Source organism: Lactuca sativa, chromosome 7 (genome assembly GCF_002870075.4).
Source record: "Lactuca sativa cultivar Salinas chromosome 7, Lsat_Salinas_v11, whole genome shotgun sequence".
Lineage (NCBI taxonomy): Eukaryota > Viridiplantae > Streptophyta > Magnoliopsida > Asterales > Asteraceae > Lactuca > Lactuca sativa.
Window position 1 is genome coordinate 93993938 of NC_056629.2, and position 72089 is coordinate 94066026.

A 72089-nucleotide genomic window follows, 5' to 3' on the forward strand; every position below is an offset into this window, starting at 1 on the left:
CAAAACATGCCCTCAAGTTTTGGAATTTAAAAGTTGATTAAAAGTTTAATTAGGAATGTTAAATTCTAAAACTCTAGTATAGTTTTGAAAAGGTTCAAATCACACCCTTATGGTTTTATTAATTAATTAAGGTGTATAATTAAAAGAGGTTTAATAAATCCATAAAAGTTTTGGTTTAAAATTTAATTGAATTAAAAGTATAATTGTTAAATTTAACCACCTAGTATTTTGAAAGTATAAAATACACCCTATACTATATATAACATTAACAGTCTAACATTATATATATGTATGAATAAAAGTCAGTCTTACCGTTAGTAGGCCTCATTCACGAAACTAGTCTATAAGGGGTGTTTAAGGAAATTGCCTATAAAATGGCGATTGAATGGGTATCCACTCTTACCCACCGCACTCTTGACTAGTGAAGGGTTGTTAGCCGAACGGGTAGGATAGGACGAAACCTTCCATTATAAGTATAATGAATTATTAAAGTAACTAAATATTCTCATAAAATTCCCAATCTTAGTTACTTAGGCAAAAGTGAATTGATGCAATTCCATGAAATTACACTTTGTGCCCTTGCGAAGACGTTAGTGGAGCGTGTGTGGTTTACCGTCACACTAATTGGTTCTAAGCAAAGGTAGCAAAGGGTGACTCAATGTTTGTCATAGTTCGGTGGAGCGTGTGTGGTTTACCGGCACATCGAATAGGTGATTGTGACATGTGAGGGCACCATGTAAGTTTGCATGGTTATTCACACCCGCTTTGTGATCCTCGGCATCCTAGTCACAAACAAGAGGGGCATATCGAGATTTAAACATGCCATTGAAAGTTCAATGAATCTCAAAGGATCTAGGAGTTTTCATAGGTTTAAAACTTAAATTTCTTTTTCGTTTTTCGTGGTGGAAATTAGTGAATCGTCATTCACTTACCTTCAAATGTTCTGCAATTAGGGTTACGGCATCCCTCTCCCGAGTTGTAGAATATTGTGTTAGGTCCTAGCCTTAGTATCTCATTTGGGTGATTTACTAAGGACTCAATCTATCAACTAACTTGAATTCATTTTTCTCCCGTTTTGTAGATGTCAAAGTTCGACAACTATGGTCTTCTCAAATCCCGTGGAACAAGCATTCCACATGAAGATGATATTCCACGATTCGATCGAGGAACAAGAGATCATGCTTCACTTCCTCCTCCTCCTCCTCCAATTATTCTCCCTAACCCACAAGTTCAAAGGCTTGAAAAGTTCAAGATCACTCAAGCCCTTTTGGCAAGTAAACATAAAGAAGGAAAGTCCGTGTGTGCACACGTCCTAGGGATGAAGTCACACATTGATAAGTTAAGAATGTTGGGATCCGTTGTCTGTGAGGAAATGGCTGTTGATTGGGTTCTTCAGTCACTTCCCAACTCATATAGTGAGTTCGTAAGAGAGTACTATATGATGAACTGTGACGTGACCCTTATAGATCTCACCTATATGCTTATTGCTGCTGAATCTGCAATGATTTGGTGCAATAGAAAAGCAAAGTTGATTGGGGAAATCTGCCTTCAAGACCTCTATGGATATAGACAATGACAATGAAAGACATGCTATGATCGAAAAGTTTGATCATAAGAGAAAGGCGATGTCTGAAGTAGTTCCATGTCCTGTTCCAAAAGAGTCGATTTGCTTTTATTGCCAAGAAAAGGGGCATTGGAGACGAAGCTGCCCCATTTACCTAAGAGATCTAAGAGATGGGAGAGTCGAAACATATGGCTCTAATATAGGTAAAATCCATTTACTAACTCTTTTAAGCTTCTATTCTAGATTCTTAATACATAATGTAATAAGATTACAATTGATGTTTTGTAGGATCGAAGAAAAGAAAGGGAGCTTAAGGGAAGAAGTGAGCAAAATCTAACCGTAAAGGAATGGATTTTGATCGCATTTCTCGAAGATTAGATTCTTGAGCTACTACTTAGAGTTTGAATTAGATTGCTAAGAAAGATGTATTAGCATAAGTTTTCAAATGAGTTGCATTGTAAGGACAAAATTTTTCCCCAATAAAATAAATTTTGATTTCAGATTTTATTTATTTATCCTTACAATGGCGTGTATGAAAAATTGATGTTAAAATGGTTCTATTATTAGCAATAATGGATTTGGTTCTTATTATGTTATTTATGGAAAGTCGAGAATTTACCAAATAGGGAGAGTTTCTCATCGCCCAAGTTTCAATTGGACAGAAACTTGGAATCATGCAACATAGATGCACGATGAATGAGAAATTTCGTATTTGGAAATTAGACTAATTCATTGACAAAGTGTCAAGTGAAGGACTAGGAGATCGAATACACAAAGTTGTGTGTTGATCAAAGTCCACCATAAGAGTAACAAGATATTCGTCATAATTTATTAAAGGTTTAGTAAATATGATTATGCTTATAAGATTAAGTGTAATTCTGAATTGATTGAAAATGTTTAAATCAATAGCAGAACGAATAAGAAGAATCAAGTAGGCAGAAAGATAAAAGTTTCTCCATTCTAAGAAGAAGGGAGAGTACCTTTTATGCTTTATGATAGGTCTTAATGATTAAGAACCATATCTCAATTGATCCTCTAAGTGAGTCTTAGTACAATTGTATGTTTAAGAAGAGGAATCAAGAATTGAAAAAATGGTTAAATCAAAAAGTCAATCATACTTCGTTCCAATAACAAGTCTTAAAGTTAAGATTGTGACATCGTGTGAAAAAGTATTAAAGGTTTACAACATTCATTAAATGTGGTAAGTTGTGATGTATTGGATAAGACAAAGACCAACTAGTACCAATTTATGAAGTGTTTTGATTAAAAGCTACACTAACTCTTGAATATTTGTTTGTCAAGAAATGTTTTGACAAGAGAATCGTATATGTAAAGGAGTCAGTGGGAGTTTTTATAGTCTTGAAAAGTTTCAAAAACAAATCAAATAAACTTTATCGATCATCACTAGCACACGAGTTGAGGTTTACAACCTATCGTGATGACATTATTTTGTTTCTATGCCAATCCAATCGAGTTAATTATGCATGAGAGTTCTATGAGTTCTCATTTTGAACGCATAAAAGGCAAAGCACCTTAATCAATGAAAGGTACATTGATAGGAAAGGGTGAGCTGCTTAACTACTTGGAAGACATGGTGGGCAGCTGTGCTACCATAAGGCAAGAAATCAAGATTAAGAAAGTTCGGTCCATATGAGTTTGAATTTTGTAGTAAACTTTGGTTTTTAACAAATTCACATGGATAGGAACACATACACCGCTCAAATCTAAGTGTCATAAGATTTCTTCCTTCATGAAAATGATTGTGAGGAAATGCTTTCACTAAGAAAGATTTTAAGAAGATAGTGATTGTAAAATTGCATTCTCGAATTCGATTATGGTTACGGTATCCCTTTCCATAATTTGAATTGTGAGGTTTGGCAATTAGTCTTAAGTGTTTAGACACACATATGAACTATCGAAGGCAAAGGTGTATAAGTTCAAAAAGCCTTGATAAAAGATTATCAAAGCACTAAGTATTAGAAACATGAACTTAAAAAATTCAATAAGTATTGATTTTTGAAAGTTAAGATGTTTATGAATACATGTCGATGCTAGTGGGAGCATAAGTGTTATGTTTTATAATAATCATCATGATAGTGGGAGCATAAATGTTATGATTGTATGATTATTAAGGCACGTATTGCAAAGTTGGCAATATTAATTATAGAAAACAAGAGTCATACTTTGCAAAGTTGTAAGAGTTGAAAGGTTGTTTTGCTATAATTAAGGGAGAGAAATTATGCTTCATTTCAAATCTAAAGGATTAGGTTAAGAAATGTTAATAAACTTAGTCAAAGGTACATAGTGTGTTCTTAAAATTTCGATTATGATTACGACATTCCTCTTCACAATTCGAATTTTGAGAACATAGCAAATAAAACATTATGCGTCATGTCCCATACGCTTCGGATATAGGATCGATTGCAAATGCTTTAATGTTTGACCATTCTAAATTTTTTCCAAATGTCTAGCGCATTTAGAGGGAAAAAGGACTAGAATCGGTTTTGATTAAAATAATTAAACAACTATCAAAGGACAATCCAAAGTTCGACGAGGATTGGTTGATTATATAATGAAAAATACATTTCTTTTATGAAATGCTTTGGTAAACATTGTTTTATCATGTTTTGTTTTTGGGAACAAATTCCGCAACTCTTTCAAATCAAAAGGATTTACTCTGAAATCATTTTAAAAGCATAAATGAAATCGGTCTTTTCTGGCCGAGATTTTGGGGATGTCACAGAAAACGAGATCATGCTTCACTTCCTCCACCTCCTCCTATTATTATCCCTAACCCACAAGTTCGAAAGATTGAAAATTTCAAACTCACTCAAGCCCTTTTGGCAAGTAAACATGAAGAAGGAAAGTCAGTGTGTGCACACATCCTAGAGATGAAGTCACACATTGATAGTTTAAGGATGTTGGGATCTGTTGTCTATGAGGAGCTGGATGTTGACTGGGTTCTTAATCACTTCCTGACTCATATAGTGAGTTCATAAGAGAGTACTATATGATGAACCATGATGTAACCCTCATTGATCTCACCTATATGCTTATTGCTGTTGAATTAGCAATGATTTGGCGCACTGGAAAAGCAAAGTTGATTGGTGGATCTGCCTTCCAGACCTCTATGGATATAGGCAATGGCAACGAAAGGCATGCCATGATCAAAGGGTTTGATCATAAGAGAAAGGGAAAGTCTGAAGTAGTTCCATGCGCTGTTCCAAAAGAGTCAATTTGCTTTTATTGCCAAGAGAAGGGGCATTGGAGACGAAGCTGGTCTATTTACCTAAGAGATCTAAGAGATGGGAGAGTCAAAACGTATGGCTCTGCTTTAGGTAAAATCCATTAACTAACTCTTTTAAGTTCCTATTCTAGATTCTTGATACATGATGTGATAAAAATTACAATTGATGTTTTGTAGGATCGAAGAAAGGAAAGGAAACTTAAGGGAAGAAGTGAGCGGAATCTAATAGTGAAGAAATGGATTTCGATCGCATTGCTTGAAGATTGGATTCTTGAGCTACTACTTAGAGTTAGAATAGATTGCTAATAAATATGTATTAACATAGTTTTTCAATGAATTGCATTGTAAGGACAAATTTTTCCGCAATAAAATAGATTTTGATTTTATATTTATCCTTCCAATGGCGTGTATGAAAAATTGATGTTTGAATGTTTCTGTTATTAGCAATAATGTATTTGTTTCTTAATTATGTTATTTGTGAAAATGTCAAGAATTTACCAAATAGGGAAAGTTTCTCATTGCCCAAGTTTCAATTGGACAAAAACTTGGAATCATACAACTTGGTTGCATGATGAATGAGAAATTTCATATTTGGAAATTAGACTAATTCGTTGAAAAAGTGTCAAGTGAAGAACTAGGAGATCGAGTACACAAAGTTGTGTGTTGATCAAGTCCACCACAAGAGTAACAAAGATATTCGTCATGATTTACTAAGGTTAAGTAAATATGATTATACTTATAAGATTATGTGTAATTCTGAGTTGATTGAGAGAGTTTTGATCAATAGCAGAACGAATAAGAAGAATCAAGTAGGCAGAAAGATAAAAGTTTCTCTATTCTAAGAAGAAGGGAGAGTACCTTTTATTATGTTTTATGATAGGTATTAATGATTAAGAACCATATCTCAATTGATCCTCTAAGTGAGTCTTAGTGCAATTGTATGTCTGAGAAGAGGAATCAAGAATTGAAGAAATGGTTAAATCGAGTAGTCAATCATAATTCGTTCCAAAAACAAGTCTTAGAGCTAAGATTGTGAGTTGAGTGACAAGTCTTAAGAAGGTTTATAACATTCATCAAATGTGGAATTTGAAAAAGTTTTCTTATTCTTGTACATTTGAAATTGGAAAGTTGTGATGTCTTGGATAAGACAAAGACCAATTAGAACCAATTTTGTGAAGTGTTTTGTCTTGATAAAAGCTACACTAACTCTTGAATATTTGTTTGTCAAGAAATGTTTATTGACAAGAGAATCTTATATGTCAAGGAGTCAGTGGGAGTCTTAATGATCTTGAAAGGTTTCAAGAACTAATCAAGAATAAACCTTATCAATCATCACTAGCACACGACTTGAGGTTTACAACCTATCATGTTGACACTATCTTGTTTCTGTGCCGTTCCAATTGAGTTAATTATGCATGTGAGTTCTATGAGTTCTCACTTGAATGCATAAAAGGCAAGGACCTTGATCAATGAAAAGTACATTGATAAGAAAGGAGGAGCTGCTTAACTACTTGGAAGACATGGTGGGCACTCGTGTTACCATAAGGCAAGAAATCAAGATTAAGAAAGTTCGGTCCATAAGAGTTTGGATTTGTCGCAAACTTTGGTTTTGGACAAATTCGCATGGATAGGAACACATACACCATTAAAATCTAAGTGTCATAATATTCCCTCCTTCATGAAAATAACTGTGAGGAAATACTTTCACTAAGAGAGATTTTAAGAAGATAGTGATTGTGAAAATTGTAATCTCAAATTCGATTATGGTTACGGTATCCCTTTCCATAATTCGAATTGTGAGATTTGGCAATTAGTCTGAATTGTTTAGACACACATATGAGCTATCTAAGGCAAAGGTGTATAAGTTTAAGAAGCTTAGATAAAGGATTATCATGTCAAAGCTAGTGGGAGCATAAATGTTATGCTTATTTGATAATAATCATCATGATAGTGGGAGCATAAATGTTGTGCTTATATGATTATTAAGGCAAGTATTGCAAGTTAGCAATATTAATTATAGAAAATAATAGTTATACTTTGCAAAGTCGTAAGGGTTGAAAAGTTGTTTTGCTATAATTAAGGGAGAGAATATTGTACTTCATTTCAAATATAAAGGCTTAGGTTGTGGAATGTTAATAAATTTAGTCAAGGATACATAGTGCGTTCTTAAAATTTCGATTATGATTATGACATCCCTCTTCATAGTTCGAATTGTGAGAACGTGACACATTAAATATTATGGCAAAAGATTGATAAAGTATCATATCTTTATGTAAGACATTATGCATCGCATCCCATACACTTCGGGTATAGGATTGATTGCTAGTGCTATTATATTTGACCATTCTAAAATTTTCCAAATGTCTAGCGTATTTAGAGGGAAAAAGGACTAGAATCGGTTTTGACTAAAATAATTAAACAACTATCAAAGGACGATCCAAATCTCGCTGAGGATTGGTTGCTTGTGAGTAGTTGGAAGTATGGTATTGGATGGACCATATCGACATTATTATGAATAGATAAGATTCTATTAAGAATAAGTTGTCATATGGCAAAATATGGAAATGTTTCCATATTGGGAGTTGGATATTGAGAATTTATGTCTAGATTAGAAACTTTTATGCAAGAAGGATTTTCAAAGGAATGTACTTTGAGTGAGAGACATCATATCTATAGAATTGCTTTTGATAGAGATTGGCCAAATCTTGATGATTTTGAGCTATGAGTTTACGAAAGAATCATTGCATAAAATGTTAGAATCTAGCATAAGTTACAAGAATTTGATATTCTTATACTTATTGGGAGTTGTGAAATGAGTATAATTGGAAATGTGTTCGTTTGATCTATTTCACAAAGTAAGGACCGTAAGTAAACATTGTGTGCATGCTGAGAGCATGGGACAAGTGTAGTAATAATTCAAGTAAGAAGTTGATTACCCGAAACAACAAATAATGAGTAATCAATATGGTGATTAAATAAAATGTTTTATTTATACCTAAAGTTTGGGGCCATATGGGATTAGTATTATTCTTGTGTTTCACTTTGCATGATTTGACTTCCTGAATAATTAAATTGATTAAGAACAATCAAATTATTCGAACGGACCACAGTCGTTCATATGTTGGAAGTAGGTATGAATGAAGATTGTCATGAATTGGTGTATGGATTGTCTAAAGTGTATTAGACATAAGCAAATGTTTGCTGCAACGTTCATGAGTGCTTATGAATATGATTTGAGTATTGGATTAAACCCACGCTCACTAGGATCACTTCATGGATTTCATCACGATTGATTGGTGAGACGATAATATCTTATATTCTTGAAACCGAGATGTGTGAGTTGTATCTTGCGATTCGGTTACACATTAATAATATGTAAATGCACCAGTAACTTGGTGTCATAAAACATATTGTTATGTGTGATTCGGTGAGGGAGTGCAAGCAAGCATTGAATCAAAGTTTATCCGTTCCTTTTATCCAAAGTAGGATGAAAGCGATATTCGTGGGCCCCTCGATGATTTAGTGATGACACTAAGTGCTTGGCCAAGCAGGGACTAATTTGATGTGTTCAATTGTAGTCTGTTGTCAGTCGTCATAAATCGGAAATCAAGAAACAACACATAGACAGAGAGAATGATTTAAATCCATGTCTCAGTCTATACGATATCTAGAATGGAGGAATATATGATCCCTTATCTAAAGGACGCGTATCTGATAACATCATAGTTGACAGCGGCTTTTGAAAGCTACGATTGCAGATCAGGATCTGAATTCATACGCAGAATAGTTATTAGACTTATCCAAGTGGGAGATTGTTCTATTAGTGTCTAAGTCCATAACAATTTTGGTATGTACTTGACCCGATGGTGCATGGTCCTTTTGGGTTACCTTCACCAAAGCAACTTGACAGGATGAATTATGGAGAGAGAAGATTAATTATGATTTATTAATATATCATGAGAATAATATATTAAAGGAGAAATCATATTGTTTAATTAATATTAGTCAAGAATTAATTGATAATTAATTATGTGGCTAAAAGAGAATAATTAAACTTAAGGGACTGGAACTGTAATTATAAGATAATTGCATTTGGGCTATGGATTACCTTGGAATAATAGGTTGGACGAATTCTATGGGGAAACCCATTAGAAATTGTCCAAGGGATATTCTAAAAGGGTCCATAGGCTACTTAGGGCTTAAGTAATCAGATTAGGGTTTCCTAGATGAAAACCCTAATAGCCTATATGTATATATAATACCCCTAAGCCCCAAAAACGTGGCTAAGAGATCCACTAGGGTTTCTGGACGTTTTGGGCAGCCTCCTCTCTCCTTATTCTTCATCCTCTCGCTCTTGGTGTTTGTGAGCCATTAGAGGAGTGACACTTGTGACTCTAAGCTTTCTAAAGTCATTACAAGGAGGATTTGAGATTGTTATTGGTACATAACAATCAAAGGTAATTCTCTAAACCCTAATTTCAGTTTATAATATGTTAGATATAAGATTGTAAGTCTTGGATACATTGCATGTACAATAGAGAAACCTAGACCCAAGCATTAGGGTTTGCATGAGCACATAGGATGTTCTTATGGCTAAAACCAATGATTAAGTGACCAACTCGCCGAGTCGGAAGCTGGAAACGACGAGTTGGTGCTAGAATTAGAAAACCCTAATCTCGAGGGTTGCACCCTATTTAAATGACTTTATGTCCTTCTTTCAGCCTCGTTATTTCCCTTGAGAACCAGAAAACCCTAAGCTCGTGTGTGTGAGGCCTTTGGAGGGAGATTGAAGCTTTGGAAGTTTTTTCTAGTGGAAGAAACTTGAAGATCAAGAGGGCTTGCATCAAGAGAGTGGTGTAGATCCAGAATCTACTTCAGTTTGGGCACATCTTGGAGGTAATGAGCTGTTACATTCCCTCTTTTACATCTAGATCTATTCATGAATGAGATTTGGGGCCATTTTGGTATGTTTAAGATCTATTTCGGATTTGGAGTTTAGATCTGAGGTTGCTACTCTAGATCTAGACTTCTGTTGGTCTAGAATGTCATAAAGCATCAGTCAAAGAGTTGTTGGTAAAGCCCCTTTGTCTGAAGCCCTAGCCCTAGAGTGATTTGGACCTTTATCTCCTTGGTTTCACATAAAGTTTGCAACTTTATGTGAGGGTTAGATTGTAGAAGAGTGGATCTATGGATTGGAGCCCCTGCATGGCTTAAAAAGCCACTGTATGGATTGAGAACTAGAGAGACTTGGCGAGTCACATGGGTGTACTCGGCGAGTTGTATGAGCATGACCATGGACTCGGCGTGTTGGAAGAACAACTCGGCGAGTTTGTTGAAGATTGCCTTCGACTCGGCGAGTCTGTTCTTGGACTCGTCGAGTCTGGTCACAGAACCTCGACCTTTTCTGGTTAAGACGCAGATCAGTGAGTTGAGTGGTGACTCAGGTAGTGTTTGTTTTTTGTCTGCAGATCTGCGTGGCCTCTTCTGTCTGCGCCGCGCAGACATTAGCCTTCGCTGACTGTTTGTTTTTTTGAAGACTGCAGACTTAAAAATGTCTGCGCGTCCTCTTCTTAGCGCAGATGTGGACCAGAGTCTTCTAACATCTTCAAACATCTTCTAGCCTAAAAAAACATATATATCTTTATTTTTTTTAAGTTTTTTTTTTTAATTTATAATTTTTCTAACATTATTAATGATAAACAATTTGAAAAAAAAAATTACAAAACTTAAAAAAAATGTTCAACGATACAAACATGATATGTTTGACAAATTTATAAATAAAGATTTATTATAATAATAGTCGTTGAAGTTGTTTATATAAATATGGAAAAAAAACATAATATATTCTTATATTTTTTTGTCAAATTTTCTAAAACATTATTTAATAGAGTATCGTCAATTTCTCGAGAAAATATTTACGGTACGTTTTTAATGGATTTAATTGAAAAAATCGAATTTTATTTCCATCAATTTATGTATCAAATTATTTGATCACTAATTACAAGGTTTAGTTATAACTTTACAACCAAAGTTGTTGGTTTTTATCAAATATATATGCTACTTCATACCATTTTTATTTTTATTTTTTATACAATAATATATAAAAGTTGATCTAGATTCGTTAATTATTTATAACAAAGTCATAAAAATATTAAAAAATCACTTTGAAGTTTAAAAAAGTCAATTTATTTAGATTTCAGTTTAGTTTAGTAGCCCGCAGATGTTAAAAAAACAAACAGTCTTCTTTTTTCAGACTGCAGACGTTTGGTCCACCTCTTCTACTGCAGAGGTCTACATATGTGGTCCGCAGACTGCAGACATTTTGTCTCAGAAAAAACAAACAGCAGCTCAGTGAGTTTGACAGGATGGGATTTAAAGATCGTTGAACTCAACGAGTCTTAGGGTGACTCGGCGACTTGGGTCGTATTTTGAGTGTTTTTGAGTTTAAGAACTCGATGAGTCTATAGGTTGACTCGGTGAATCGAGTCAATTGGAAAGTTGACTTTGACCAGGACTTTGACTTTGACCAGAGTTGGCTTAGTTTGACTTCTAAAGTTCAGTTTGGAACTAAGTGTTATATTGATATTAGTAGCTCGGGGAGTTAGTGGAGCAGCGGTTCAGAGAGTTGTCGGTCAGCAGCCAGAGGGTTATCAGCAATGTTCAGCAGTGCAGGTGAGTTTCCTTCTAGTAGGAACGAGTCTATGACCACAATGCCGACCCGTTTAGTTAGCAGTAGTTTCTGGACTTCGGTCCGATGCAGTAGTTCAGTGTGCTTGATGTCTTTGTGATTCAAGGATGTTTTTTTGTTATGTGTTCCGGACTTCGGTCCGATGCAGTATGCAGTATACGTGTTTATGCTAGTAGTGATGATTATGCTATGTTATGTTCAGCTAGTTAGTCCGGGCTTCGGTCCGATGTAGTTAGTCCGGACTTCGGTCCGATGCAGGGGGCAAGGCCCCAATTAGTCCGGCTTTGGTCCAATGCAGTTTCCGAACTTCGGTCCGATGCAGGGGGCAAGTCCCCAGTTAGTTCGAATTTCGGTCCGATGCAGTGGGGAAGGCCCAGTATGTGCTTTATATGTTATTGTATGGTATGTGGTAGTTTAGGGGAGCTCACTAAGCTTCGTGCTTACAATTTTCAGTTCTGGTTTCAGGTACTTCCGATAGCGGAGAGAAGAGCTCGAGATGATCGCATGACACACACCATATTTAGTCAGCCTGGGATGTTTCACTCTGATAATAAGATTATGTTTTGAATTAATACTCTGATTTTATGTTAAGAATTATGTTATGGTTTGACAATTATGGTTTAAGTAATGTTATTCAAACGAAATTTTTTAGTCTTGATTTTTGGGGTGTTACACTTTTTATGAGTTTAACCTATTTATTAATAAGAGTAGCCTATTTTATCATTAGGTATTTGTCCACTAACTTAAGTTCTAATTACAACCCTTGCATTTAATTATAATTAAAAAACGACCTTTGTTTTCATTTTTTTTTGCTAAAAATAGCCCTGGTTCCCAGTCTTGTCGGTCTTTTCCGATACATTTAGTAATTCTGATCCAATAACTGATTTAACTGGCCTACAACTGGTTCTTTCCGATACATTTGGTAATTTCGGTCCAATAACTGATTTAATTGGCCTACAACTGGTACCAGAACTAGTTTCTTCATTCCAAACTAGATTTTGTTCCTTATTTTATGTTATTTGTGGTCGATTTTTCCGGTTCAAGCCTGGGTACATGCCTAACATCATTAAATGTTATAGAACTTATAATCTCTCATTTATAATTTTTCAGTTTTCCATTTCTTTTCTTATATCTAATAATTTAAAATACATGAGAAAACAGGGACATAGTTTAGAAGGCTTACAACTTTTTTTTTTTTTTTATTTTTTTTTATTTTAGTTTGTTAAAAAACTAATGAATACTATTGTAATTTAAAATAGAGGTTTTTTTATCACAAACCGGAACAATATGAATAAAAACATGTAACCTTTGGCTTTGTGGTTCGTAAAATTGTGATTGTTACCATAGTTTTTAGGTTTTTATTGTTAATGTACAATGCCACTCAAGGGCTATTTGCAAGAAATAACAATGTACTTTCTATGTTTTTACAAGTTTCATTGTTGCTAGATATTTCTATTTATGGTAAAAATATAAGTTTATTGCCATTATGAAAAAAGTATATTGTTATTACGTGTACTCATTTGGATATGAGTTAAACAACAATTTGCACATATTTTGGTATTACATTTGATAGGTTGGTGTCGGAATGAATATCCGATAACGAAAATCATGTTGGATTGGGAATGAAGTGACAATGATACCAAAATTTGGAAAGAATGTTGTTCAAACAACTGTTATTAGTAGGTTAACATAGTTTTTTTTATGAATGTCGATGTCAATGACATTGAAAGAAATATGCTATACAACAAAATAAAATCAATCTATTGTTTAAAAATTTGTCAACGTGTCCATCGAATGGGTATAACATTAGTTTTACATATAATCCATGAATTTGTTACTGATTACAGTATTCAAATAACGTATCACTTACCACCTTATTTTAAGGGATTGAATTGAAATAGCACTGCAATGACATACGAGTTTTAGATGGGCAAAGTTAGAAGTTCAAGTTAAATTTTTTTGGGCAAAGGAGATGCCACATAGACCAAAAACAGTTTTTTATTAGATAGGGAGATAAAATATGAAGAAAAAAGGTTCTTTAGCTGAGATGGTGAGGCAGATAAAATTTTGAAGCAACAAAAAAAGGCCTACGTTTAAACGTCGTAGTTATGGATTTTTTTTTTTTTTATCTTTGGAAGCGAGAAAAGAAACACTTGGACTTTTCAGTTTGTATGAACAATTTGAATTACCTAGATAATCATTATTTATAATCTACTTTTTTCATGTAAGCGAGACTTTGAGAGTGCAATAGCAAAGATAATGAGGGAAGTTTCGATTTCTAAATATATGTAATTGCATAAATGAAGCCGCGTTGAATCCCGGATTTCTGATTTTTAAATTCTAATTCTAAAAGTAGGATATGTAGTTTTGAAGTTTTAATCTGTAGGTGTATGATTGGTATCCCATAATCAAAGAAGGAATGAAATCAATTCATGGTTGTTAAAAACTGCATCGTCTTCTGCATATTAATATGAAAGTATTTTTTTGGTTGTTTTTCCAAAATTTATCAATCAATACCAAAGTCACTGTTTGTTGAAAATGATTCTATTCAAGAAGGAATAAAATCAACTATTCCATAAAAAAATCATATAAAAAATCATTCATATGAAAAGTGTTCGATGAAATGTTGGAATGAAAGTAACTATTCAATCTTTTTTTTTTTTTTTTTTTTTTTTTTTTTTTTTTTTTTTTTTTTTTTTTTTCATACATATGAAGACTTTGATTGAAGTGTTGCAATGAAACTAACCTCTTTTATTCATATGTGTATGTTAGGTTTAAAAAAAATTAAAATACAATCTATGGAAGTGCATCTCGACATGACGGCTCGGCGGAAAGCGGTTTTCCACTGCTTACGTGGACCACATGTTTAAGATTTTCTTATAGCTATCCCTATAGATCGGCTTGGCCAACGTACGTCTCCTGTGGAGTATCGTACTGTACTAAAATATCGACTCATGATTCAAATATTCCCAGCTGACGAGATATGTCCGGTGTGTCAGAAGGCATGTTTGGACTATTTTGGAGAGAATGCAGTTCACTATAAAGAACTCCCAGGGTTCAAATACAGGCATAATATAGTTATGGAGATTTTGTTTGACATATTTAAGTGTGTCGGAGTTTCCGCTAAGAAAGAGGCACTTGTGAATTTCCTGACTGGCCCGACAGAAAGAAGGTCAATCCTCAGACCGGCTGACATTTTGATTTTTGGATGGGTCGGAGGGAAACACGTATGTGTGGACCTTACAAGGGTATCCCCTCTCGTGGGCTTGAGGGTTGAGGGTGTCACGGCGGGACAGACTGTTTTAAAAGCTGTTACAGGCAAAGTCACCAAACATGATAACCGTGCATGGAAAAGCAACATGTATTCATACCATTTGCATTTTATACGTTTGGTTTTCTCGCACCGGATGCTGTAGAACTTCTTAATAGACTACAACAGATTATGCATAACAATGTTATATCCCTAGATCTATGGATGTAGTTTTTAAAAGAATTATTTTTACCTTACAAAAAAGCTGAGTGACACAACTTGTTGCCTGTTTATCATCTCACTTGTTGTACGATGATAATTAAATTAATGAATTAAACAAACAGTATAATCCTAAATTTGGTAAAAGGACAAACCAAGAGCTTCACACACAACTAAGATGAAACAATAGAAAATACACAAATAAATCAAAGTATCTTTTCTAGCCCTCACAATCTTGTCACTCCCATCAGTTTCTTTAGCACTTGTGGATCCCATGTTCAAAGAAGTGCGAGAAATGCCGAAAAACACTAGATTTTACAAGACATGATAAGTTTAGACAAGTCGTAAAAAAACAAACAATTATTGTTCAGCTATTTAAGTTTAGACAAGTCGTCTCCTATGGTATATATGAAATTCTAATAAATAAATAAATAAATAAATTATATATATGGAGATAAAACAACCGAGTACTGACCTCCGTGTGTTGAATTATGTCGGTTAGCTCTGGCCTGTAGGTTATATTTTTCTTAAACGATACGCATTATTTATCAACTATATCTTTCTTTTTTAAAACACGATACATGCAACCTAATAATTATTGTAAGCCAGAATTATATTATGTTGTTTGAGATAGAAAGAAAAGGACATAAGCCCCAAGGCATACACGTGGATCACATAAATTCAAAGGTTGCATGTATGGAGGAGAAGGAATGCTCTGCTCGAAGTCTTACTGAAATATGTGTTCGTGAAGCTTTGCTACCACCTTTTACAAAAGAAACTGAAAGCCATGGTTACTTGGACCACCGGGTCTCCTTTCCACTATAAATTGTAGCAAATAGATTATTTTATATATAGTGATTGAGGAGTATAAATGAATAAATGATGGATATTTATTTTTTATATATTTATTAATAATATACTCATAATGAAAAAGTACTTATATAGTTATATATTTTTATACGTATAACTAGAAGATATTTATAATTTTTTCACTTGATAGCAATATGTACCAAATAAAATATATATATAATATAGCAAAATATAAATATATTGTATTATAAGCTATATTAGTAATATATTATTAATAAATACATATAATTATACAATTATTATTAAGGTTCTAAATATTCGTCATAGTTTGTCATCACGTGTCATTGTTCCAAAGCTTTTACTTGCCGTCAATTTTTAAATATTCACTTTAATGTATATATCCTTTTACTTAAATCAGCGAAATAGTCATTATTCTTTTAATAAAAAATAACATATTATCGTTTGAAACTAAATAATCGAAGCTCGTAACTTTATGGGAGATTTCGTATTCAATTTCAACAAATTGATTTGAACAAAGTCAACTATATTGAAATCATCATCTCTCAATGTCAACTAAATCCATATTTACTCCCTACGAATAAATTCAAAACAGTGGAGGAAAGAAATAAAGTCATTTAACATCTTCATCAACTTAATTTCTAGAAGCAGAATTAAATAAAAATAAATTAAAATGCCTAAATAGATTAAAAACATTAATAGAAATCTAGATGGTTCAAGAAGGAACCAGGTCTTCTTTTTGTTGCTCTTCTTTACTTGTCTAGAAGAAATCGAAAAAGAAATCGAAAAAGAGATATGTCCCCTTCCTTCTCTCCTCTTTGCGTGTTCTTCTTAGTTGCACTGAAAGAAATCGAAAAAGAGATGGGATCAAATCAATGATGTAGGATTGTGATTACTCAAGTTGCATGTCTGAATCAAGAGTAAAAGAAAACTATGAACAAGGGGTCCTCTTTTCTAGCTGTGGAATCCGAATTACAAGTAATAAAAACGACGAACGGATGTTTTCTTGTTTAAAGATGATGAACTACTCCTTCTTTCTATACAAGTTCGATCGAGCGGTTTAGAAAGAACAAAGATTTTTTTTGTTGTCTGTCTTCTTATACCCCTTTGAGATCTAATATACGGTGATCAATATCCCCATTCAAAAGCACGTGATTTCTTGATTTTAAAGCCAATTTCCATATATCTTCCAATAAAAGACTCCAAACTCTACTCGTTTCATCATTGAAGGTCAACTTTAGGTCGTGGCTTTCTCTTTCTGATTGGCTTAAACAAACTGTCATATGGAAGTTCCATAATGGAACAACACTCCCATGTCCTTGGAAAGGAACAAGAGCATTTTCATTTGTTTCTGGACAAATAAGGAAAAAGCGTCATGCACCCTTTTCTTTTCCTCATTCAAATCATTAATATCCAACCACTCAAATTACTTAATTACTCCATCAAAATTGCATTTTAAATTTGCGAGGCTTAGTTAGGCATCAGAGAGGTTTCCTTTGCACATTTCTTGCTTGTTTTACTAACTTGAAATTCCGATTCATGTAAAGCTTTATATCTTCCTCCTCCTTTGGGAATTCGGCAATGTTTACTGGATGCTTGCATATATATCTTTAGCGTTATTGATCATGCTTTACACCATTACTGTGTTGCAGTTGTATCAATCCTCATGCAATTTTTTTGTTCCATAATTCATAATTATCTTGCATAGCAGTAGCAGAAGGGATAATTCCTGTAACTGTTTGTTCTTTTTGGTGAAAGGTTAGTTTTTTGTTTTAGTTTTTATTGAATATATAGTGACATAATTGTTGCCCTAAATAAATGGGCCAATGATCATACACTACTTGCATGTGAAATCGATTCTAACTCATCTCCTATATCTCTCATTCATTAAATAAATAATGGGCCATTGATCATGTGCATGCTTCCCTACATCACATGCCTAATGTCAACCACACTTTTCCGAGTGGACAAACACAGTCCACACATGCCTAATGCAAACCACACTTTTCCAGATGGACAACAAGCTTGAGGCATATTGTTGTTGGTTATGTTTTAAACTAAACCATCATTTGACTCTACACTATGTTATATATCCACAGTTCCACACTCTGAATTTGTCATATGTTGAAGTCTTTTCTCTTTTCTATCTTTATAAGGGACCTTTTGGATGGTAAACTAATAACTTCACATATATCGAACAATGTTGCATAAATTTGAACTGAAACCATATAATATGTACGATGCACAAAATGTTTTTTTCAACCCACATGATAGACTTCAAAGGGAGTCATCCGTGGATTATCTAAGTATGGGTCAAGCAGAAAAATCTGGTTGGTCAGATGTTACGAAACTTTGAGGTGGCTATGTTTAATTTTAACGTATTAGTAAAAGAAGTGGTCGAGTTATAATTATATGAAACAGGCAGGAGGATAGATGGAAAACTCTAGTATTAGGGAACGATCAAAAAGGTAGGAGGATAGAAGAAAGCTCTAATGTTATGATGTGCTACAATGCGCTTTTGTAAGTATTAACCCCTAATATACGTATGAAATAACCTTATTAGAGATTGTAAAAACATTTATGCATGTTTGGAATAAGCTACAATTAATGCGGATTTATTAACAATAGTAAGCAGATTTTGTAATAATTAAACGTACAAGAAAGGGAAAACTAGGATGCATATTTTGGGTTGAAATATGAATTGGGATGCATGTTGTGGCAGAATTTAATTGGCCAAAAAATATTATTGACAAATGGGCTAAATGGATGAGTACTTGCAGCAAAAATTATTAGACTGGGACGAGTAGGCATGGTTTAGGATAATAATTTACTTTTTTACAAAGATATCATTCTAAGCATTTGCTATTCTCAAATTTTTATAATTCTCTTATAAGTTTTGTCTATTTCATAGGCTTATATTTCTTAATATTTTTTATTACACCATTTATATATTTATATAATATTTTATTTTTTAATAATTTATCTATTTAATTATATGTAAAAACTCTTTTTAATATATTTAAAAAATTTATATCATAAAAACTAATTGTAAACTTTTTTAAAATAATACAAACATCAAAGAAAAAAATGACATTACCGTAAAAAACTATTTAATCATTTTTTTATTTATAAAGATATTAATATCAAGTAATGCTAGTTTTTAAAATCATGACGTAGACTTAAAATAATAATAATAATACGAAGATAGTTCATATAACATATGAAAACATTAAATTTGTATTAGTTAATGTCTTTAAAAATTTTAAAACATTTCTCAGTAACAAAAAAATATTTATGAATAAAGATAAATGAAACCAACGTCACAAAAATAAAACTTTTTGATACATTAACTATTAGAAGATGTTTAATTTATATGTTGCGGGCAAGTAAATCTCCCTCTCCTAATAAACAAAATCATGATATGCCTCGTGGCCCTATTCTATCATTCTACATTGCTACATGACACTTCTAAATAATTGGTTTAGTTACCAAAAAATAAATCATAAATCCATAATTATTAATTGTAATCCCCAAATTATATATAATCGTAAATCCAAAATCTCCTTATGAACAATATTTTGTTCTTATTGGTGGGAATTTTTCTTTTTTTTTTTTTTTCATTTTTGTTTGGTGGGTTTCTTTTGTTGGAATTATTTTTTTTTTTCCTTTTTCGTTCTTTAAGATAGTGATTTCCACGTGATGGTTAGACGACACTACTTGTTATCTCCTCAGGCAACCCACCGCCCATAAACACATTTGTCGATGTTCCTCATCGCCTCCCATTCTATCATCCATCCATGTACAAATTTAACATCGAATTCCGTTCTATCATCCATTCTTCTCTGCCTTCTTCCTGATTCTCTTAGGGACGTTAGGGTTGAAACTGTTTCTTGATTTTTGCAAATCTTAAATCGATCTCAAAACTAAATCCATCTTCATACCTTGTTTGGGTTTTTGATTGTGTTGGTGGTTTTTACGGTCTTCCTGAAGTTGCATAGTGGAGGTGGAGGATGGTTATAACATTGGAATGTTCGTCTTTAAGGACTCTAAATGCGATTCCGTATGGCACTAAATCCATCCGAAACTTCTGTGAAGAGGTTTCGGGAGCATGATAGTGATTATGATTTAGAACATGATGAGCTGGCGGCGGTTGCCACCAGCAGCCTTTTTGTTCTTACAGATACTACAAATGGAAGTGGTATATGGCAAGATTCACCCAAGTCAGAAGCTGCTGAAATTGATATAACAGTTTTTCTCTCTTTTGGACGGGAGAATGAAAAACAGTATGAAAAAGCTGTTGAAAAATTTGAAGTTGTATCCAAAAATTTGTTATTAGTCGGTGTTGGCATTCTAATAGAATATCATTCTAATAGAAATATATATTTTGAAATTCCTAGAGAATATGATTATGATAGAATGACATTCTAATAGAATAATATACATGGTTTTGTTTGTTGTTAGTGAGTATTTCATTGTCATTGACTATTATATAAAGTTTTTACATTTTTAAGAATGTAATGAAAAATTTGAAGTTGTATCCAAAAATTTGTTATTAGTCGGTGTTGGCATTCTAATAGAATATCATTCTAATAGAAATATATATCCTGAAATTCCTAGAGAATATGATTCTAACAGAATAAAATCATGTTTAATTATAAAAATTACATTATAATTAAAACTAAAGTAATTAAAAAATTAGAATTTTAAAATCAAGAGAACTAATTATCCCAAAAAATATGAAATTTTCCTTTTCTAAATTTATCTCAATTGTCTAAAATGCCCTTAGAATGAAATTAGATGGTATTTTTCAACTATCTTTAATTTAATAATATATATTAATCACTTTCTTAAAATAAGTAAACTGATTTGGCCCACATTTATGCACACAATGACACAATAATTTGTTTAAATAGAATAACCTAAGTCGATATATATATATATATATATATATATATATATATATATATATATATATATATATATATATATATATATATATATATATATATATATATATATAGGTTCATGTTCATTTGAGACTATTCTAATTTTGTGAGACCGTGAGACCAAATCTAAAAATAATTTTAAAATGCAAAATAAATGAAAAAATCCAAATTTTTTTTTTAAATATTATTTTCGGAACTTGAGTTAACTAAAAAAAAAGTAAAAATAAATAAAAAAAATCCCGTTTTTTTTGAAAAATACGTGAAATATTCTAATAGAATATTACACTGACATATTCTAAAAAATAATTTTAAAATGCAAAATAAATGGAAAAATCTAAAAATTCTTTCTTTAAATATTATTTTCGGAACTTGAATTAACTAAAAAATAAAAAATAAAAAATCCCGTTTTTTTTTAAAAATACGTGAAATATTCTAATAGAATACTACATTGTACATATTTTAAAATGCAAAATAAATGGAAAAATCCAAAAATTCTTTTTTTAAATATTATTTTCGGAACTTGAATTAACTAAAAAAAATAAAACATAAATAAAAAATAAAAAAATACGTTTTACGGTCTCAGAAAATTAGGTCGTCTCACATAAACCTAACTCTCTCTCTCACTCTTTCTCTCTCTCTCTCTCTCTCTATATATATATATATATATATATATATATATATATATATATATATATATATATATATATATATATTCAGAAAAATAGTTTAAATGAGAAATTTATAAGTTATTATATAAGATAAGGGTGAAACCTATAACATATAAAGACCGTTTATGTAATAACTGGGCCAATAGCCCAATTTGTACAAAGCAACTGGACCGTTTATTCAAAACAGCGCCATTTTTGCAAATAACTCCACGAAAACCCCATCACTATAGACATTTAAGGAGTTTTTTTATTTTTTTTATTTTTCAGTGTTTAATGAAATGTCACTTCATTAAAAATAAGTTATTGTGTGGTTTAATTGTGGTGATTATAACTCATTCAAAACCACTATTAAGTTAAAAACCACCGTTATATGGTAGATATTTTTGTTTTTGATAACCATCACGAATAAACTATTTATCGTCACATGTTGATTTTTTTCGTAAGTATTGTTTAAGTTTAGTCGAGTATCCAAAAATATATCGGCATGTTTGATAAGTTTTAGAGACACCTAAAGAATTAATCTTTAAATACTTTTAGTTACATATTTTTTTATTTGTCAGGACTATTGTTGACTTTTAGTTATATATTTTTTCATTTATCATAACTAATTTAACTTTTAGTCATATTGGTTGTCTTTTATCATTTAGGTTGCTGTCATACAAAAGAAATTAAACGATGACCATAAGTTATTTTTAGACATAGGTTGATTTGTTTTTCATGAGAATTGTTTATTGACAAATCTACAAAAATGGTTCGTGTGATATGCATTTTTTCTGAGTTTTGGTCTAAACATCGATTATTTTAGGATTGATATACTTTTCAGCTAGTTTTTTTTTGTCCCTCTGAAAATTAAAAGGACTAAAATGCCTTTTTATTTTTTATTTTTACATTTTTTACTACTTATTTTCATATTTTATTGACTAAAAAATAAGAAAGAACCCACCTCTCTCTCTCTCTCTCTCTCTCTCTCTCTCTCTCTCTCTCTCTCTCTCTCTCTCTCTCTCTCTCTCTCTCTCTCTCTCTCTCTCTCTCTCTCTCTCTCTGACCATGCGGTATGGATCGCTAGAACAACGTTAAGGCTGATGTGGCACACCCAAAACGTCGACATAACGCCGGAAACACCACCCCCGACTCCCATTAAGGTAAGTCTCGTTATAACGACGACGGATGACAACATCATGTTTCTTCTATCATCTTCCTTTCTCACCGCCGTTATGCATCTCGAACACCATCCCCTGATCTCGTTGTGGGGAGAAGATGGTGACGTGGTATCGTTATGGGTGGGTATGGGTGTTGCCCATACTCAATACTCTCATGAAAAAGAAAGTCACCCCTCACCCACTTCTTCATCTTCCTCAATCCCTGATGAACGCACATACACATTGTTCATCGGTGGTTGCATGATCTGTTGCGAGTGGAAAATATCATTTGTTGATAGCGAAAACTCCTTCTTGACTTTCTTGAAGATAACATCGAAAAGCGGGATTATAGTGAAATATAACAATTGATCTTTGAGGGAATTCCAGACTCAGCTTAGTGTGTGTATATATATATATATATATATATATATATATATATATATATAGGTAGGTTCAAATATGGATTAACAAATATTGTGTGCATGTAGGGATTAATATGGGCCAAGTATTATTTAATTTTAATAAACTATTAATTAAATCTTCCACCCTTTAATTTAGGGAAGTTGCTTTATTTAAAACCTACCTATTTCAACCACACCCACAAAATCGCCTCCCGCTTCCATCGGAGGGAAATTCTCAGGTGCGCTATCCGCCATACCGGTTGTCGTGACCAATCGAGATCGTCTCCGGGGTTCGAAGAGGTTGAAGAGAGAAAGGGAAAAGGGGAGGTCGTTGTTTCCGGGGCCAGTGAGGCCGAAGGGGAAAAGCAACGCAGGGTCTGCTCCGACAAACAAATATGAAGAGAAGGGAGAAGGCTGATCCGAGAGGGTCAAGGCAAGCAGCAACAACACACTATCTGGGGAGATGCGAAGGAGCCTGCTGCCCTCCTGACCACTGTGTGCTTCATCGATTCAGCCGATCCTATTCTCTTAGCCATCATCGATTTCTCCCAGGTAAGTTCCTAATTCCACAAAATCGGTATGTTGTTCGATCCCTCAATCTAAATCTGTGTTTTTTAATTTTATTTTTTTGTCAATTCAATTGATCATAGTTTTCTTCCTGCAATTCTAGATTCGTTTTACCTGTGAGTATTTTGGTTAACAGTATGATTAATTGATCATTTCATAATTTCTTTTACATGTTATTCTATAAGATGCACTTCAAATCTTCTTCAAATGATAGTTGAAGAATTTTCTTCTTCTTCAAGAATGACATTTTGAATATCAACCGGTCAAGAAAAAATTTGTATCAAGAATGATGTATATTGAGGCAACAAGTTTTATGTATTTATATTCTTAAACTTCATTTTTTGTATGTGTTTTTTTTCACACTACTAGAAAAACAGCCTTTTACGACGCTCATTGCGCGTCGTAAAAGGCTCAGACGACGCGCAAATGCGCGTCAAGGAAGGCCCTGTCATAAAGAGAGACGACGCGCATTTACGACGCTCATTTACGACGCGCAATTACGACACGCGTTTACGACACGCAATGCGTATCAAGGAAGACCCTGTCATAAAGGAAGACGACACGCATTCGCGTGTCGTAACCTTACGACGCGCGTGTTAATGACACGCAATGCGTATCAAGAAAGCCCCTGTCAAGAAAGGCCATGTCATAAATGAAGATGACACACATTTTTGCGTATCGTAAATTTAGATATTTAAAAATATATATATTTATATATTTATTAATTTTTAAATTAAATTTACATTTAATGTGTCATAATAGAAATAAAATATCATATACAAAAAATACAATCCATTTCATAAACTTTAGTATCATACAATTCTATTTCTTACAATATATAAATTTGCATCCATCTAATCTACTCTATGTTTCATACTAACAATTGAAATGAAGAATACAACACTTGCATTTTCAACAACTTATCTCTTTCGGCTTGAGCTTTCTTTTCCACTTCTAACTCGATAGCTATTCGCTTTCATCAACCCTGTAAACACAACACAAAATCACTTGTCATTTTCATTCTACTTTTATGTTTACTAGTCAATCCTTCAACTTTCTTTACTAATTAGATTCACCTGGCACCAATATTGCTGATGTTTACTAGTCAATCCTTCAATCTATCATATGAAGTATGAAAAATATGAACAATAGGAAATGGAAGTTCAAAATCCTAACCAAAAATCCCAGATATATAACATTATGCCCTCTTGGTGCTTGTCCTCCTGACAACACAACTCCTATCTTCAAGGCAGATCCTGATTCATTAGATTCACCTGGCACCAATATTGCTGATGGTTGCCCAAATAGGGATGGGAAAAGTTTTGCAACTTCATCTGAAAGCATTTGAACAAGCACAACTAAAGTCATAATCCTTCATCTTTACACTCAATCTGTGTAGGTGATCAGATGTGTTTTGCAATTCTTTTATGTGATTTTAGATTATAAAAAACAAATCTCCAATTTGTTTAGTACTAGTTCGTTTTTACAGCAGTTTCACAAGGTATTTATCGTAAGCAGTTAACTTTAAAACTCAAAATGCAAAATTCGATCATAAAACCTAATTAACATCTACACACAACGTAATCAGTTAACATAGCTAGAAAAACACTTAAATTATTGTTTATCCACTGCAGCAGTGACTGAATTAGAAAGATTATTATAAATCCATCATTAAAAAGACTCCGATCAATTGTGATCATAGCATAAATAGTTTTGCTTTTACAGGGGTTGTAAATTTACTTCAGTATCAATATGAAGTGAGAAATACCTGGATTTCCGACAGCAGAGCTAGCGGGACCATCGACGATTTTGAAGGGGCTTCTGGAGCAAGCGACAAGTCCACAGGAGTGTCTTCCACAGGTGGGTATAGAAGATAAAAGCTGTTGTCACAAACGTAAAAATATTAAATTAAGAAAAAAGAAAAAATAAAAATATTATTCGAATTTTGAAAACATGCCTGTGTCGACTCAGCAGATGGTTTGTTAGTCCCTTGAGACGTCCGCCTTCGTTGTCTACATATTAAATTAAGAAAAAAGAAAAATATTAAATTAAAAAAAAAAAGAAAAATATTAGTTCCCTTGAGACGTCCGCCTTCGTTGTCTACATAATTCAGACCAGAGCCCTGCAAAAAAAGTAACGCAGACGTAAAATGACTGATTTGCCCTTCATTTTTAATATTTTCATGATATACATATAAAGGGTATTGTATTATATAGACCTTTTTATCTCATCCTGCAATCATTGTCCCAACAGACAAACCCATCCCACGGTAAGAATAGAGAATGTTGGCAAGCATCTTTGAAGCGCCGGTCACTGAAATCCTACTCTTGTTTGCCAATTCATGCAAACGAAACTGAAATTTAAAAAAATACAAGTATTGCGTAGAATATTTCAAAGTAGAAGGATGTGATACGTAAAAAGGTGGTTTTAATACCTTAATGCCTAAATTTCTGTGCCAAAACTAACAGTCTGCAGCTCCTCCAGCCATTGTCCCCACCTGAGTTTATAATGCTGCATCTATGAATTGAGATAACTATTAATTACAAATTTTATGGAATTTATTAAGGCAAAGATCAACTGTTTCAATAATAGCATAATTTATGTCCTAAACTGACCTTATAAACACTATCAAAGGGAAAATAATAGCATAATTTATGTCCTAAACTGAGCGTGACAATGATCCAACCAGCAAAGGGGCATACGGTGTCATGCTTGGAGCATTTTCAGCTGTAAACTCTTCAAACCAATCCCGGAAGATGTCATAGCAAGGCAGATAGATTCCCACCTGTTCAAACAAAATATTATCATTAAGCATTCATTAATGGAAGAAAAAGAAAAAAAATCAGGGACTTACAGTTGGTATAGCCAATGCAAGGCCAACATTAGTGCCTCGCCATAATCTTCCAAATCCCTCCTAAAAAGACACTTACAAATCTTAAAATGATCAACAATTAGAAAAGTGCTGGACTACAGAATATATATAAGAGGAAGAAGATGACCAACCTTCCGAATAATTTTGTAGAAAACATCAAGTGTTCCTTTGTACTCAAAGCAATCTGGAGGACAGATGGACACTGTACCATGTACTCCAGCACGCGTACATGATGGAGAACATCTTAGATCCGCAAACATCTAAAACAAACAATTACATGATTATCAAGATTGCACAACATTCTAACAAATATTACAAAGAAAACGTACCATGTTTGGTCCAAAAACGGCCATTCGACTCGTAAGATTAGTCATTGGATGCGAGTATGCTACACCAGCAGCCTGTGCTTGCAGCCTTGTCTGTCAAATCACAACCATACACAAAATGAAGAATCATTACCATGGTCATCAACACCCAATATGAAGTTAACGAGAATGAAAAACAAATTAGCAACATTAATAAGCAACACATAGTTTTCAAGGGAGAATGATATCTGAATTTGAGTTTGTATGTCAAAAACAGTTGCTTATCAACTTGAATATTTGGATACCCTTAATAAAAATTGATACAAAAAAATTATTGATGGTGTATGTTTTGTAACAAAACCCTTGTGTGAGACGTACAGAAAAGGGTACCAAAGAGGCTTGAAAAAAAATGAAGAGAAAAGTAAAGGTGGTGCAGAGGAAAAGGGGGAAACAAATAATAAACAAATAAATGAGAGCACATTACTGGTTTGTAGTTGACAGGGGTTACAGTATCAGAAAGCTTTGGCTTTTTAACAGAAGCAGATCTTTCCTCATCTGGTGGTCTCTTATTCAACCCAATATTCTTCAGTTGAGTATTATCCTTTGATGCAGAACCATTTTGATGAACTTTGGGAACCACTGGTTTATGATTATTAGATGATCCCACTTTGGACTTGGAATTATATTTTGAAGACAATGGTTTCTCATCATCAGAATCTTCACCCATCCAAAAGCAGCCAATGGGACAAGTCATGTTGCAATTAGAATCAAGAACATTAATCCTATTATTATTATTAGTAATATAAAATAGTAATTATAAAAGATGATTTGTTACTGAGAGGAAAACCTGAAAAATTAAGATGTGTAGTGGCTCCTAAAGATTTCAGGCTCCTTGATTTTGCCACCTTACCCGCATAAAAGATGATTTGACTTCCCTTCACCTCTGCAAACCGATTAACAAGCAATCATTAGTCTATTAATATCAGATGATCAGATCATATCACACATAGTAATGTTCTACATCTCCATAAAGAAGATCCTACACTAAACTAATCACCTACATGATACATCACAAGCTAAATGTTCATAATGTTTATTATTTTAGATATGAAGATGAAATAGTACTAACTACACAACATATGATCATTGAAAATTCAAAATTATTCCTCATCAAGCACTCCCAAACTTTGAAGAAAAGAGAAAAAAGAGATTTTGGAACACAGTTTGGTTTTTGTGATCGAAGAGACTTATTTTGAATGTGATAAATTATACTAAAAGCTATGAGAAATACTGCAAACAGAAAATAATTGGTGCCATTGCATCAAAAAACTCCATTGCATGCTCCTGTGCACCTCCACCACGTGGGTCCCAACACTTCAAAGTTTTGTCCCAACTCCCTGTAATCACTTTCCCTAAAAACCACCAACAAGAAAAAGAATTGAAAACACAATGATGTAATAGAAGGAAATGAAAGTATGAATGTATGATGATATTAAAAAAATGAAAACAAATGATGAAATGAATATGACACTAACCTGTTGCATAAGAGTACTTGATACAGCGAACAGGGGCATCATGGCGTCCCAAAAGATCCTCCCTTTCGTGGTCAAAAACAAGCCTGAGAGATGTAAAAGGAATGTAGCTTGAAACTTAGTCAAGAAAAAGTTAAGTCAATAATCCAAGAAAGTATATGCATCATTTAGTCATACCTTGTGACAGTGTCATCTGCACTAGCACTTAAACCAGAGGTATCATCATGAAAGCAGCAATCAAGAACTACACCTCCATGTAGGAACTCTCCTCTTAACAGGTTATGATCTTTATTCTTGAACGGACATCACATTTACCTTGACGACCCTGCCAAAGTGAAGCGACTCCTCCTGCCAACTAAGCTTTCCTGTAGTACCAATGATGCCAAGAAAATTGCCAAAACCGATTATTTCACCTAATCAAACATATTGTGTGTTTCTTTTTCATCCCCTTTCCCGTTTCCATAATAATAATAATATACTATTATTGATCAGCAGCTTCAGCAGATATTTATTTGACCAAAGACTCAAGTTGACCTGCAAATGGGGCCCCCGAGTCACCACTTAACTTGGCTGATGGCAATGATCTTATGCATCCAAGGATATGCTGGATATCACAATTAAGCCTATAAAAAAACATATAATTAAAATGCTGAATCCTTTTAAAGAATTAAAAAATTTATGGTTTTCGATAATTAGTGAAGTTTTGTGCAAGAACTTGGTTTTTATTTGTTGATTGGTAATATCCACGTGTTGAAATGCATCAGATATTTGTATGTCAAAAATGATGGTCACTTCTCTGCAAGAAACATTTAATCATATGACATGTACTCAATTAAATTAAGTCAAAAAAGAAAAAGAAGTTTATATCATGATTAAAAGAAAAAAAGGCTCACTTGAATATTTCTTGAACATCAGCTTCATGCAAAGTTCGTGAAAGCACACGTTGAAGATATCCAACTTCCTAAAAATGAATTACTTATTTACCAATAAAGAAGTAGAAAAATATTATAATATATAAAATTATTTATTACCTTGGCGAGGGATTTAGCAAACTGACTGGGTTGTACATCAGTTTCATCTGATCGATTCCATGTTTCAATAATTTGAGGTAATCTACGAAGATGAACTAACAACCTTTCCCTCATTATTTGCACCAGTTTTGTATGTATCTCATCTCTATGCACTTTATAATCCTATATTTTATTATTTCACAATTTTTAATTTAATATTTATACTCAAGAATGGGAGAAAATTTTGTAAAAGAGTTAATTTATTAACTGTGATCCTCGTTCAATTTCTGATAACAACATTACTTTTCGTGTCTCAGGTACTTTCAGGAAAAGAAGCCTCTTAATTTCTTACATACATACATACAAACAGATGAGTAAGTTATTATTATGTGGAATGTTAGGATAAAATGGTGATTTAGTTACCAGAAAGATTACAGTTACCACTTTTGAGAACATTACCAGGTATCAAATTGAAAAAGATTACAATTACCACTTTTGTAATAATTGCTTTTGAGAAACAGATTTTTGTGGCAAGGTGGTAACGTGATCCAACCACTTTTGAGAACATCCTTCAATCGTAAGGCATGTCAAAGCCATGGGCTTTGTAATAATTGCTTCATGAACCGGACCCCACCAAATCAAAATCTCCTCCTTGGACTTCTTGACCAATTCCCACGAGGTGATATGGCAGATTATCACAAAGCACATTAGCTACAAAAAGTGAAACTTAAAACATGAATTTTATTTCATGTGTTGAAAACATAACAAGAAAAGGAAATAAGAACATATATACCTCCTCCTATTGTTTCTCCTTCTGAAAGGACCTTTACTGAATGCCCAATCAACATTCACATTCTGAGTCAGCAGCTCACCTCCATCCATTGCAGCTATAGCTTTCTCAGCTTCTTCAAAGCTTTCATACTCAATCAATGCATACCCCTGTTGCAGTATAAAGCCAAATTACAACTTTGCCACTTCCATACTTCATACATCAAGAAAACACAACTTACTACAAAATAATATCACAATACCTTGACAAAACCAGTCTTGCGATCAAGATTTAGATGCAAGTTCTTAATCTCACCAAACTCCCCACTGATTATAATAATAATAATAATAATAATAATAATAATAATAATAATAATAATAATAATAATAATAATAATGATAATAATAATAATAATGATAATAATAATAATAATAATAATAATAGATATTTCGGTTTCCTAATACAGATAAATTCTAGGTGAACTACTTACCTGTATAAGTTTGAACACCTGAGGATCAGAATAGGGGAGATTCTTTGACAAAATTTATATTTGAAAACGAGTCACATAAAAGAGATGTGCAATACCTTGAATTCAGCAGAAGTCTTGGAGGATTCTTAGATGGATCACTTACAGGATACTTCGTGACCTAGCTCTTTTGGTTGTGTAATCGAACCGAGCATCGAGCTTGATTGCAGTTGATGGATAGGCAATACGAAGGAGGGGGGAGAGAAAGATGAATAAAATACATCCCTTCTAATTTTGTCTCCTGTCTCGATCTAAGATACGAACCTCAAACCCGGGAAAAACGAAAAACCATAGAAATCGCCTGAAAACAAAATCAAATCCACCTAGTGGTGGGGAAGAAGGACCAGAAGAGGTGGTGAAGGTTGGAAGTGGATGAGGGGGCGGAGACCCCTTGTCGATTTCGTGAAGACTTGTGAACGATGGAAAGAGCGTTTAGGGTAGAGGAGATCATGAGGCGCGTTTTCTAAGAGGGAAGAATACACCTGATCAATTAAAGGGAGAATGAAGGTATGGATTTTGGAGGCTGTGGTTGTTGATCGATAATTAAGAAAATAAAGAACGAGATGCAGGAAGGGTTTGAACATACCATTTTTACCATCTCTTTTAAGCATGAGAAGTTGTTGTGAGCTCCAAGAATTATGTGAGGTCCGATTCAAATCCCCAATATATTTATTGATTATGTGAAGATATGCCATGTGCGAAGATAAAAAGATGAAGACAGACCATATCTAAAGAATTTTGGGCAAAGTTATGGTTAGATCTGATTAAAAGTATATCTATAGATATCAAAGCGGCCATGGAATTTGCAGAGCTTCATTAATTAGGTCAAGGAAAAGAGAAGGGGTTTTCGGTTGTTAGAAGATGAGAATAATGTGGGGTTTTAATTTTTTTGGGATTTGATTTCCCCCCTTAGCTATTAAAAGATGGAGGACGCGCGTTTTATGAAAATTTTATAAAGCGACATGCATAGACGACACGCCTTTTATGCTGAGTGCCCTCCGTGTTTTTATTTTTTTTGTTCCGACACTAATTTTAAGGGCACGCAAAAATGCGCGCCCAAAATCCTTCAAATTTTAGAAGAGATGACATTATTTTTAGAGCACACGCTTTTGCGTATCGTAAATCACCGCGTGTCATGGTTCGCACGTCATTAAAGGCCTATATTCTAGTAGTGTCAGGACCACTCGAAATATAGCAAAGTTATTTGTAACAACAATGGTGGATAGAAATTAAGAGACAATTTCATGACAATTGAAATTCACCATACCAAAATGTCAAAATATAATAGCATGAAATAAAAATGAGAATGAAGATTCTTTGATGAATTGTATTCTTAAATAATGAAGATTGTTTTCAAGAATGAGTTACTAAAAAACTTGTATAGAATGTGTCAAAAATGAAAAAAATGACATTGTATTTTTATAGAATGTTATAGTAAAAATTGTTTTTTTGGACCTTAGATTCTTCAATAATATTAATAATAGATGAATATTTTTTAAGAATGTTGTTATTCTTCAACTCATGCTTCAAAAATTTGTTATTATTCAAAATGTTCATTCAATCAGAATATGTATTTTAAACTCTTGGTCTGTATTCATCCCTACATCCACACAACACTTACCATCCACATTATAACCTAGCCCTATATATATATATATATATATATATATATATATATATATATATATATATATATATATATATATATATATATATATATATAGATATAGAAGTAAGTTCAAATAAAAACAGTAAATATTGTGAAAACGTAAAAAATACTATTTTTATGTTATTATTCTATAATGAATGTTGTATATGTTATTGTTAAATTAATTCAAATATGAATATTAACTTTTGATTAGTCATATATTCTTTACAATGTTATTATTCTATTATAAACTTATGTATGTTCAATTTTGTAGTAAATTCTAATTTTAGTTTAACTTTTGACTATTCGTTTATTCATTGCTGAATAATGACATAAAGCCGTCGATACAAAATTCATTGCAGAATAATAACATAAAAAAGTGTTTTTACGTTTTCATGTTATTTACTGTTTTTATTTGAACTATCCTCTATCTCTCTCTCTCTCTATATATATATATATATATATATATATATATATATATATATATATATATATATATATATTGATTGGAGCATCGAGAGTAGGGACATCAATTGAAACCTTTTCGTCGAAAACAAATTTTGTCCACCTCAATATATTGTGTTTGTGGTGAAGTGAGGGTAATTTTAGCATAAACATCTTGTTTGTGGTATATAATGTCTCTATCTTGATAAATGTAGATATTAAGTGTAACAACCATAGATTTTACGTCAAATTTAAACTTTTTCAATCATAAATAAAAACCACATAACATTGTTTACAAAATGTTTTTAAATCATTTTCCATCAGAGTTTCCCAAAAACCATAACATAAGGATGATGAGCGATATGGTCACGCCTTCGCCTTTCCACGATCTCCTGAAGTACCTGAAATAATAAACTGAAAACTGTAAGCCCGAGGGCTTAGTAAGCTACCCCCAAAATACCAATACCACACTGACAATACCACAACAATAATAATCAGTTAAATCAACATGCATACTGGGCCATCGGCCTGACTGGACGGCCCTATCGGGCCTATAGTCTGTCTGAATCCATCCCGAGCCTTTGGTATGACTGGTCCGCCACGTGGGCCTGCAGTCTCCCTGGACCGCTCATAGGGTATATTAGCCTTCAACACAAAGCAGGACCGGCTCAACCCAGCCACAAGCAAATAACCATGTACGCATACTATCATATACAGGCATATATAAACATCAAACATATTTGTCACACTGATCATCAATCATAGAATTCTCCTGTAACTAGAGTACCGACCTAGCAGGTCACTAACACACCAATCCCTACGGATCATAAGAGCATAACATACTGTCTACCTAGATTCCAAACTAACAGATCATAACCACATGAAACATACCATAACAATAACAACTAAAGGGGACGACCTTGGTGCTGTAGACCCTATCGATATAGTGAGGATAACTCACCTTGCAGATGCCGACTCGAAAGGCAAACTCCAACTCTCGGTTCACTTGACACAGGCCCCACCACCTATCGTCACAGCACAACATACTCATAAGTCCTTAACCTTATAAGGTACTCCATAACCCACTATTCAACCCCTGGTTAAAGTCAAAGTCCTCAGTCAAGGTCAACAGTCCATGTTGACCTTAACTCACCGAGTACCCTTGGGTACTCGCCAAGTTCTCTGAAGTACATTTCAACTCGCTGAGTCATCAGAGTGACTCGTCGAGTTCTTTTGATTCTCGATCAAACTTAAGGTCACCCGTCGAGTTCCCTCCTTTCAACTCGACAGATACACACTCATACATATCCCAGAGAAAACTCATCCGACTCGCCGAGTTGTTCTTCAACTCGTCGAGTCTTATGGCGATCTTCATCAGACTCGCCGAGTTGTTCATCAACTCGTCGAGTTCACAGCCATCTTCATGTGACTCGCCGAGTTAACCTTGCAACTCGCATAGTCTATTAAGTCCTTTTTCCATATAGACTTGTTTTGAGCCATGCAATGGCTCTAACATATAGATCCAAGCTTCTAGGGCATGCTTAGCATGTAAAGTTGCAAACTTTACGTGCATGCATGACCATAAAGGCTCTAAATGTCTATTCTAAGTTCTTAATGGAACTTTATGCTCAAGAAGGACCTTAATCACAACCAAGACTATGACTTTATGCTTTTAGAATCCAAGGAGGGTCCAGATCTGAAGTTACAACTTCAGATCTAGCCCATAGCTCATAATACCAACTTGAAAATCCATAAAAGCCCTAGAAACTCAACAAAAGGGAAAGAGGGAAGTAAAAATGGCACTTTGATACCTCCAAAGGATGCTAGCTGAGGTAAATCCGGCTTCCCACTCCTTCCTTGCTTTAATTTTCTTTGCACTCTTAGCTTTCTTCCTCCAAGATCCTCTTTTCCAAGCTTTAACACCACACCAAGGCACACACTCACAAATTAGGGTTTTAAGGGGGCTCTCAAAGACTGTAAAGAGGCCAAAGGAGGCTAAGGCTCCTTTAAATAGAGGTGAAAACCCTGGGATTTAGGGTTTCCACTACCGGCTCCTACTCGCTGAGTCCCAACATGGACACGTCGAGTAGGTCACTTAAAACACGATCCCACCCCGCTGCTACTCGACGAGTAGGTCAACCAACTAGTCAAGTAGAGCTGAACGTAATAAAGGTTATTTAAGCAATACCTGAGAATCGGGGCGTTACAACTCTCCCCCACTTGAACTAGACTTCATCCTCGAAGTCCGTTGGAGTAAACAACGCTGGGTAATTCTCGCGCATCTCCGCCTCCGGCTCCCATGTCCACTCGGATCCCTTCCGATATTCCCACTGTACCCTTACTAAAGGTATTTCCTTGTTCCTCAGAATCTTCTTCTTCCTTTCCAAGATAGCCACAGGTCTCTCCACATAGTTCAGGCGCTTATCGACCTGTATGTCATCCAAGGATACCAAGCGATATCTCGCTTCATACCAGGCCACCAATAACTCGAACTCAAATCAGAGTACATCTTGGTGGCTCCCGGGTGAATCAAAAAACGAGACTTATTAGCCTCCTACATCACTGTCTGCCGGACCCCCGCCGGACATCGAAACCCAAACCCAACCGTAACGGATCAACAATCCGCGGCTATCCTGAACAAACCGGGCGCTTTCGCACTTAATCTTCTCCAACTTCCAGTTCTCTGACCTTATGCCCTTAATCTAAGCATCCTTGATCAAACCCACCAGTGGGGAATCCACCGCTATCCTCATACACCTGGTTAGGGTCGAGGACCCAGCTGACTTGCGGCTCAGAGCATCCGCAACCACATTCTCTTTACCAGGATGGTAAAGGATCTCGAAATCATAGTCCTTAACCACATTCGTGTCGGATTAGTGTCTAAGCCCGTAACCATATTTGGTAAGTACTTGACCCGGTTGTGCATGGTCCTTTTGGGTTGCCTTCACCAAAACAACTTGACTGGAGAAATAATAGAGAAAGAGGTTATTATGATTTATTAATATATTATAGGAATAATATATTAAAGGAAAAATCATATTTGTTTAATTAATATTGGTCAATAATTAAATCAAGAATTAATTTTGTGATCAAATGTAATTAATTAAACTACAGGGGCTGAATTGTAATTATGTGATAGTTGCAAATTAGGGCAATGGATGCCCCAAGGAAGGCGTGGACGAATTCAAGGGGATAAGGCCCTAGAATTCGTCCAAGGATAAGGATATAAACTTATCTTATGGATTGCTTGGTGGGCAAGCAACTAGATAAGGATAAGGACTAAAACCCTAATCTCTACCCTATATAAAGACCCTTTGGCTAAGGGAAATCGGCCACTTGTTTCTAAGAAAGCCTAGATCCGATTTCTAGCCCCTCCTCTCTCTCTCTCTCTCTCTCTCTCTCTCTTGCATCTCCATTTTCTTGTGGTGTTTGTGAGCCATTAGAGGTACTACACTTGTGGTACTTGCTTTCCAAGACAAGAGATTGAAGATTTGTGTTGTTATTGCAATATAACAACAAGAGGTATGTAATCCCTTCTAGCATATAAATTTCGAAATACATAGGTACATGCTATGGTTCTTCTTGTGTTCATAAATTTGTGTATCTAATAGAGAAAACATAGATCTAAATCTAGGGTTGCATGAACACATAGGATTGTTTGTACAAAACCCATCAGTGGTATCAGAGCTTATGGTTGAATTGTTTTCAATTAGAATTATACAATTGTATGAATTTGACACTTTAGGGTTTATGGCCAATAAACCCAAGGAGGCAAGGATTTTGATTTTAGGGTTCTTGAACCCTAGTGTTCGAAATTTTGAGAAGGTTTTTCAAACCCTTTTTCCGTGTTGCCCAAGATATCGAGATCTAGGGTTTGCAAACCCTAGATTTTCGAGATATGCCTCCTCCCCAAGATAAGTTCCTAAAATTTAGGGATTTGGATAGTCCCATGTCATGTAATTATCCTTTAATGGTTAAATATGGTTATTAAAGATTTTGAATTATCCCCTCCGATATTTTCGAAATTTAGAGGGATTTAAGGGATTAGGATAAAATTAATTGTTTAATTTAAAATAATCCTTTATGATTTAGTAATTCAAATTAATTGTTTAATTTAGATAATTATTAAATCAAGAGTTTTAATATTTAAAATTTTAATTTAAAGGTTATAAATTTCGAAAATTTTAAATTGAAATTAAAACCCTAGTATTTTAAAATGTTTAAAATACACCCTATACTATTATTACAAGATATATATATATATATATATATATATATATATATATATATATATATATATATGTATATGTATAACTAAAATGCTAGTCTTACCGTTAGTAGGTCTCATTCACGAAGTCAATCTATAAGGGGGGTATAAGGTTATGGCCTATAAAATGGCCATTTAATGAGTATCCACTCTTACCCACCGCTTCCTTGATTGGTGGAGGGTCGTTAGCCGAACGAGTAGTGTGACAACCCGAAATTTCCATTATGTACAAACATTATCAAGTCAATAGAAGTTAGAACAGTCGCAGTAAATTTTCAGACTTTTCCGTACAAGTTTGAGTATTTTAGGATTTACACTTAAGGAGATATTAGGAGATTGGATGCACTAGGGTTTTGTACAACTCTATTATTCCAAAACCCTATGATATTAGAATTCATTTTGTGAATAAAATATTTTCTGCCAAAAATCCCAGGACTATATATAGGATTCTGAGCCATATTTATTGATTAGTTACATTTCCAACTAGAGAAAAGCCATTTTCTCTCTCACAGATCTTCGAGTTTTCATCCCAAATCGTGAGTACCTCTCTCTAGTTGTATTATATGGCTTATTATGTGCTTATTAACCTAGAATTCATAACAAAACAACATGATTTAAGATTTCACGGCCCAAGAAGTTCTTGGACCGTGAACCCTTCTTTAAGGGGCAAAATGATGCCTAGTCCTTTCCTCATGAAATGAAACTATGCTAGGCTTGTATGTTAGTGTATATAGGACTAGAAATCACCCATGAACACCAAGAGTAAGGTGTTCACGGCCCAAGAAGTTCTTGGACCGTGAACTCCAAACTCAAGGGCCAAAGGGTGCCTTAATAACTCCTAAAGCCTTGGACAATTACCTTGATTTACTCCTAGTTAATTTAAGGAACTTAAATCATCAAAAACCCATCCCAAAGAGAGATTACGGCCGTAATCTCTAATGGTTATGGTGCTTGGGCCGTGAACATCAAAGAAGGGTACCAAAGTGTGCCTAAGGACTTCATTAGCCTTAGATAAATGTCTAAAAACCTATCCTAGTTGAGCATGGGACTTGAAGACATAAAAATACCCTTTCCATATGGTTTTACGGCAGTAAACCCAAAAGTAAATGGCCTTCGGGCCATAAACTCCTCAAAGGAGTGTATTTAAGCCCTAAACCCCTCCAAGGATTAATCCATCAAGTAGGAATGCTTCTAGGGATCATTTAGAACTCCAAAACACCAAATGACATAAGGCCTAGGAGCTTACGGCCGTAAACTCAAGGGTTTACGACTATAAACTCCTTGTGTGAGGTTTATTGGAGAGTAAAATCATGTATGGGGTCCTTTGGAACCCTAAACCCACTAGCCTTGTCCTACAACAACTTAGATGCAATCCTTAGGGCTTATAACACTTATATAAAGTGTTTATCATGTTCTAGGATGTCTTAACATTTTAAATTAGTAGTTTAAGACTAATTGGGTTCATATATGTGTGATTGTTCATATATGTGTGATTATATGTTCTTTAGGATCATAGTGTGTGTACAAGTCCTCACTTGACACCTAATAATCCTACACCGTTCAGTTCATCCAAACCACCATCTTCAGGTGAGTTCATACCCTTTAATCAATGTTTTAAATGATTTTAAATGCTTTAATGGGGGGGGGGATACAAGTAGAAAACAACATGTTATTAAATCACTCATATGTATTTATAACTGTGTTTTCATCCAGCAGATTTCACATACTTCAAATGTGATGCATGAAATGGTTTTCTATTTTAAAAATGCCTTGGTATCAAAAGTATTACGCTTGAAATGTGTATTAAAATGACATCAAGTCATTGTTAATTATTGTTCAAAACTCTTAGATGTCTTACAAAACCATTTTTACCTTCTTGAACAAAACTATATCTATACACTTATGTTCTTATATATATGTATTGATGTTATAGTTTTCATCCTTCATTTAGTTTCCCACACTCTTGTTTCGCAAGGGTGTATAAACCTGCTTGGACCATCAATTACCTTCCAGTTAACTATTATAGGGATAGTTAGGAGATACAAAACATTATTCCTATTACAAGGAATTACACCAGAGTCAGTTCATTCATGAGTCTATTCTATACATTACATGTTACATGAATACGTCTACATCGATACGCTTACATGAATACATTTACATATATACATTTATTTGTATACACTTACATGGATACTTGTACCTAGATTCATTAGGATGATTTACAAGTACATTATGTGTAAATTGTTCTGCCTATCCTAGTTCAAAAGGATAACTGGACGGGACTAACCATTCCGGAACCCACCTGTTAGCAACAAAGGTAATGAACATCTACGGATGCCTACGGTTAATACATATATTAGGAGTACCTTTATGGAACTAACCATTCCTTAAACCTGTTGTAGCTACAGAGGAAAATTGAACAATCTACGGATGTTCAAAGGTTATACATTTTGCTAGTCACGATGTCGTGTTGATCCTAATACAAAAGGACAACATTTACATGATTCTATTTTTCCTATTACTTTATTTTGTGATACATTCACATAAACGATGAGTTACACTAAGTACTGTTAGTAACAAAAAGAAGGAAAAACAATCGTTGTTATAGCAAAACATTCGGGTCTTGGTAGAAGACTACATTTCATACTAGTAGGAAATATGGGATTTTCTAGGGTTTTCATACTTATATCAACTGTTTCATTCAAAGATTTACATGGCATTCATAACAGCTTTCCAAAACAAGACAATGTAACTTAAATACTTATGAATTCACCAGCTTTAGGCTGATACTCTCTTTCAAAATAACTTGTATTCTCAGGTCACCAGTAGACAGGTACGATGGCCAGGTTTTGAGAAGACGGAGCACAGACAAGACTCGTCTTTGATTTTGATTACATATTTTGGTGTCTTATTACAATGAAAGAGCACACATGTATTAAAACTTTACTTTTAATGCAATGGATGATCTTGTTGCTTGTTCACTACTTTACAATGTTGTGATACTATACATGGCGTCCTCCACCCCGGAACGCTTCCGCCGTTCTTGGTTTTGGGGTGTGACAGATTGGTATCAGAGCATTGTTTATAGTGAATATAGTATATCAATCCATAAAAGATATACTAACTAGAAATACATTGGGATTAAAACACTCTGTCTAAGAGTTTATACTTTTAAATAATAAAATATTTAAGTAAGTATACGTGCCTGCATTCATACTAAAATCAGTGTCACAATGACAAGAGCAAAAGTATTACGATTGTTGAATATCACAAGTAAGCCTGGGGATATATGGTCAATCTTGGGAATGGCATAGACTGATCAACTATGCTGGTTTAAGGAGTGATTAGCATATGCCCAAGAATAGTTGTGATGTGGCAACAAGTCTAAAAACTTACCAACACAACCATAAAGAAATACCATAGGGGTATTTGGTCTTACTGGAATTATCTTAGTCAATTCGTCTATTTAGCTATTTCTTATATCCCTTTTCTCGCGTAGATTTTAATGGCTGGATTTCACCATGGCGACCCGTACTTCCCAAACCAAGGCAACGCTGGATGGCTAGAGGAAGAACCAGAAGATGATCACCCAATCCCTTTGGATGATCACCATGTTGAGGGTTTTTCCGATAGTTCTGACTCGGAGCCTGAAGTCAACAACCTACCCCCAGCTGCTCAAGACCCAAACCTGAACCCCCCCATCCCGCATTTCAAGGACCCACACCTCTGTGGGCCACTAACTTGAATAGATGGAGTCAGGAACAGGGTTAACCCATTCCTTACAACGGAGACAGAAGTTTCTACAACCTCACTGAGGGAGGTTCTGCGGACAGGGTCCTACCCATCATGGTTCGTAGGATTTATAGGAACACGATACTGGGTCAATCAACTATCAATCGAGTCTTGGAGATTGACACCAACTCTGGCATTAACACCGTCCGCATTCGCCAACTAGAGTATGCTCATGAAAGGACTCTGGTCCGCAATGCAGCTCTGTAGAGGGAACTTGCTGAAACTCAAGCTGAAGTTAGGGAACTTCGAGCACAGCAAGTGAGAGCTGACAGGCGTATAAGGGACATGGAACGTCTACTGTCAGGATCAAGAACTCATGCTTGCAATCCTCGTCGCCGATAAAATCTCATCGAATCATCTTTTGGGATATAACATAGTTTATGTAAAAACTTTGGTCTAATTTCCTATCTTTGGACATCTTAGACTGTTAGGTCTTGATCTAGTCATGGTTATGTCAAAATTTTCCTATGTTGGTTAATGTAAGGCCTACTTCTAGGCTATTTTTCCTGAACTTGTTACATCTATAATCCTAGTATTATTGACAGATATCTAATCATATGGAAATTATTATCCAAATGCTATCATCTTCATTTAGTTATATTATTCATTGTGTTGTTGGACTTTGGAGAGTTAGTCCATGAGACACACTCATTATTCATTTATTCTTATCCATGTCGTCATCTTTTAAACGTATAGTTAATGATGCCGCCACGCAGGAATCCCAGGCATAACCCAAATAACAAAACACTGATACCACCACCTCAACCTCCTCAACCACCTTCTCCTTTCGATGCCACTATGTTCCAGGCAGCCTTCACAGCAGCATTAGCAACTGCTGTGTCAGCCATCAATGCTCCTGTCCCTAGTGGATCGGGAACAGGTGCACACCCCTCAAATCACGGCGAAAGCCATGGACATCCCCAGGAATGCACCTACAAGGACTTCACGAACGCCAAACCCCAAATCTTCAATGGAACTGATGGGGTTATGGTGTTAAGACAACGGATTAAAAAGATGGAATCAGTCTTTGAAATATGTGCTTGCCAGGAGGGCAACAAGGTCAAGTTTGCGACTTGTACCTTCTCTGACAGAGCACTAACATGGTGGAACGGCCATGTTAAATATCTTACTATAGTGGTGGCATATTCCATCAGCTGGGAACACTTGAAGGACATGATGATTAGAGAGTACTGTCCTCGAGGTGAAATACAAAAACTCGAGCAGGAACTCTGGGGTCTACAAATGGTTGGATCCGACATATCAACCTACACAAATAGGTTCTATGATCTGGCAATCCTATGCCCTGATATGGTTTCTCTCGAGAGCAAGAAGATAGAGAGATATATCTGGGGACTATCGCCCCAGATCCAGTCAAGTGTGTTAGCTTCCAAGCCTGTCACTTTCGATAGTGCTAAGGAGCTGGCACAATCTCTCATAGATCACGGGAAACAATAGAAGCCAACAATCCCTGCATCCGGACCACAAAAGGTCAACAACAACAAGAAGGGGTGGAACAAGAGGAAAAGAGGGGCTTCGCAAGAATCCTCCAAGAGACAACAACTTGTGGCAATCAATGCTACCACGGTAACTCCTGTTGTCCCTGCGAACCCCTTACCAACAAAAACTTACGCTAGAACTCTCCCAAAGTGCAACAAATGCAACTTCCACCACCACAGACCTTGCAAGGACATGCAGTGCTCTAACTGCAGCAGGAAGGGGCATACATCCCATTTCTACAAGACTCCAACAACACAGGCCGCCCAGGTTCCTAACGCCGGTATTGGCCAAGCTTGCTATGTTTGTGGCGATGTAGGCCACTACAAGAGTAACTGCCCTAAAGAGGGGATGGCTGGAGGAGTAGGAAGAGTTATGGCCTTGGGCCACGAGGAAGCGGTAGCTGATCCTACGATAGTTACTGGTACGTTTCTCCTCGATAACTCATATGCTTGCATACTTTTCGATAGTGGAGCAGAGAACAGTTTCGTAAGTCATAAATTTGCACACCTGATTAAACAAAAACCATGTGCATTAGATAATTCATTCACGGTAGAAATGGCTAACGGGAAAACGGAGAGTACTAACTGCATATACGTAGGTTGTACTTTAACTTTAGATGGCCATACTTTCAAGATAGACCTCATTCCGGTCCCAATTAAATGTTTCAACATTATCATCGGCATGGATTGGTTGAGTCTTCTTCGCGCCGACATCATGTGCTTTGAAAAAGCAGTTCGTCTTAACCTTCCTAACAACGAAACCTTAGTTATCTATAGAAACAAACCTAGTACGAGCCTTCGCATCATTTCGTGCATCCAAGCCCAAAAGTGCTTGCGAAAGGAATATCATGCATTCCTCGCACACATCGTCGATACGAGTCAAGAGGTGAAAGACATTCAGAAAATACTTGAAGTACGCAAATTTCCCGAAATCTTCCCAGATTACCATCACAACACCAAGTCGAGTTAAGAATCGACTTAGTGTCAGGAGCTACTCCCGTAGCTAAATCTCCTTATCGTCTGGCACCGGCCGAGATGCAGGAACTTTCCAATCAGCTTAATGAACTTCTCAAGAAGGGATTCATTAGGCCAAGCTACTCACCATGGGGAGCACCGGTCTTGTTCGTCAAGAAGAAAGATGGATCGTTTCGTATGTGTAACGACTATAGACAACTCAACAAGCTTACCATTAAAAATCGTTATCCTTTGCCCCGCATTGACGATTTATTTGATCAACTTCAAGGAGTCAACTACTTCTCGAAGATAGATCTACGATCCGGATATCACCAACTACGAGTGTTAGAGGAGGATGTTCCTAAGACAGCCTTCCGAACTCGTTATGGACACTACAAGTTTGTAGTGATGCCGTTCGGATTAACTAACGCGCCCGCAGTATTCATGGATCTGATGAATAGGATGTGTCGTCCTTACTTGGATCAGTTCGTCATTGTTTTCATTGATGACATACTTATCTACTCTCGAAGTAAGGAGGAACATAGTCAACATCTCCATAGAGTCTTAGAAACATTGCGAGCGGAGAATCTCTATGCGAAGTTCTCCAAGTGCGAATTTTGGATCCGACGAGTCGAACTCTTGGGCCATGTTGTTAGCGAAGAAGGAATACACGTGGACCCTTCCAAAATCAAGGACATTGAGAACTGGTCAGCACCGAAGACACCTACAGAAATTCGTCAATTTCTAGGTCTCGCTGGCTACTATCGCAGGTTCATTCAGAACTTCTCCCACATAGCGAAACCTCTTACAACACTGACCCAGAAGGGCGTGGCCTTTGACTGGGAAGAGAAGCAGGAGAGAGCGTTCCAAACACTCAAACGAGCCTTGTGCACCACACCAATACTATCCCTCCCCGAAGGGATAGAAGACTTCGTTGTCTATTGCGATGCATCAAGTCAAGGACTCGGATGTGTTCTGATGCAGTGAGGTAAAGTCATAGCCTATGCCTCGAGACAGCTGAAGACACATGAGGTTAACTACACCACCCATGATCTTGAGTTAGGAGCAGTTGTGTTTGCTCTGAAGATCTGGAGGCACTACCTGTATGGTACAAAAAGCACGATCTTTACAGACCACAAGAGTCTACAACACATTTTCAACCAAAAGGAGCTCAACATGAGACAACGGCGGTGGGTCGAGCTACTCAGTGATTACGAGTGCGAAATTCATTATCATCCGGGTAAAGCCAATGTTGTAGCCGACGCCCTAAGTCGGAAAGAATATTCTGGTCGTAGAGTCAAATCTTTGACTCTAACTATCCATTCACACTTGTCCACGCAAATTACGTAGGCTCAGCTCGACGCTTTGAAACCTGAAAACATGGTAGGTGAATCCCTTAAAGGGATGGATAAGAACTTCGAAGTCAAGGGTGGTGGAGCCTTATACCTCATGGATCGGATCTGGACACTGAAACACGGTGGCTTCAGAGACTTGGTCATGACCGAGGCTCACAACACTTGTTATTCTGTGCACCCGGGATCAAATAAGATGTATCTGGATCTCAAAAAGTTATACTGGTGGCCTAACATGAAAGCAGACATTGCTACCTTCGTAAGTAAGTGCCTTACTTGCGCGAAGGTAAATGTCGAATACTAGAAACCCTCCGGTCTTCTACTGCAAACGAAGATACCAGAATGGAAGTGGGAGCGGATGACTATGGACTTCATAACTAAGTTTCCCAAGACGACGGGTGGACTTGATGCCATATGGGTCATCGTCGATTGACTGACCAAGTCTGCACACTTCTTGCCAATCAAAGAAACAAACAAGATGGAGAAACTTACAAGAACTTACATTAGGGAGATTGTAAGACTGCAAGGTGTTCCCTTATCTATTATCTCGGACAGAGATAGTAGATTCACTTTGAGGTTCTGGTAGTCACTACAAAATTCTCTAGGAACTAGGCTGGACATGAGTACAGCCTACCATCCACAGACCGACGGGCAAAGTGAGAGAACTATCCAAACCTTAGAAGATATGTTGCGAGCCTGTGTGATTGACTTTGGAAAAGCATGGGATACTCATTTACCCCTTGTCGAATTTTCCTACGACAACAGTTATCATACGAGCATAAAGGCAGCTCCATTCGAGGCCCTCTATGGCCGAAAGTGCAGATCCCCTCTGTGCTGGGGTGAGGTGGGTGATACCCAGTTAGCTAAGGGATGAGTTCCCGAAAGCACTCTCACGGGTCCGGATATCATTCGGGAAACGACAGAGAATATCGTTCAAATCGTGAACGATTGAAAGCCTCTAGAGACCGACAGAAAAGCTACGCTGACATGCGAAGGAAACCGTTGGAATCCAGGTGGGCAACCGAGTTATACTGAAGGTCTCACCCTGGAAGGGCTTGATACGCTTCGGAAAGCGTGGGAAGCTCAATCCAAGATACATAGGGCCCTTCGAGATCCTTGCCCGAATCGGCCCCGTAGCTTACAAACTCAATCTACCACGCGAACTCAGTAACGTACATCCTACCTTCCACGTCTCGAACTTGAAAAAGTGTATGTCCGACGAGACTATTGTTATTCCACTCGACGAGATCAAGATCAACGAGAGCCTCAACTTCATGGAGGAACCAGTAGAGATCATGGACCGAGAGGTCAAGCAAACAAAGTAGAGTCGTATCCCGATAGTGAAGGTTCGCTTGAACGCCAAACGAGGACCTGTGTTCACTTGGGAACGAGAGGATCAGGTGAAACTAAAATATCCTCATCTTTTCGCTTAGTTATTTGTAACTTCTTATTTGCTTAAATTCTAATTTCGGGACAAAATTCCTTCTAACGGGGGATGATGTGACAACCCGAAATTTCCATTATGTACAAACATTATCAAGTCAATAGAAGTTAGAACAGTCGCAGTAAATTTTCAGACTTTTCCGTACAAGTTTAAGTATTTTAGGATTTACACTTAAGGAGATATTAGGAGATTGGATGCACTAGGGATTTGTACAACTCTATTATTCCAAAACCCTATGATATTAGAGTTCGTTTTGTGAATAAAATATTTTCTGCCAAAAATCCCAGGACTATATATAGGATTCTGAGCCATATTTATTGATTAGTTACATTTCCAACTAGAGAAAAGCCATTTTCTCTCTCACAGATCTTCGGGTTTTCATCCCAAATCGTGAGTACCTCTCTCTAGTTGTATTATATGGCTTATTATGTGCTTATTAACCTAGAATTCATAACAAAACAACATGATTTAAGATTTCACGGCCCAAGAAGTTCTTGGACCGTGAACCCTTCTTTAAGGGGCAAAATGATGCCTAGTCCTTTCCTCATGAAATGAAACTATGCTAGGCTTGTATGTTAGTGTATATAGGACTAGAAATCACCCATGAACACCAAGAGTAAGGTGTTCACGGCCCAAGAAGTTCTTGGACCGTGAACTCCAAACTCAAGGGCCAAAGGGTGCCTTAATAACTCCTAAAGCCTTGGACAATTACCTTGATTTACTCCTAGTTAATTTAAGGACCTTAAATCATCAAAAACCCATCCCAAAGAGAGATTACGGCCGTAATCTCTAATGGTTATGGTGCTTGGGCCGTGAACATCAAAGAAGGGTACCAAAGTGTGCCTAAGGACTTCATTAGCCTTAGATAAATGTCTAAAAACCTATCCTAGTTGAGCATGGGACTTGAAGACATAAAAATACCGTTTCCATATGGTTTTACGGCAGTAAACCCAAAAGTAAATGGCCTTCGGGCCATAAACTCCTCAAAGGAGTGTATTTAAGCCCTAAACCCCTCCAAGGATTAATCCATCAAGTATGAATGCTTCTAGGGATCATTTAGAACTCCAAAACACCAAATGACATAAGGCCTAGGGGCTTACGGCCATAAACTCAAGGGTTTACGACTGTAAACTCCTTGTGTGAGGTTTATTGGAGAGTAAACTCATGTATGGGGTCCTTTGAAACCCTAAACCCACTAGCCTTGTCCTACAACAACTTAGATGCAATCCTTAGGGCTTATAACACTTATATAAAGTGTTTATCATGTTCTAGGATGTCTTAACATTTTAAATTAGTAGTTTAAGACTAATTGGGTTCATATATGTGTGATTGTTCATATATGTGTGATTATATGTTCTTTAGGATCATAGTGTGTGTACAAGTCCTCACTTGACACCTAATAATCCTACACTGTTCAGTTCATCCAAACCACCATCTTCAGGTGAGTTCATACCCCTTAATCAATGTTTTAAATGATTTTAAATGCTTTCATGGGGGGGGGATACAAGTAGAAAACAACATGTTATTAAATCACTCATATGTATTTATAACTGTGTTTTCATCCAGTAGATTTCACATACTTCAAAATGTGATGCATGAAATGGTTTTCTATTTTAAAAATGCCTTGGTATCAAAAGTATTACGCTTGAAATGTGTATTAAAATGACATCAAGTCATTGTTAGTTATTGTTCAAAACTCTTAGATGTCTTACAAAACCATTTTTACCTTCTTGAACAAAACTATATCTATACACTTATGTTCTTATATATATATATATATATATATATATATATATATATATATATATATATATATATATATATATGTATGTATGTATGTATTGATGTTATAGTTTTCATCCTTCATTTAGTTTCCCACACTCTTGTTTCGCAAGGGTGTATAAACCTGCTTGGACCATCAATTACCTTCCAGTTAACTATTATAGGGATAGTTAGGAGATACAAAACATTATTCCTATTACAAGGAATTACACCAGAGTTAGTTCATTCATGAGTCTATTCTATACATCACATGTTACATGAATACGTCTACATCGATACGCTTACATGAATACATTTACATATATACATTTATTTGTATACACTTACATGGATACTTATACCTAGATTCTTTAGGATGATTTACAAGTACATTATGTGTAAATTGTTCTGCCTATCCTAGTTCAAAAGGATAACTGGACGGGACTAACCATTCCGGAACCCACCTGTTAGCAACAGAGGTAATGAACATCTATGGATGCCTACGGTTAATACTTATATTAGGAGTACCTTTACGGAACTAACCATTCCTTAAACCTGTTGTAGCTACAGAGGAAAATTGAACAATCTACGGATGTTCAAAGGTTATACATTTCGCTAGTCGCGATGTCGTGTTGATCCTAATACAAAAGGACAACACTTACATGATTCTATTTTTCCTATTACTTTATTTTGTGATACATTCACATAAACGATGAGTTACACTAAGTACTGTTAGTAACAAAAAGAAGGAAAAACAATCGTTGTTATAGCAAAACATTCGGGTCTTGGTAGAAGACTACATTTCATACTAGTAGGAAATATGGGATTTTCTAGGGTTTTCATACTTATATCAACTGTTTCATTCAAAGATTTACATGGCATTCATAACAGCTTTCCAAAACAAGACAATGAAACTTAAATACTTATGAATTCACCAGCTTTAGGCTGATACTCGCTTTCAAAATAACTTGTATTCTCAGGTCACCAGTAGACAGGTACGATGGCCAGGTTTGGAGAAGACGGAGCACAGACAAGACTCGTCTTTGATTTTGATTACATATTTTGGTGTCTTATTACAATGAAAGAGCACACATGTATTAAAACTTTACTTTTAATGCAATGGATGATGTTGTTGCTTGTTCACTACTTTACAATGTTTTGATACTATACATGGCGTCCTCCACCCCAGAACGCTTCCGCCGCATCGGGCCTTCAGTCCACCTGGTCCACCCTCCGAGTCTAGTCATATACATTGAGTCTACAGTGTGATTGGTCCGCCCACACCGGGCCTTCAATCGACCTGGTCCACTCTCTGAGTCTACAGTATGACTAGTCCGCCCGGATCGGGCCTTCAGTCGGCCTGGTGCACTCCCCGAGCCTCGGCACGTCTAGTCCGCCCTCTTGGGGCCTACAGCTTATTCGAACCGCTCGCTGGGCCTTCGGGATAACCGGTCCGCCCTGGGTATGTTGGCCTACAGCACAAAGCAGGTCCCCCCTCAACCCAACCCCAATCCAACAACCATGTGCACATAAACATATAATCATATAACAATCCACATCCAATCAAACCGATCTAGCAGATCACATAACATAACCTTATCCTAACAAGGATACCGACCTAACCGGTCACTAGCATAGCATCACCCTATATACCTGGATACCGACCTTGACCAGGTCTCTAGCATATACCATCCTAACTACTAGGATGCAATCATGGCAAAGCAACAACATAACAACAATACCCAGATTACAATCCGATACAGGGCCGGCCTTGGTGCCTTAGACCCTGTTGATATAGTGAGGATAACTCACCTCGCAACTGCCGAAACTCTGAACTAAAGAAGCAGATGCCCGAACCCCGTCTCACCAAGAATCCTGAACTATCCAAAGTAGCAAAATAACCATTAGCCCAAGCACAATATCCTTCCAAAGGTAAATTGACCATTTTACCCTCAACCCAAACTGGTCCCGGACTAAGGCCCACAACGCTCATCAAGTCCATCATCCTCTCATTGGGCCAACGCCCAAAGTCCAATTCTCATACAAAGCCCAATATTGGCCCAATTTACTAACTTGGGTGCACCTCACCAAATGGGCCTAGATCCAAGGTCCATAATAATTTGTGAGTCTAAAATGCTCCATCCATAATGCCCAGCTACGGCCCAAGCTCTAATAGCCCAATAACAGCCCAATCTCTTAAGGCCCAAAAAGAAAACCCAACAGAGGGAGTACGCTGGGCGTACTCTCCTTGGTACGCTGGGCGTACAACGATGCTCGCAAATTGGGATCGGGGCACAGATCCACTACGCTGGGCGTACTTCCCATTTATGCGGGGCATAACTTCGCTGACTACAACTTCTCATAAGATCTCAATGGCTTAAGCTCTTAAGCCCAAACTTCAGATCCATAGACCAAATATGCCTAGGATTCATAAAGTCTCAAACTTTATTACTTGGGACGTCCATAAAGCTCTTAATCCAAGGTCTTAATCCATTAAGACATATCTATATCTCCTATGAGACAACCAAAGCCCTTGGGACCTCATTTTTCTTACTCAAGACCTCTCCTAAGGTCTAAAAGGACAGCTAATCTCAACCAACTCGGATCATGCATCCAGATGAGGTTTTTGGGACAAGAATGATGTCAAAACTTCATAACACATAGATCTACAAATTATGATAATCAAGCCAGAGACTTTTTACCTCAAAAGGGCCTCAGAAGATGATGTATTCCCAGATCTACAAGCTCCAGCCATTCAACTCCTTCTTTGACAACTTCCTCTTTCTTCTTCCAGACTCTCCTTTGCCAAAACAAGCTTTCCAAGGTCAAACACACCCAACAATGGAGGTGGAACGGCTATCTAGAGCTTCTGAGGATGAGAGAGTGTTTATGGAGGCTAGGATTGGAACCATTATGTTCCTTATATAATGGTTGGCCCTAAATTTAGGGTTTCTAAATGATAGACGTACGCTGTGCGTACATCCAGTACGTTGGATGTACGTCAAAAGACCCCGCGTTCCTTTCCTTCGTTACGCTGGGTGTACGTCCAGCTTACGCTGGGCGTACCCAGCCAAGCACATGCATGCATGCTTGACATGAATGGGACCCCTTTGCTAAACTTCCCCCTTAGGGACCATTGCTGCCAATATCTTTAATTTACAACATTTCCTCCATCATAAGTCCGTTCTTGTCAACTCTATCTCCACATAAGGACCGAAACGCCGTTACTCTTGATCTCGGGAACCCATAAATAGATAATTCAAGAACGGGGTGTTACAATTCCCCCCCACTTAAATTAGGCTTCATCCTCGAAGCCTACTGCAACATACACTTCAGAACATCCCCTGCACTACAGACTCCGATTACTCAATCAACTCAGGTTCACTGCATCTTCTCTATCATGGTCCCCAGGTCCTTGGCCTCCGACTGAAATCGTTTTATACCGACCTCAGCACCGGTCCAAACTACTCCCGAGTTTATTAAGATGCTGTCTTACCTTCCTCTGTTCCAAATATCCAAACTGGAGCCACTAACCTCCTCCTTTTCCAAGGAGATTGAAAATATGAATGGGGAACGACGGTCATCCATTGAATCCATTTCCTCCCCTAATGGAGGACCCACACTCCTTCCGGAGCTTCATTCCTTTTCCTTTCCAGGGAATCCACTCAACAACCCTCACGCGCCTGTGCGTGCCACTGAGCTAAACTTCACTCTACACTATCCATGTAGAGCAACTGCTATCCTCGGACTTCGCCTACTATGATTCTGCTCGAAAGGAATCTCGGGTCCATGCACTGCCTTCCATTAACATGATCAATACTTGGGGCCATACCATATCAATTACCATATCCTGGTGACATATTCTCTATTTCTCCCCAAATTGATCCACTAACACATACAGAGTCTTCAGCACGACTGGACCGCCTTACCAGGCCTTCAGCTTATCTGGACCACTCTCATAACCTTCAACATGTTTGGACCGCCCTCCGAGCCTTCAGCTTGTCTGGACCGTTCCCCGAGCCTTTGGCCGGACTGGCACGCCTTCCGGCCTTCAGTCTTCCTGGACCGCTCAAACTATCATACATTATTCCAACTATCCTTCCTGGGAATCTTTCCCATACATACTGTTCTAGCCCCCCCTAGGGGTTCCGAACACTTGTTCCGATCCCAGAATCCTTTCCATGGCCTAAACCCAGGCCTCACATCAACCACTATCTTTCCTGAACCCATGGTCTGCTCCCTGCCCCCATTGGTCTGTCACTTACTCACACCAGCCCACACTCTTGGCTTACTGAAACACTATCGAATCTCAACGGCTAATAAACCTCAATAATTGCCGATCCTCCTGAGAATTTTCCAATTCTCCCCCACTTAGAGCACTGACTACCAACCACTGGTGACCCGACTGGCATCCCTTAAACGTTCTTACTCAACAATTCCCTTTTACTTGAACTGAATCAAAACGAGCAGCCTCCACAAAATCTCCTTCCCGGCATCACACATCTCGAGCTCTAAGGGAGTTCAACTCTTCACTGAACACTTCTCAAATCGCAATTGCTATACCCGACAACAGGACCATACAACCAAAATCTGACCAATTTCAACCCCTAAGTACCGATTCCTCAATAATAGAATAAACCTGAAAAATCGAACGAATGCAATACCATGAATTATGCGAACAAGACAAGCAGATATAATACTTCATAACAACCATAAGATAACAAGATATCAAAAAGGAAACATACCCGTAACTGAATCCGGCTCTGCCCTGACCTCCTCTGCTATAAGCTGAAAAGCACAACCCTGAGCCCTCGGGGGATCTGCTCCACCCTGACCTCCACCCGTAATCCTCAAGGTGGCCGGTGCTGGAGCCTGCACCGGTCCTGCAACAAGATACAGACAGTTGGCCCTTAAGTGACCAACCTGATGGCAATGATAACAAATCCTCATATCCTGAACTTGGGCTGGCTAACGACAATCCCTCACATAATGCCCCTCTCTCCCGCACTTACGGCATGCACCACCGGACCTACAAACTCCGGTGTGACCCTTCCCGCACTTCCCACAAGTGCGGCTGCCCAGATCTCCCAACATAGAATCAACGCTCTTGGACCGTTTCGGCAGTGGCTGCGACTGCACTGGGGCCCGCCTCTACTCTCTCAACTGCAACTCAATCTCCAACTCACGCCGCATGGCGGCCTCCTGCAACTCCAACAAGGTCTCGCACCTCTGCGTAGACATAAACTGCCTGATATCCCACTTGAGCATACTTAGATATCGGGACATATGAGCCTGCTCCGAAGCAAACTCCCGACAAAACATCGCCCTCTCAGTGAACATCCTGGTGATCTCCATCACCGAATCCGAATCCTGCTTCAATTCCAGGAACTCCTGAGCCAACCTCTCCCTCTCAACCTATGGAACATAACGGGTACTGAATGTGACAACCTATAATTTATTCCGTCACTAAAACCGTTCCCGTCAAATAAAACCGTCGTATTCAATTTGTTCCGTTAACCTTCGAGTTAAATTAATTTAATCGCGACTTTTATTTCGGTTTCATAAGTTTCGGGATGTGTTATAATCATTAAAATATTTTCCAAATTTCCTTGGAAAATTATTATTTTCATCAAAGTCGTGATTACGACAAAATATATCGGGTTCGACCAAAAGCACCGTCTAACGGCAGTATCGGGTAGAATTCCTTCGGGCCACAAACTCAACCCCTATATAAGGGATTGAGTGACATCATTTTGAAGCTTTTTTTCTCTCTCTAAAAATTTCTCTCACTACACTCTCTCTCTAGAACTCGAAATTGGCCCAAAAACCTCATTTCAAGCTTCATTTTGGTAAGAAGTCTATCCTAGCATGTTTCTAAGCTTGTTTATCATTCAAATTTGTGTTTAATCTACCCAAAACACATATGAACATGTGTTTACGGTTTGGGGACCCTCCCAATACCGTGAACACCTCATATGAGGGTTTTGAATCCTGAAAACCCCTCCAATACACTTCAAGGGCTTAGATTCGGACTAGAAACTTGCATGCATGAGCTTAGGACCCCAAAATCGTATCATATGATGTGTGGACATGAGTTTACGGCCCAAGCATGTTCTTGGACCGTAAACCCTCATTCATGGACCATAAACTCATGTTAGTGAGTCAAAATGCCCTTAAACACCTTCAAATGCTTCCACGGGAGTGTAGAACCTCATAATCTTTCATGTGATGCACCAAAACATCCTCAAAGGAATCAAACTTGAGTTTATGGCCCAAGAACATTCTTGGACCGTAAACCCACCTCCTTAGGCCGTAAAGACCCCTCAAAGGATGTTAAGGTGCCTTTAACCCCTTGAATAGCTTAGTTTTGGACCTAGAATCACATGTGATTGAATTACAACCACCAAAGCCCTTGATTCATGCAAAAATATGAGTTTACGGTTGTAAACTCATGAGTTTAAGGTAGTAAAGTCCCCAATAACATCTCCTTAGACCGTAAACTCATTTCCCAAGGCCATTTCAAGTCCCGATCACTTCCTAAGCCATGGAATCAACCCTAGAAACTTTCCGTGTGCATGGCTTTTCCATTTGGCATCCAAGAACCCACCACCCATGATTTTACGGCCGTAAACTCATGGGGATATGATCAATGGGCCGTAAACTCCTCAAGGAGTTTACTCTTGAAGAGTAAACTCTATATTTAGGCCCTACACACCCTTAGATGCTACCCGAATCACTCCTAACAATTGAATTGAAGTATTTTCGCGCCTTGGAGTGCATATTCATGTCTAATTAGTGGTTCAAAGTCTAATTAGATACATTTGTATATCATTTCATACTACATAGGAACCTCGCGCGTAATCAAGCCCCGAACTGACAACTAGCATCCTAACCAACACGTGTTCTCGTCTGGTGAGTTCATACCCTTTCCCTTTTTCAATGTTTTTCACTGTTTTTTTTTGGGGGGGGGGGGGGGGGGAATACAAGCAAAGTACAAGGGATACTTGTACTCAAACCTTGTTTTACATGTGATGTGTTTCATATTACATATGCTTTTAGCACTGATAATCATAACAGATAACCGTTTGAACTTGCAGAACACTTATTCAGATTATTTGTGAAATACGTTATAAAATGTTGTATTTTATATTTTCACAAATGGTTTTCCATATTATATCAGTTAAAAGCATGACATTTGAACCTTGAACATGAAACTTAGTACACTGTTTTGTCCTCGGTAACACTCCACGGAGATACGCGAGTGGAGGATCATTATTTGTAATAGGATCGTTCTATATTATTACTAGTAAATTTGTTATTCCTATAAATTGGAGACACGTCCTCGGTGAACACTCCACAGAGATACGCGAGTGGAGGACTACACTCGTAACCAGAATCTCTTGGATAGGGAGCGTGACTTGAGTGTATAGATCTATACGGGTCAGACTACCCCACATCTGGCTGCTAGCTACAACCGAACCGAAAGGTTCAAGGGTGACGAAAGTCATAAGGTGATGTGGACTACTTATTGCCATATCTAGTCTGTTGTATGGTTATGGAACTCGCAATTTGGATAACAGAGATTTACTAAATAGTAATAATGAATAAAGTAACTATGTTTACTTTGTATATATTAGTGTTATGTACGTGTTAAAACTAATACATTTCACAAGGATAACCAGGTTTTCGGTATGCATCTTTCACAATTGGTAACCAACATTCAGGAAAGTATGGGATTTTCATGGGGTAACATATGTTCATAACCAGATTCGTGTAACAAACCAGATAATTAAACCTTACAGTTCACAAGAGTAACCATGTTTTCAGTATATATCTTCTACATTACATCTTATAGATCGGTAACCAACAATCAGGAAAATATGAGATTTTCCTAGGGTAACATTTGTACATAACTAGAATCATGTAACAAATTCAGATAATTAAAATTTACAATTCACAAGGGTAAACATGTTTTCAGTGTACATCATTTACATTACACTTTGGATTTGATAACCAACTTTTAAGAAAATATGGGATTTTCTTGGTGTGTATCATTTCCAGAAACAGAAAGGAACTTGTACATTTTTAGAAAACAAACTGCTTATGAACTTACCAGCGTTATGCTGATTTTCAAACTGCATGTATTCTCAGGTCCACATTAGACAGTTACCCGATGATTCCTTTTGGCAAAGACGGAATGCGTTGAAGATTCGTCTTACTTTTGTTCATATATACTGTGTATCACACCTGTACTACTTTACTTTCAAACAAATGTAAACTTTTATATATGTAATGTAATGGTTGTTTACTTTACTTACTATGTGCATTGGATTTGATACTCAACGTGGAGTCAACCCCGGAAATGTTTCTGCCTTCGGTTTTCGGGGTGTGACAGATTGGTATCAGAGCCCTTTTTTATAGTGAATAAAGTATACCAAACCTTACATGGTATAAGACTATAAAAACTAAGGGGCCTAAGTGCTCTGAACTAAAAGTATACTTCAAATTATAAGTATTTTCAAAAGTATACAAGTATACCGAACCGTCGAGATCCGTAACTACAAGTAGAACAAAACATAAATAAATGGGTGTTGTGTACTGCGGTTAAACCGAGGCAGTTATGTAGTCGTGTCTAGGATCAATATAGCCTGGACAACGATATTCATTGGAGACACGGCCAACATGTGCTTGGGAGTGACTGCAGTATGCGACATGCCTAAAACTTACCCTTATACCACAAACATCGAGCCAATGTCGTAAGCAAATCCTGAAATACTATGGGAGTATTTCTCGAGCCAATCCTTTGTAGAAATCCTCGTTCACGTGTTGTTCCTTGATCATTCCTTTAGCGATAATTTATCTTTTTCGATAACTCTTTCCTGCTTTATTGCTTATTCGGAATGTATATATCTGTCATATCTCTTTATTCAATTTAGAGGACTTATCATCCTCTCTTTCTTGATCTTATTAGATCAAGATGCCTCCAAGAAAGAGAGCCAGCTCCAAGACCAACAACCCTCAACCACCACCTCCTCCTGAAATCGACCCTATGGTGTTTCAGACAGCTGTTACCGCCGCGGTGGCAGCTGCTATGTCTCAATTGAACACCGGTGGTTTGGGAGGTGGTACTCAAACCCAAAACGAAGAAAGCAGTCAGGGACACCGAAAGGAGGGTTCCTATAAAGATTTCATGAACTCAAAACCTACATCCTTCGATGGCACTGGAGGTGTCATTTCCCTTTCCCGATGGTTTGAGAAAATCGAATCCATCTTCGAAATCTGTGCTTGTTCGGAATCCGATAAAGTAAATTTTGCAGCCTATACCTTCATTGATAAAGCTCTGACTTGGTGGAATGGCCAAGTCAAATCCTTGACCCTACCTATAGCCAACGCCATGGGATGGGAGGCCATGAAAGAACTCCTCCTAGCTGAATACTGCCCTCGGGGCGAAATGCAGAAATTAGAGCACGAGCTCTGGAACCTGAAGATGAAAGGTTCCGATATTGCTACATACACTTCTAGATTCGATGACCTTGCACTCCTCTGCCCAGGAATGGTTACCCCGGAAAGTAAGAAGATAAAGAGGTTCATTTGGGGGCTGACCTAGCCAACCAAGGGAAATGTCTTAGCTGCACGGCCGGATACGTATGATAGCGCCAAGAGTTTAGCCCAGACCCTGATTGATCACAGTGATGATGTTGAGGAAACAACTACCACTCCTGAGCCGACTAAGAGGAGTGGTGAGAAAAGGAAATTTTGGAAGAAGAAGAAGGGTCAATCTACCCAAGGGTCCTCAAAGAAACAGCAGACTGTAGCAGTCCATGCTGCTACTACCCCCGTTGCTGCTGCTTCTGTTGTGGGATCTACAGCTCAAACACCTACTAGTAGATATGCTGGTAACCTTCCCTTATGTGACAAGTGCAAATACCCCCACAACCCCGGCGCCTGCCGCGAACTGTCATGCACCAATTGTGGTAAAAAAGGGCACATGATCCGATTCTGCAAAGCACCAGCCCAATCAGCCAATCAATCTTCTGGAGCAGGTGTTGGTCAAGCTTGCTATAATTGTGGAGAAGTTGGTCACTTCAAAAGGAACTACCCCAAGAAGGCGACAGCTGATAATACTGGGAGAGTCCTAGCCATGGGACGGGAGGAAGCAGTCGTCGATCCCACCGTGGTTTCAGGTACGGTCCTTCTCGAAAACTCTTATGCTAGTATCCTTTTCGATTCGGGTGCTAAAAGAAGTTTTGTTAGTCATGCGTTCAAACATAATCTTAAACATAATCCCCAACCATTAACCGAAACGTTTACTGTCGAGATGGCTAACGGTGAGAAAGAAAGCGCTAACGAGGTGTTCGTAGGTTGTACCCTTACCCTGAATGACCATTCATTTCATATCGATCTTATGCTAGTTTCCATAAAGAACTTTGATGTCATTATTGCATGGATTGGTTGAGTCCCAATCACGGTGATATTCTCTGTTTCGAAAAAGCCATCCGTCTCAACCTTCCTGCAGGTCAGACTCTCATAATCTATGGTGATAAACGCAGCTCCAATCTTCGCATCATTTCCTGCATCAAATCTCAGAAACTCTTGCGAAAGGATTGCCAAGCATTCCTAGCCCATGTAATCAATGAGAAACAGGAAGTTAAAGACCTCGCGAGCATCCCCGAAGTCTGTAACTTTCCTGATGTGTTTTCTGAAGAATTTCCAGGAATTCCTCTCGAACGTCAAGTCGAATTCCGCATTGATCTAATTCCTGGAGCTACCCCCGTAGCGAAATCTCGGTATCGCTTAGCTCCAGCAGAAATGCTGGAGTTATCCAGCCAACTCAATGAGTTGCTCAGTAAAGGATTCATTAGACCAAGTTCCTCACCCTGGGGAGCTCCGGTATTGTTCTTTAAGAAGAAAGATGGATCCTTTCGGATGTGTATCGATTACCGCGAGCTGAACAAGTTGACCGTCAAAAATCGATATCCTCTTCCGCAAATAGATGACCTCTTCGATCAACTCTAGGTTGCCAGCTACTTCTCAAAGATAGACCTTCGGTCAGGGTACCATCAGCTACGAGTTTATGAGAGTGATGTTTCCAAGACAGCTTTCAGGACTCGATATGGACACTATGAGTTCGTAGTGATGCCCTTCGGTCTAACCAACGCACCGGCAATGTTCATGGACCTGATGAACCGGGTGTGTCGCCCTTTTCTGGACAAGTTCATCATTGTGTTCATTGATGACATACTTGTCTATTCCAGAAGCGAAGAAGATCACAAACAACACTCGAGGCTAGTGTTGGAAACCCTTAGATCCGAGAAGTTGTACGCTAAATTTTCCTAGTGTGAATTCTGGATTTGGAAGGTAACTTTCCTCAGTCACGTAGTAAGCGAGGAGGGTATTCCCGTGGATCCTTCCAAGGTTAAAGCAATAGAGAATTGGTCGGCATCGAAGACACCCACAGAAATCCGTCAATTCTTGGGTCTCGCCGGCTTTTATTGGAGATTCATCTAGAACTTTTCCAGAATCGCCAAACCCTTAACCACTCTGACACAGAAAGGTGTACCCTTTTGTTGGATTGAAAAGCAAGAAACATTGTTCCAGACATTAAAGCAAGCCTTGTGCAGCGCGCCTGTTCTGTCCCTACCCGAAGAGACAGAGGACTTCGTTGTCTACTGCGATGCGTCTAATAAAGGCTTAGGCTGTGTGGTTATGCAAAGAGGAAAAGTAATTGCTTATGCCTCTAGACAGCTGAAAGAACACGAGGTCAACTATACCACACATGACTTGGAATTAGGTGCCGTAGTCTTTGCACTGAAGATTTGGAGACATTATCTCTACGGAACCAAGTGTACGATTTTCACTGACCACAAGAGCCTGCAACACATCCTCGATCAGAAAGACTTAAACATGAGGCAACGGCGATGGGTAGAACTACTCAGTGACTATGAGTGTGAAATCCGTTACCATCCCGGCAAGGCCAATGTGGTGGCAGTTGCCCTTAGCCGAAAAGAGAATTCAAGTCGAAAAGTGAAGACCCTGACGATGACTATCCATTCCCACTTATCCATGCAAATCCGAGACGCCCAGTTAGAAGCCCTCAAACCCAAGAATGTGTCAATCGAAGCCTTGAGGGGAATGGATAAAAACTTGAGATCAGAGGTGACGGAGTCTACTATTTCATGAACCAAATATGGATTCCAAAGTCTGGAGGATTCAGGGAGATTGTCATGGAGGAAGCACATAAGACCAGATACTCTGTTCACCAAGGTTCGGACAAGATGTACCTGGATCTCAAGAAACAATACTGGTAGCCAAACACGAAAGCTGAGATTGCTACATACGTGGGCAAGTGTCTGACTTGCGCCAAGGTGAAAGTCGAGCACCAGAAACCCTCGGGTCTGCTCCAGCAGCCCGAGATACCCGAGTGGAAATAGGAGATTATTACCATGGATTTCATCAGCAAGTTACCCAAGTGTCTGAGTGGGTACGACACCATTTGGGTGATTGTCGATCGTTTGACAAAGTCCGATCACTTCATTCCGATCAAAGAATCATTCAAGATGGAAAGACTCGCGCGAATTTACATCCAAGAGGTAGTCCGACTGCACGGTGTACCTGCGTCCATTATCTCTGATAGAGATAGCAGGTTTACCTCCAGATTCTGGCAGTCTCTCCAGAAGGCTCTTGGAACCAAACTAGACATGAGTACGGCCTATCATCCTCAGACCGATGGACAGAGTGAGAGAACTATCCAAACCCTGGAGGACATGCTTAGAGCATGTGTCATTGATTTCAGAAAATCGTGGGACACACACTTGCCATTGATCGAGTTCTCATACAACAACAGTTACCACACCAACATCAAACCTGCTCCGTTTGAAGCCCTCTACGGTCGCAAGTGTAGATCCCCTCTATGCTAGGCCGAGGTAGGGGACACGCAGCTAGCCAAGAGTCAAGTCCCCGACTGTTCTCTCACTGGTCCTGAAATCATCCGCGAAACCACCGAGAAGATCATTCAAATCTAGGAACGATTGAAAGCTTTACGAGATCGTCAAAAGAGTTACGTAGATAATCGCCGGAAACCTCTGGAATTCCAGGTTGGAGACCATGTCCTGTTGAAGGTCTCGCCCTGGAAAGGCATGGTATGCTTCGAAAAGCGTGGGAAACTTAATCCGAGGTACATTGGACCCTTTGAGATCCTCACCAGGATCGGTCCTGTAGCCTATAAACTTCAATTACCTCATGAGCTCTGTAATATTCATCCCGTCCACCATGTTTCAAACCTCAAGAAGTGTCTATCCGATGAAACCCTAGTGATTCCCTTAGATGAGATCGAGATCAATGAAAACTTGAACTTCGTGGAAGAGCCAATCGAAATCATGGGTCGAGAGATCAAACGTACGAAACAAAATCGCATCCCGATAGTGAAGGTTCTCTGGAATGCCAAGCGGGGACCGGAATTCACTTGGGAGCGTGAAGACTCGATAAAACAGAAGTATCTGCATCTCTTTCCAAATCCATGATTTGTATCTTAATTCTGAATTTCGAGACGAAATTCCCTCTAATGGGGGGATAATATGACAACCTGTAATTTATTCCGTCACTAAAACCGTTATTGTCGAATAAAACCGTTGTATTCAATTTGTTCCGTTAACCTTCGAGTTAAATTAATTTAATCGCGACTTTTATTTCGGTTTCGTAAGTGTCAGGATGTGTTATAATCATTAAAATATTTTCCATATTTTCTTGGAAAATTATTATTTTCATCAAAGTCGTGACTACGGCAAAATTTATCGGGTTCGACCAAAAGCACCGTCTAACGACAGTATCGGGTAGAATTCCTCTGGGCCACAAACTCAATACCTATATAAGGGATTGAGTGACATCATTTTGAGGCTTTTTTTTCTCTCACTACACACTCTCTCTAGAACTCGAAATTGGCCCAAAAACCTCATTTCAAGCTTCATTTTGGTAAGAAATCTAACCTACCATGTTTCTAAGCTTGTTTATCATTCAAATTTGTGTTTAATCTACCCAAAACACATATGAACATGTGTTTACGGTTTGGGGACCCGCCTAAAACCGTGAACACCTCATATGAGGGTTTTGAAGCCTCAAAACCCCTCCAATACACTTCTAGGGCTTACATTCGGACTAGAAACTTGCATGCATGAGCTTAGGACCGCAAAATCGTATCATATGATGTGTGGACATGATTTTACGGCCCAAGCATGTTCTTGGACTGTAAACCCTCATTCATGGACCATAAACTCATGTTAGTGAGTCAAAATGCCCTTAAACACCTTCAAATGCTTCCACGGGAGTGTAGAACCTCATAATCTTTCATGTGATGCACCAAAACATCCTCAAAGGCATCAAACTTGAGTTTACGGCTCAAGAACATTCTTGGACCGTAAACCCACCTCCTTAGGCCGTAAACACCCCTCAAAGGGTGTTAAGGTGCCTTTAACCCCTTGAATAGCTTAGTTTTGGACCTAGAATCACATGTGATTGAATTACAACCACCAAAGCCCTTGATTCATGGACAAATATGAGTTTACGGTTGTAAACCCATGAGTTTAAGGTAGTAAACTCCCCAAGAACATCTCCTTAGACCGTAAACTCATTTCCCATGGCCATTTCAAGTCCCGATCACTTCCTAAGCCATGGAATCAACCCTAGAAACTTTCCGTGTGCATGGCTTTTCCATTTGGCATCCAAGAACCCACCACCCATGATTTTACGGCTGTAAACTCATGGGGATATGGTCAATGGGCCGTAAACTCCTCAAGGAGTTTACTCTTGAAGAGTAAACTCTATATTTAGGCCCTATACACCCTTAGATGCTACCCGGATCACTCCTAACACTTGAATTGAAGTGTTTTCATGTCTTGGAGTGCATATTCATGTCTAATTAGTGATTCACAGTCTAATTAGATACATTTGTATATCATTTCATACTACATAGGAACCTCGCGTGTAATCAAGCCTCAAACTGACAACTAGCATCCTAACCAACACGTGTTCTCGTCTGGTGAGTTCATACCCTACCCTTTTTCAATGTTTTTCACTGTTTTCAGGGGGGGGGGGGAATACAAGAAAAGTACAAGGGATACTTGTACTCAAAACTTGTTTTACATGTGTTGTGTTTCATATTACATATGCTTTTAACATTGATAATCATAACAGATAACCGTTTGAACTTGCAGAACACTTAGTTAGATTATTTGTGAAATACGTTATAAAATGTTGTATTTTATATTTTCACAAATGGTTTTCCATATTATATCAGTTAAAAGCATGACATTTGAACCTTGAACATGAAACTTAGTACACTGTTTTGTCCTCGGTAACACTCCACAGAGATACGCGAGTGGAGGATCATTGTTTGTAATAGGATCTTTCTATATTATTACTAGTAAATTTGTTATTCCTATAAATTGGAGACACATCCTCGGTGAACACTCCACAGAGATACACGAGTGGAGGACTACACTCGTAACCAGAATCTCTTGGATAGGGAGCGTGACTTGAGTGTATAGATCTAAACGGGGCAGACTACCCCACATCTGGCTGCTAGCTACAACCGAACTGAAAGGTTCAAGGGTGATGAAAGTCATAAGGTGATGTGGACTACTTATTGCCATATCTAGTCTATTGTATGGTTATGGAAATCGCAATTTGGATAACAGAGATTTACTAAATAGTAATAATGAATAAAGTAACTATGTTTACTTTGTATATATTAGTTTTATATACGTGTTAAAACTAATACATTTCAAAAGGACAACCAGGTTTTCGGTATACATCTTTCACAATTGGTAACCAACATTCAGGAAAGTATGGGATTTTCATGGGGTAACATATGTTCATAACCAGATTCGTGTAACAAACCAGATAATTAAACCTTACAGTTCACAAGAGTAACCATGTTTTCAGTATATATCTTCTACATTACATCTTATGGATCAGTAACCAACATTCAGGAAAATATGAGATTTTCCTAGGGTAACATTTGTACATAACTAGAATCATGTAACAAATTCAGATAATTAAAATTTACAATTCACAAGGGTAAACATGTTTTCAGTGTACATCATTTACATTACACTTTGGATTTGATAACCAACTTTTAAGAAAATATAGGATTTTCTTGGTGTGTATCATTTCCAGAAACAGAAAGGAACTTGTACATTTTCAGAAAACAAACCGCTTATGAACTCACCAGCGTTATACTGATTTTCAAACTGCTTGTATTCTCAGGTCCGCATTAGACAGGTACCCGATGATTGCTTTTGGCAAAGACGGAATGCGTTGATGATTCGTCTTACTTTTGTTCATATATACTATGTATCACACCTATACTACTTTACTTTAAAACAAATGTAAACTTTTATATATGTAATGTAATGGTTGTTTACTTTAATTACTATGTGCATTGGATTTGATACTCAACGTGGAGTCAACCCCGGAAATGTTTCCGCCTTTGATTTTCGGGGTGTGACGCTGAACATTTCCCGAAACTAATCCCACGAAACCGCAGCCCTCTGCGCATCCGAATATGACCCCGTAGTCAACCTCCACCAATCCTTCGCCCCGAGCCTCAACAGGTTCAGAGCACACCTCACCCTCTGATCGGCAGGGCATGAACATGTGAATAAACATGCCTCCACATCTGACAACCATCGCATAGCAACAATCGGATCCTGAACCCCATCGAAGGTAGGGGCTTCGTATTATCGAAGTCCCGATACTGAAAACCTCGACAGGCTCCTCCCCCTGCCGCTGCTACAGCTGTTGTAGTTGCCGCGGAAGCCGTCTCTGTAAGAGCTGCATAGCGAGCATCAAAATACTCGACCATAGCGGTCTTGATCGACCCAAATAGTTCTGGCAACTCGGCCCGGAACATCGCAGCAACCTCATCGTGCAGGATCTCACGAATCCTAGCATCCAACTCGTCCATGCTCATCTAACCAATAATCTCGGGCAGTACGGACCCACCCTGACCGCCCTCTCCTGCTCCCGATCCCGATCCGGATCCGCTCCCAGCATGCCTCGTGACTACCATACTAAAAAAATATCGCAAGATCTCAGATACTTCCCACTAACCCGGGAACCAACCCCCAACCCAACCCTAGAGGTTGTGGCTTCTTTGATACGCGTATGGGTCCTGTGCTTTCAGTAGTACGGGCCCATACTACCTTCCACACCTACCCATATTTATATCAAGTATCACCACAACACCCTAGTGAAGAACATACATAACAAGCACTCAAACCTCACTCCTAGAGGAACACTGGAAATCTCCCACAGAGGAAACCCTAGGCTAGCAGGCATCATAAATCAGGCAACATTATCATGAAATCCTGAAGATCCCTAGCCTAGTATTAGCATGTTGTTCTATCATAGCTCAAAAACAAATATCATGTATGGTATTTTGGGGTTACTTACTTGCTCCGGCTGATCGTACCTCTGCGTCCTCCTTTACTCATTTTGGAAAACCATTTTAAAATCTCTTTTGAAAACGCCCCTTGGTTTGAGACTGGATTCACACGAATGTTCCTCCAATTCACTCAAACCAAGGCTCTGATACCAACTAGTAACGACCAAAAAATTCCAACCAATTTAAACTTTTCAAAAACAATCCAATTTCATAAAGTTACTACAAAAAGGTTTTCAATACAATTATTTATCAGAGTCTTCCCAGGACCACATGATAAAACATAATTATGAGGAGCGGTACGATCACGCCTTTGCCTTGCCACGGTCTCCTGAAGTTCCTGAAAAACATTAAACCACAATTGTAAGCCCGAAAGCTTAGTGAGATACCCCCAAAATACCAACCACATATACCATACACATAACATGTCATATCATATCAGAACACAGAACAGCCATGCACATTGGGTCTACTGTGTGACTGGTCCGCCGCATCGGGCCTTCAGTCCACCTGGTCCGCCCTCCGAGTCTAGCCATATACATTGAGTCTACAGTGTGATTGGTCCGCCTGCACCGGGCCTTCAATCCACCTGGTCCACTCTCTGAGTCTATAGTATGATTGGTCCGCCCGCACCGGGCCTTAAGTCGGCCTGGTCCACTCCCCGAGCCTCGGCACGTCTGGTCCGCCCTCTTGGGGCCTACAGCTTATCCGAACCGCTCGCTGGGCCTTCGGGATAACCGGTCCGCCCTGGGTATGTTGGCCTACAGCACAAAGCAGGTCCCCCCTCAACCCAACCCCAATCCAACAACCATGTGCACATAAACATATAATCATATAACAATCCACATCCAATCAAACAGATCTAGCAGATCACATAACATAACCTTATCCTAACAAGGATACCGACCTAACAAGTCACTAGCATAGCATCACCCTATATACCAGGATACCGACCTTAACCAGGTCTCTAGCATATACCATCCTAACTACCACGATGCAATCATGGCAAAGCAACAACATAACAACAGTACCCGGATTACAATCCGATACAGGGCCGGACTTGGTGCCTTAGACCCTGTTGATATAGTAAGGATAACTCACATCGCAATTGCCGAAACTCTAAAATGAAGAAGCTGATGCCCGAACCCCCGTCTCACCAAGAATCCCGAACTATCCAAAGTAGCAAAATAACCATTAGCCCAAGCACAATATCCTTCCAAGGGTAAATTCACCATTTTACCCTCAACCCAAACTGGTCCATGACTAAGGCCCACAACGCTCATCAAGTCCATCATCCTCTCATTGGGCCAACGCCCAAAGTCCAATTCTCATACAAAGCCCAATATTGGCCCAATTTACTAACTTGGGCCCACCTCACCAAATAGGACTAGATCCAAGGTCCATAATAATTAGTGAGTCCAAAATGCTCCATCCATAATGCCCAGCTACGGCCCAAGCTCTAATAGCCCAATAACAGCCCAATCTCTTAAGGCCCAAAAAGAAAACCCAACAGAGGGAGTACGCTGGGCATAGAACGATGCTTGCGAATTGGGATCGGGGCACAGACCCACTACGCTGGGCGTACTTCCCATTTATGCGGGGCGTAACTCCGCTGACTACAACTTCTCATAAGATCTTAATAGCTTAAGCTCTTAAGCCCAAACTTCAGATCCATAGACCAAATATGCCTAGGATTCATAAAGTCTCAAACTTTATTACCTGGGATGTCCATAAAGCTCTTAATCCAACGTCTTAATTCATTAAGACCTATCTATATCACCTATGAGACAACCAAAGCCCTTGGGACCTCATTTTTCTTACTCAATACCTCTCCTAAGGTCTAAAAGGACAGCTAATCTCAACCAACTCGGATCATGCATCCAGATGAGGTTTTTGGGACAAGAATGATGTCAAAACTTCACAACACATAGATCTACACATTATGATTGTCAAGCCAGAGACTTTTTACCTCAAAAGGGCCTCAGAAGATGATGTCTTCCCAGATCTACAAGCTCTAGCCACTCAACTCCTTCTTTGACAACTTCCTCTTTCTTCTTCTAGACTCTCCTTTGCCAAAACAAGCTTTCCAAGGTCAAACACACCCAACAATGGAGGTGGAACGGCTATCTAGAGCTTCTGAGGATGAGAGAGTGTTTATGGAGGCTAGGGTTGGGACCATTATGTTCCTTATATGGTGGATGGCCCTAAATTTAGGGTTTTTGAATGATAGACGTACACTGGACGTACATCCAGTACGTTGGGCGTACGTCAAAAGACCCCCACGTTCCTTTCCTTCGTAACGCTGGGCGTACGTCCAGCTTACGCTGGGCGTACCCAGCCAAACTCATGCATGCATGCTTGGCATGAATGGGACCCCTTTGCTAAACATCCCCCTTAGGGACCATTACTGCCAATATCTTTAATTTACAACATTTCCTCCATCATAAGTGCGTTCTCGTCAACTCTATCTCCACATAAGGACCGAAACACTGTTACTCTTGATCTCGGGAACCCATAAATAGATAATTCAAGAACAGGGTGTTACAAGGTACCAGCAAAGCGCAAGGCAAGAGCGCTACGAGATCATCACCAACATGATCACCGCTAAGATGGGAAGTGGAGAATCCCTAACCTCGCATTTGCAAAAGATGCAAAGGTATGTTGATCGTCTTTGCAAGTTAAATGTTAACTTTGGGGAAGACTTGGCTATCGACATCATTCTCCACTCCTTGCCCTCGTGCTACAATCAATTTAGGATGACCGACCACATTAACTAAGAAGAAAGTCACCCTAAGAAAACTCCAAAGACTCCTAAGGACTACTGAGAGAAACCTCAAGGACAAATCTATTGCACCAACTCCCACTCCACCCGCTGCTCTTGTTTTGGCCATTGGGAAAGGGAAGGGCAAAAAGAGGAAGGATCCTTCAAAGAGCCACCACAAGGGAAAGCCCCAAGATGGTTCCTCTACTAGTGGAACCAAAGTTGGTTCTGCTAAGCCCAACTCAAACCCTAAGGAGGTAGAGTCTCACCACTGCCACAAAATAGGACGCTGGAAGAGAAGCTACCCGGAATATCTGCAAGCCATCAAGGATGGGAAGATCAAGCCGTCTTTCGCAGGTATTTACACAATTAAATCTAATGATTCATCATGTACTATTTCTTGGGTTCTTGATAAAGGATGTGGTTTTCACATATGTTCTGAGTTTTGCAGGGACTAAGAAGAAATAGAGATGTGGAGCGTGGAAGAATAAATCTAGTCATGGGAAACAGAAGATTGTCGCCTGTCACAAAGATTGGAGTGTATTCTTTAGTGCTTAGTAATGGATTAGGTTTAGATTTAGATAATTGTTGCTATTCGCCAGATATGGCAAGAAATATCATTTCGTTTCATGGTTTGTTTAGACTAGGATTTAGATATTCGTTTGATAATGAGAAAGGTTCAATTTATGCTTAACTAAATGGTGTTTTATATATTGAAGCATTGCCTTGTAATGGAATTTATGAACTGTTATGGTTGTAGATAACTTAGGAAATGATGTGTTGTGTGTGGATTCTTCCAATGGTTTGGATAAAGCTTGCTTGTGGCATTGTCGTCTTGGACATGTCAATTAGAAACGCATAGCCCAACTCCAGAAGGATGGAGTGTTGGAGTCATTCGACCTTAGGGACGATGACATGTGCGAATCTTGTTTACTTGGAAAGATGACCAAGTCACCCTTCACTGGCACTTGTGAAAGGGGTGAGGGTTTATTGGATCTCATACATACCGATGTGTGTGGGCCCTTTAGATCCACCACAAGGGATGCGAACCGCTTCTATGTGACTTTCACTGATGATTATAGTAGATATGGGTATATTTACTTAATCAAGCACAAGTCAGAAACCTTTGAAAAGTTCAAAGAATTTAAACAAGAAATGGAGAATCAATTGGGCAGGAAAATCAAGAGGCTTCGATCTGATCGAGGAGGAGAGTACCTAAGTCTTGAATTCCACGACTATCTCAAGGAATACATAATAGTTTCGCAATTGACGCCACCTAGGACACCGCAATTGAATGGTGTGGCTGAGAGGCGTAATCGAGCCTTGTTGGACATGGTTCGTTTCCATGATGATTCGTGCTTCACTACCTATCTCATTCTAGGGGTGTGCCTTAAAGACCGCCGCCCATATCCTTAACTTAGTCCCTACAAAGAAGGTTACCAAAACACCTCACGAGATGTGGACAGGGAAAGCTCCCTTATTGGCACATATCAAGGTTTGGGGTTGCGAGGCTTTCGTAAGACGAGAGACTCACGACAAGCTCGAACCTCGTAGTGAGCGATGTATTTTCATCGGCTACCCACAGAAATCCTTTGGGTATCTCTTCTATAGACCAAGTGACAATGTTGTCTTCGTTGCAAGGAGAGGGGTTTTCCGAGAGCGAGAACTCATAAACCAAGGAGACAGTAATCAATCTTGAAGAGATTCAAGAGTCGAGCGATGAAGGAACCTCTAACGCTAGCGCTCAACCCGAGGAGGAAACTCTGGTTGAGCCAATTGACGAATCGTTACCTCTTAGACGTTCCGAAAGAGCTAGAGTTCAACCCTAGTTGTATGGTTTTCATATTACTATCGAAGGGGACACATATTACTAGTAAATCTAGATGAACCTAACAACTATAACGAAGCCACGACAGGCCTAGAGTCTGCAAAATGGAAAGAGGCGATGGACAGCGAGATTCAGTCCATGTATGACAACCAAGTTTGGAATTTGATTAACAATGTGCCCGGACGTAAGACGGTTGGGTGCAAGTGGATCTTCAAGGAGAAGAAGAACATGGATGGGAATGTGCACACGTATAAGGTGCGATTGGTTGCGAAGGGCTTTACTCAAACTCTCGGAGTTGACTATAATGAGACCTTCTCACTAGTTGCTAAAATTAAGTCTATTAGGGTGATGCTAGCCATTGCTGCATTTCATGATTATGAAATATGGCAAATGGATGTCAAAATCGCTTTCCTTAATGGGAAGTTGGCTGAGGATGTTTACATGGTTCAGCCAGAGGGTTTTGTCAATGCGAAGCATCCCAATAAAGTGTGCAAGCTTGAGAAGTCTATTTATGGACTTAAACAAGCATCTCGCAGATGGAATCTTTGCTTTGATGAGAAAGTCAAAGAGTTTGGATTTGTACGAAGCGAAGATGAATCATGTGTATATGTCAAAGCCAGTGGGAGTATAGTTAGCTTTCTCGTATTGTATGTCGATGACATATTACTCATAGGAAACGACATCCCGACACTGCAGGAAGTTAAGTCCTGGCTTGGGAAGTGTTTCGCTATGAAGGACCTCGGAGAGGCTTCCTATATTTTGGGAATAAGGATAGTGAGAGACCGAAGTAAGAGACTAATAAGAGTTAGTCAGAATACTTACTTGGACGAGGTACTAAAATGTTTTAGTATGGAGAACTCGAAGAAGGGAGAATTACCGATCCAATGTAATGCCAAGTTGAGTAAGACTCAAAGTCCGAATACCGAAGCCGAGATAATAGAGATGAGCCGAGTACCTTACGCTTCCGCAGTTGGCTCAATCACATATGCTATGACTTATACTCGCCCTAATGTGGCCTTCGCTTTGAGCATGGTCAGTAGATATCAAGGGAACCCCGACAAAGCACATCGGACCGCAGTCAAGAATATCCTTAAGTACCTTCGGAGGACCAAGGAATGGTTTCTAGTTCTCGGAGGTAGTGATGACTTAAAGGTGCGAGGGTATAGTGACGCCAATTTCCAGACCGACAGGGACAAGTACCGTTCACAGTCGGGTTGGGTCTTTACCGTTAATGGAGGAGCAATGACTTGGAAAAGTTCCAAGCAAGAAACCATAGTTGATTCAACGTGCGAATCAGAGTACATTGCAGCAAGAGAAGTGTCAAATGATGCAATATGGTTGAAGAACTTCATTAGAGACCTTCGAGTTGTACCTGCCATAACGGAGCCTATGGAAATTTTCTGTGACAATGAAGGAGCGGTTACCTTGACCAAGGAACCAAGGGATCATGGTAGATCTTGACATATCGACAAAAAATATCACTTTATTAGACATCGGGTAAAAGAAGGACTCCTTGTAGTTAAGAGGATATCATCGGAAGATAACCCATCAGATCCGCTTACGAAGGGACTAAGTAGGGTTAAGAATTTGCAGCACGTTAGGAGCATTGGGCTGAAGGATGATGTTAGTTTGGATTAGATAGTTTAGATATGAGTAATAGATAATTGTAATTGACATTTGATGATTAAATAAATAAGTGTTATTTATTAGTACAGTTACTGTCTTATGTTAATTGGTTGACTATTATTTTTCTTGGCATGTTTTGACTTCCTGAATAATTGAGTTAATTAAGAATAATCGAATTATTCAAATGGTCCACAGTCGTTCATATGTTGGAAGTAGGTATGAATGAAAACTGTCATGAATTGGTGTGTAGATTGTATGAAAGGTATTAGACATAACAAAGGTTTGTTACAACGTTCATGAGTGCTTATAAATAAGTTTTGAGCATTGAAATAAACTCGCGCTTGCTGGAATCACTTCATGGAATTTATCACGAGTGATCACAAGACGATAATATCATATGGTCTTAAAACCAAGATATATGGTTTATTTTTTGCTAATTCATTGTACATTGATAATGCGAAACCGCATTAGTAAATTGATTTCATAAAACGCATTGTTGTGTATATTTTGATTAGTGAGTAGTAAATGCATATAAGTCAAAGTTTATTTGTTTCTTTTACCATAAGAGGGTAAAAGCGATATTAGGGCTCCTCGATGATTTGATTTGACTTATGTGTCGGGCCCGATCATGACTGAATTGATGTGTTCGATTAAGTTGTATGTCAAATGAATCTGAGATCGAGAAACAAACTGCTGGACAATAAGTATGACTATGTTCCATGAGATTGTCCGCACGATATCTAAA

General features: G+C 37.8%; 1 protein-coding gene across 2 annotated transcripts; it reads right to left on the minus strand.

The window, feature by feature from the left end:
- Nucleotides 1-24515: 24515 nt before the first annotated feature.
- On the minus strand, nt 24516-30038 carry LOC128127140 (mitochondrial carrier protein MTM1-like). 2 transcript variants are annotated; one of them, XM_052765529.1, is made up of 15 exons: nt 29258-30038; nt 29120-29187; nt 28404-29022; nt 28230-28312; nt 27986-28106; nt 27542-27637; nt 27179-27411; nt 26719-26808; nt 26521-26649; nt 26372-26431; nt 26133-26302; nt 25952-26034; nt 25736-25870; nt 25286-25639; nt 24516-24851 (listed from the first exon to the last, which is right to left on the minus strand). In XM_052765529.1, exons 5-11 carry the CDS (start codon nt 28032-28034, stop codon nt 26177-26179), a joined length of 783 nt encoding a protein of 260 aa, XP_052621489.1. In that variant the 5' UTR covers nt 28035-28106; nt 28230-28312; nt 28404-29022; nt 29120-29187; nt 29258-30038; the 3' UTR covers nt 24516-24851; nt 25286-25639; nt 25736-25870; nt 25952-26034; nt 26133-26176. The 2 variants fall into 2 exon arrangements, with proteins under 2 accessions (XP_052621489.1, XP_052621488.1); XM_052765528.1 differs by lacking the exon at nt 24516-24851 and having other exon boundaries at nt 25265-25639; nt 28404-28849; nt 28942-29022.
- Nucleotides 30039-72089: the final 42051 nt, after the last annotated feature.

Bases quoted from the DNA above. Each gene is read 5' to 3' on its own strand.
- LOC128127140 (XM_052765529.1), bottom strand. From the start codon at position 28,034: ATGCAATGGAGTTTTTTGATGCAATGGCACCAATTATTTTCTGTTTGC. The intron at 26,650-26,718 runs GTACGTTTTCTT...TGTTTGTTTTAG, and splicing joins CCGTTTTTGGACCAAACATG to ATGTTTGCGGATCTAAGATG. The intron at 26,303-26,371 runs GTAAGTCCCTGA...TTGTTTGAACAG, and splicing joins TTGCATTGGCTATACCAACT to GTGGGAATCTATCTGCCTTG.